Source organism: Lolium rigidum, unplaced genomic scaffold, assembly GCF_022539505.1.
Source record: "Lolium rigidum isolate FL_2022 unplaced genomic scaffold, APGP_CSIRO_Lrig_0.1 contig_28943_1, whole genome shotgun sequence".
Taxonomy (NCBI): domain Eukaryota; kingdom Viridiplantae; phylum Streptophyta; class Magnoliopsida; order Poales; family Poaceae; genus Lolium; species Lolium rigidum.
The window spans coordinates 331,890-403,287 of NW_025900101.1; the positions used below are offsets into that span (position 1 = coordinate 331,890).

At 43.9% G+C, this 71,398-nt stretch overlaps 4 protein-coding genes and 1 long non-coding RNA gene across 7 annotated transcripts; 4 read left to right on the forward strand and 1 right to left on the reverse strand.

The window, feature by feature from the left end:
- The first annotated feature begins 6,392 nt into the window (after positions 1-6,392).
- LOC124680811 (expansin-A7) lies at positions 6,393-14,466 on the forward strand. Of its 2 annotated transcripts, XM_047215851.1 has the most exons (4): positions 6,393-6,418; positions 11,305-11,369; positions 11,460-11,784; positions 14,157-14,466. In XM_047215851.1, exons 1-4 carry the CDS (start codon positions 6,393-6,395, stop codon positions 14,464-14,466), a joined length of 726 nt encoding a protein of 241 aa, XP_047071807.1. The 2 variants fall into 2 exon arrangements, with proteins under 2 accessions (XP_047071807.1, XP_047071806.1); XM_047215850.1 differs by lacking the exon at positions 6,393-6,418 and having other exon boundaries at positions 11,204-11,369.
- A 1,121-nt stretch (positions 14,467-15,587) lies between these two features.
- On the reverse strand, positions 15,588-22,844 carry LOC124680801 (receptor-like cytoplasmic kinase 176). Its single transcript, XM_047215841.1, has 6 exons — positions 22,725-22,844; positions 17,800-18,125; positions 17,471-17,606; positions 17,204-17,346; positions 16,991-17,114; positions 15,588-16,283 (listed from the first exon to the last, which is right to left on the reverse strand). Exons 1-6 carry the CDS (start codon positions 22,780-22,782, stop codon positions 15,802-15,804), a joined length of 1,269 nt encoding a protein of 422 aa, XP_047071797.1. The 5' UTR covers positions 22,783-22,844; the 3' UTR covers positions 15,588-15,801.
- Positions 22,845-33,610: 10,766 nt separating this feature from the next.
- LOC124680805 (dolichyl-phosphate beta-glucosyltransferase) lies at positions 33,611-37,205 on the forward strand. Its single transcript, XM_047215845.1, has 11 exons — positions 33,611-33,723; positions 33,800-33,870; positions 33,973-34,030; positions 34,118-34,224; positions 34,366-34,411; positions 35,734-35,868; positions 35,961-36,050; positions 36,174-36,299; positions 36,403-36,486; positions 36,584-36,648; positions 36,733-37,205. The coding sequence occupies exons 1-11, from the start codon at positions 33,640-33,642 to the stop codon at positions 36,917-36,919; spliced, it is 1,053 nt and encodes a 350-aa protein (XP_047071801.1). The 5' UTR covers positions 33,611-33,639; the 3' UTR covers positions 36,920-37,205.
- A 7,883-nt stretch (positions 37,206-45,088) lies between these two features.
- LOC124680810 (pentatricopeptide repeat-containing protein At4g21065-like) lies at positions 45,089-47,785 on the forward strand. Its single transcript, XM_047215849.1, has 2 exons — positions 45,089-47,046; positions 47,373-47,785. Exon 1 carries the CDS (start codon positions 45,089-45,091, stop codon positions 46,922-46,924), a length of 1,836 nt encoding a protein of 611 aa, XP_047071805.1. The 3' UTR covers positions 46,925-47,046; positions 47,373-47,785.
- A 12,457-nt stretch (positions 47,786-60,242) lies between these two features.
- On the forward strand, positions 60,243-65,032 carry LOC124680806. 2 transcript variants are annotated; one of them, XR_006995593.1, is made up of 5 exons: positions 60,243-61,043; positions 61,377-61,476; positions 61,555-62,126; positions 63,490-63,682; positions 64,062-65,032. It is a non-coding gene; the product is annotated as an uncharacterized LOC124680806 (long non-coding RNA). The 2 variants fall into 2 exon arrangements; XR_006995594.1 differs by having other exon boundaries at positions 64,123-65,032.
- The last annotated feature ends 6,366 nt before the right edge of the window (positions 65,033-71,398 follow it).

Sequence of the window (71,398 nt, forward strand, 5' to 3'; positions counted from 1 at the left end):
AATGTTTTATCCCTAGTGGCAACAGCACATCCACAACCTTAGAACTTTCTGTCACTGTCCCAGATTTAATGGAGGCATGAACCCACTATCGAGCATAAATACTCCCTCTTGGAGTTAATTAAGAGCAAAAACTTGGCCAGAGCCTCTACTAATAACGGAGAGCATGCAAGATCATAAACAACACATAGGTAATAGATTGATAATCAACATAACATAGTATTCTCTATCCATCGGATCCCGACAAACACAACATATAGAATTACGGATAGATGATCTTGATCATGTTAGGCAGCTCACAAGATCCGACAATGAAGCACATGAGGAGAAGACAACCATCTAGCTACTACTATGGACCCATAGTCCAGGGGTGAACTACTCACTCATCACTCCGGAGGCGACCATGGCGGTGAAGAGTCCTCCGGGAGATGATTCCCCTCTCCGGCGAGGTGCCGGAGGTGATCTCCGGAATCCCCGAGATGGGATTGGCGGCGGCGGCGTCTCGCATAGGTTTTCCGTATCGTGGCTCTCGGTACTGGGGGTTTCGCGACGAAGGCTTTAAGTAGGCGGAAGGGCAACGCGGGGGCCACACGAGGGCCCCACACGCCAGGCCGGCGCGGCCAAGGGCCAGGCCGCGCCGCCCTGTTGTGTCGGCGCCTCGTGGCCCCACTTCCTTTCCCCCTCGGTCTTCTGGAAGCTTCATGCAAAAATAGGACCCTGTGCGTTGATTTCGTCCAATTCCGAGAATATTTCCTTTGTAGGATTTCTGAAACCAAAAACAGCAGAAAACAGCAACTAGCTCTTCGGCATCTCGTTAATAGGTTAGTGCCGGAAAATGCATAAATACGACATATAATGTGTATAAAACATGTAGATACATCAATAATGTGGCATGGAACATAAGAAATTATCGATACGTCGGAGACGTATCACCAAGCTTAGAATTTTCCATAGCATTAGCAACAATGGTGTTCAAAGCATTCATACTAATAACATTACCATTAGCATGCATATAAAGTTCCATGGGTTTTTTAATTCTCTCTTCAAACACATCATGTCCTAATTATGAATAAAGTTCATAAAGATCTCTCATATTTTTGTTGTTTTCCATTATGCCTTACTAGTGTTTAACAAGAAACAAAAAGATGCAATTGCAGGATCTAAAGGAAATAGCTTCGAGCACTCACACACCGGCAACAAGACTAGGAGATAGCTTAGTAGTCGAAGGATGTGAATACCTTTTACCTTACCTCCCCGGCAACGGCGCCAGAAAATATCTTGCTGTCCACAACTGGCGCGTGGTTGACGTGGGAGGTAGAAATCTCTGTGGTGTAGCTTTTCTTCGTTCCCCGGCAACGGCGCCAGAAAATAGCTTGATGTCTACGCACGCTTCTACTCCTGTAGACAGTGTTGGGCCTCCAAGAGCAGAGGTTTGTAGAACAGCAGCAAGTTTTCCCTTAAGTGGATCACCCAAGGTTTATCGAACTCAGGGAGGAAGAGGTCAAAGATATCCCTCTCAAACAACCCTGCAATCACGATACAAGAAGTCTCTTGTATCCCCAACACACCTAATACACTTGTCGGATGTATAGGTGCACTAGTTCGGCGAAGAGATAGTGAAATACAAGTGGTATGAATGAATATGAGCAAGTAGTAACGGCGCCGAGAAAATAGCTTGTCTGGCGTGCGATTGATGGTAGTAATATTGCGTAAAGTAAAGATGCGATAGAAACAAGTAAACAAACGGTGATTGCGGTATTTGGAAACAAGGCCTAGGGATCATACTTTCACTAGTGGACACTCTCAACATTGATCACATAATAAAACCACTCTACACTCTCTTGTTGGATGATGAACACCATTAATTGTGTAGGGCTACAAGAGCACCTCAATGCCGAAGTTAACAAGCTCCACAACATTCGATGTTCATATTTAAATAACCTTAGAGTGCATGATAGACCAACATAATTATACCGAGTACTAACATAACATGCACACTGTCACCATCAAGCTATGAAAGGGGGAATAGATCACATCAATATTATCATAGTAATAGTTAACTTCATAATCTACAAGAGATCACAATCATAAACTACGCCAAGTACTACATGATGCACACACTGTCACCATTACATCATGGAGGAGGAATATACTACTTTAATAACATCACTAGAGTAGCACATAGATTAATAGTGATATAAAGCACATTGCAATCATAAAGGAATATAAATAAGCACTTCACTATGCAATTCTGAATTACTCTTTGGCAAGATAACGAACACTAATTCATCATGTAGGCAAACCTGAAAGATGTATTCCCAAGTACTAATAAACACCCCACGCTGTCACTGTGAGCATTCATAGGAGGTACTAACACACCACAATTTCATAGAGACATCCAACTCAAATCATAACTCAGTGAATAAGTATTCTGTGAAATATAGCCTAAGAGACCCACACACTGTCACCTTTACACACGTGGGACAAGGAGTCTCCGGAGATCACATAAGTAAAATCCACTTGAATAGCATAACGACATCTAGATTACAAAGCTCATCATATGGATCTCAATCATGTAAGGCAGCTCATGAGATCATTGTATTGAAGTACATGGAAGAGAGAGATGAACCACATAGCTACCGGTACATCCCTTAGCCTCGGGGGAGAACTACTCCCTCCTCATGGGAGACAACGGCGTTGATGAAGATGGCGGTGGTGTCGATGGAGATGCCTTCCGGGGGCACTTCCCCGTCCCGGCAGCGTGCCGGAACAGAGACTTCTGTCCCCCAGATATTGGCTTCGCGATGGCGGCGGCTCTGGAAGGTTTCTCGTACCGTGGCTTTTCCGTATCGAAGATTTAGGTCAGGGAGCTTTAAATAGGCGAAGAGGCGGAGTCGGAGGGGCCACGGGGCCACCTCACACTAGGGGGGCACGCCCCCCCCCTTGGGACGCGCCGCCCACACGTGTGGGGCCCCTAGGGCTCCCCTTTGGTGCCTCTCCGGTGGTCTGGAAGCTTCGTGGAATTATAAGATACTGGGCGTTGATTTCGTCCAATTCCGAGAATATTTCCTTACTAGGATTTCTGAAACCAAAAACAGCAGAAAACAGGAACTGGCACTTCGGCATCTCGTCAATAGGTTAGTTCCGGAAAACGCATCATAATGACATATAATGTGTATAAAACATGTGAGTATCATCATAAAAGTAGCATGTAACATAAGAAATTATAGATACGTTTGAGACGTATCAATGAGCTCTAGCCGCCCTAGGGTTTGTCAACAAGTATACCAGAGATAATACATCCGACACACAAAAGGTCTGTATCGTGCACATTGTCGGGGCCCGAACTTGTATAAATCTAGTGTCTCCTTATGCTGACATCTGATCATGCCGGACGCGTACTTTTGTCAAACAATAAATCTACTTACCGGAAAATACCATGATACAAAGTATAGAACATGCATATTCATTTTTTAGAAAAAAAAATAAATAGAGCATGCATTTTTGCTGATTGTTAAACCCACAAGAATATTGGACCAACATACACTCTAGAACTTTCTACTTATGTTAAATAATTTAAAAAAATTATGTACTTGCATCCAAAAGTTTATTATACTCCATAGACCTCTAACAAGATATTGATTGCATGTTGCATGGCTTAGATCTCTTTGTTATGATATTTCATGATATTAAAATGGACCCAAAGACATACATATGCATTGGCCTTTATCTATGCGGTATAAATTAAATTCTAAATTCTCTAGGCATATGGTTTTAGCACATTGTGTTTCATTTATCCTTTATCTAATGTGTCTCGAGATGGTAAAACCTTGTTTTGAAAGCAATTTGTGAAAAGAGAAAAAACTAACTTAATTTTATGGCAAATAGTGTTCTAATTTCGTGGATTTTTTTCTGGCGAGAAACCAAGAGAAGTTGTATCTCAATATGTATCAATGACATTATGTGATCACTATTGTAAGATAAACTATACTAGTTAAGATTGTGTATTCAGATTACAATTGCGGAATATAAAAAAGTTCAATATAAAGTTGTCTTGGTTTTTTTCTTGGTAAGTGATACGTCTCCAACGTATCCATAATTTCTGTTGTTCCATGCTTGTTTTATGACAATACTTACATGTTTTGCTTGCACTTTATGATGATTTCATGCGTTTTCCGGAACTAACCTATTAACAAGATGCCACAGTGCCGCTTCCGTTTTCTGCTGTTTTTGGTTCCGAAAAGGCTGTTCGGGCAATATTCTCGAATTCGACGAAACGAAGACCAAACCTCCTATTTTTCCCGGAAGCGTCCGAACACCGAAGAAGAGTCGGAGAGGGCCGGAGGGCCACCACACCATAGGGCGGCGCGACCTGGCCCGGGCCCGCGCCGGCTCGTGGTGTGGCGCCCCTAGGTGCCCCCCGCGCCGCCTCTTCGCCTATAAAATCCCTTTCGACCTAAAAACACCGTAACTCTTGACGAAACTCCGGAAAGACTCCGGGGCGCCGCCACCATCGCGAAACTCCAATTCGGGGACGAAGTCTCCGTCCCGGCACCTCGCCGGGACGGGGAAGTGCCCCGGAAGCCATCTCCATCAACGCCATCGCCTCCATCATGCTCCGTGAGTAGTTCCCCCATGGACTACGGGTTCTAGCTGTAGCTAGTTGGTATTCTCTCCCCCATGTACTTCAATACAATGATCTCATGAGCTGCCTTACATTATTGAGATTCATATGATGTAATCGGTGTTGTGTTTGTCGGGATCCGATGGATTGTTACATTATGATTGTCTATCTACAAAGTTTATGAAGTTATTGTTGCTGCAATCTTGTTATGCTTAATGCTTGTCACTAGGGCCCGAGTGGCATGATCTTAGATTTGAGCTCTATATGAATTGCTTAGATTGTATCTACAAGTTGTATGCACATGTCACTGTCCGGAACCAAAGGCCCCGAAGTGACAGAAATCGGGACAACCGGAGGGGATGGCGGTGATGTGAGGGACACATGTTTTCACGGAGTGTTAATGCTTTGCTCCGGTACTCTATTAAAAGGAGTACCTTAATATCCAAGTAGTTTCCCTTGAGGCCCGGCTGCCACCGGCTGGTAGGACAAAAGATGTTGTGCAAGTTTCTCATTGCGAGCACGTACGACTATTATTGGAAAACATGCCTACATGATTAATGATCTTGATATTCTGTCTTAATGCTATTTCAATCCTATCAATTGCCCGACTGTAATTTGTTCACCCAACACTTGTTATTGGAGAGTTACCACTAGTGTAGATAGCTGGGAACCCCGGTCCATCTTTCATCATCATATACTCGTTCTACATGTCAACTGTTTTCTGGTGCCATTGCTCTCATATTACTATTACTGCTGCTGTGTTACTGTTACTACTGCTCTCATATCACTGCTACTTTCACATCACCCCTGTTACTAGTGCTTTTCCAGGTGCAGCTGAATTGACAACTCAGTTGTTAAGGCTTATAAGTATTCTTTACCTCCCCTTGTGTCGAATCAATAAATTTGGGTTTTACTTCCCTCGAAGACTGTTGCGATCCCCTATACTTATGGGTCATCAGTAAGTTTACCACATGTCATTGTGTTTGAAGTCAAGCACGAGTGTTCGGGACTCTCCACTCGTAAGAGGAAAGAAACTTAAATCTGTTTCGGAAATGGTGGATGACCAAATAGAGTTCAAAACAACCCCATTAATTTTATCTCTAACAAAACGAAAATCAGCTTTCCATCCGCTATTATTTGCATTGCTAAAGTTTTACTAGAGCTAGTTAATGGTAACCCTTAATATTGTAACTTATTTACTTCCCAGACCATCACAATGTTAACGGGGGTGAATTTGGTGGTGTATAGTCTAATACGAAAAACTATCTCAAATATTTCATATCTCTTCTTGTTCAAACATAAGGAAAAGGATACAATTACAATTTGAGCTGAGGAAGATTCATATTTCTTTTATCCATTTAAAGTATATGAATTTAGAGCATGTAGATCCATCTATTTCTAAGAATCAAATGTGTTTGTTGTTTGTTTGTTTTTATGTTATTTTACGTTTTTTTGAAATTCAATTATTCTCAAAAAAAGAACTACTAATCCTTAACTTTTTGAGGAATTCTTCATCAGTGGTTTTGAATGACTGGCTTTTTTAATCCTTTCGACCTTGGTTCCGATGAAGCAAGTTAGATAGGTTGAGAAATAGAACCATCTGATTTGATTCGTTTCCAGTAGCCTTGAGATGATCATCTTACGGTGGTCCTTTCGCCAACGTCATCGATGGATGTATCTTCTGCAATTGTGTGCATAGTGTAACATTACTAAACAATAAATATCCTTGCAAAAAAAGAACAATAAATGGCAATTGAGTCAGAGTTTATAAATGATGGGGTCATCGGTTACCGGGTACTAAGAGACAGGTAAAGATCATCGTTCTAACCAAACTGACATACTCTCTCCGTCCACAAATAAGTGGACATCTAACTCTAAATTTTGTCCACAAAAGAGTATACTCCTATCTTCGCAATGCACTTTAATTACTTCTCTCTCATCGCACGAAAATCAAACCCAATAATATTAAGCACATGTTATCCTTGTTTTCTACAAGCACTTAGCTAATTGGAGGGGGGAAATTAAAGAGAAGAGATGCATCTTCCCAATGCATTTTTTATTTCATTTCATAATTTATCTTGAAAACCCTGCATGTTCACTTATTTGTGGATGGAGGCAGTACGAACAAAGCCCAAGATCACTATGAAAGTGCAACTAGGTTTGATGAAATCTTTACCACCAATCGCAGCCGGGAAAGGATTTTGATGAAGACTGGTGATGCTGATTCCCAGAGCTAGGATTATACCTCCCAGCCCCTTGAATTATCTCTCCCGTCCGAGGATAAAAGCACGATCCCTTTATGCGTATCCACACGTATGGAGTCACCAAGTTAGCAGCGGTTCGCCGTCTAGAACGAATGAAAGTTGCTTTGATTGTTGAACTGGTACGTACGTACGGTGCTTAGCACGGGCATCACATATTCCCGTCCAAGTTCCCGGCGACAGAAGCAGCCAAGCAGGCCGAGAAGGTTCACGACGCCGCGTTTGGTCGGTGCAAAAGCGCAGCGCAGTCGTCCTTGCCCCTCCAAGGCTCCAACCCGGTTCCTTCCGTTTGAGAAAATCGAAACATGCATGGCGCCGGGACGGGCGGGCATCGGGACTCCAACACGCCGTACCTAGCACCACACCGGCGGCCGATCGATCGATCGATCGGGTGAAAGCAAAAGCAAAAAAAGCTTGGGCTGTAGCACAAGAAAAAAGAACACACACGTAGACGCAGTCACGCAGCGGCCGATCGGGTTCACCACTGACATGTGGGTCTAGCGGCATATTTAGGAATATGCTCTTTTATACAGTTTTAGTTTACGGGTTCTGATCTGCGTCGGCACTTTTTAGATCATTAAACACGAGTTCAGTGGCATGAACTTGCGTTTTACAGTTCGCATGTTTACGGGCTCTGCTAGAGATGCTCTAATACATCCGCCACACACAAGATTAAGGTCTGCATCGTACACATTTCGGGGGCCCAAACCTATATAAATCTCGTGTCTCCTTGTTAGGGTGTCAAGATGGGATCCCGGTGGGTCTCACTTTTAGTGTATTTTGCCTTTTCTACTTCATCTTTTTTTGTTAAAATTTACACTAGAAAATGCAAAATGCACTACAACTGGGATTTAGGTGAGATCCCACTTGACACCGTGCTCCTTGTGCTACCATCTGATCATCCCGGACGAGTACTTCTATCGAACAACAAATCTACTTACGGGAAAATACCACCACACAAAGTATAGAACAAGCATATTCATTTGTTTAAATAGAGCTTGTATTTTTAGTTGATTGTTAAGCCCAAGAGAATATTAGACCAACATACACTCTAGAACTTTCTACTTATGTTCAATAATCTAAAAAAATCAATGTACTTGCATCCAAAAGTTTATTATACTCCATAGACCTCTATCAAGATACTGATTGCATGTTGCGTGGTTCAGATCTCTTTGTTATGATATTTCATGATGACAAAATGGACCCAAAAACATACATATGCACCAGCCTTTATCTATGTGATATAAATTAAATTCTAAGTTCTCGAGGCATACGTGTTTAGCACATTGAGCTTCATTTACCCTTTATCTAAGGTGTCTTGAGATGGTAAAATATTATTTTTGAAAGAAAACTGTATCAAAAGAGAAAGCACCAACTACTTTTATGGCAAATAGTGTTCTAATTTTGTTGTTTTTTAAGTGAGAGACTAGGAGAAGTTGTATCTCAATATGGATCAATAACATTATCTTATCAAGATTACAGGATAAACTAGTTAAGATTGTGTATTCAGATAACAACTGTAAAATATAAAAAAGTTCAGTATAAAGTTGTCGTGTTTTTTTTCTTGGTAAGTTTAGCACATGTCGATATCTATGAAGTTAAGAAGGAGTGCGGGGAACTCTACAAGCTTAAGAGAACATCGACAGGATGGCTTGTTGCAAACGGTAGATAATAAAATAGAGTTCAGAATAAACTCAATAATGATATCTCTAACAAAACAAAAGATCAACCTGCCATCCTACTAGCCTTACCATTCTTTTTGGAAGAGTTTTAGTAGAGCTTACGTGTTGTATAGTCTAATATTTAAAACTATGTAAAAGCTATATATTATTGTATCTTCTGCAACTGTGTGCATGGTGTAACATCACTAAAGAATAAATGACAATTGATTTCGAGTTTATAAATGACAGGGTCATCCATAACTGGGTACCCAAAGACGGGTAAACAACAGCCTAATAGCTAGGGTTGCACCAGGACTTAGGTGGTGGCGTACCGAGCCTGTACTTCGCCAGTCACACCAGCAACAACCCATCATCTTGTTGTGGAACGTAGTAGAAAAATAATCCTATGAAGAAAGCCCAAGATGAGTATGAAAGTGCAAGTAGGTTTGATGAAATCATCCCCGACGATCGCAGTAGAGTGAAAATGTTTTTTTAGATGTAGAGAGAAAATGTTGATGAAGACTGGTGATGCCTGTTCCCGCGACGTCTGGAAAAGGAAGTAAAGTTAATTTGATTGTTGAACTGGTACGTACATACGTACGTACGGTGCATAGCACGGGCATCCCATATTCCCATCCAAGCTCGCAACGACAGAAGCAGCCAAGCATGCCGAGAAGGTTGAGGACGCCGCGCTTGGTCGGTGCAAAAGCGCAGCGCAGTCGTCCTTGCCCCTCCAAGGCTCCAACCCGGTTCCCTCCACATTTGCCTCCGCCTTTCGTCGTTTGAAAAAGTCGGAACACGCATGGCGCCGGGACGGGCGGCATCGGGACTCCAGCACGCCGTACATAGCACCACACCGGCGGCCGATCGATCGATCGATCGATCGATAAATCGGGTGAAAGTAAGAGCAGAAAGCGTCGGCTGTAACAACAAGGAAAAAAGAGAGCAGACAGAGCAGCGGCAGCGGCGGCCGATCATGGCAGTGAGACTCACCGACCAAGGGCGTCAGCCATGATCGGGGCGAGGAGGGAGAGCTCGCGGCATGGGCGATGGCACAACGTCAACGTGCGAAGGAAGCAAAGGGGGCGGAAGCGGACAGCCGTGCTCCATGCCTTGGAACATGCCGCGGCCGTGCAGCGCTTTTGGTCTCCGGCCCCGCCCCACCTTTCTTCTTCCTCTCCGTTCAATCACCCATCCCTCCGATATCTCGCTTTGATTTCTTTCCCGCCGCGACGCAGCGCCATCCCGGCTGTTCCGCTCGACTGTCAATTAGGATCAATTATTTACCGTGATTGACTATGGTACTCCTGGGATTTGCGCTATCTTCTTCCTTGATTACTTTCTCTTCAATAGGCCAGAAACAGTGCGAGCACCACGTTACTGCAGTCCAGATTTGTGCCGGTGCCAACATGTCCACCTTACATAGGGGGCGCTGTCACAAGTTTCCTCCATAGTAGGAGGGGCTGCCGTTGCAAATCCCCCAAACAACGCAACCGCCGATTTTTATTTATTTTTATTGAAAATTAACAACTTGCACAAATTTGAGAATGGTAATTCAAACAAACTCTTATTCTTTCTCGTTGGAGTTGAGGTTGACGATGGCAACCTGCGTAGCCGACCGAATGAAGCCTACATGGCGGGCGTTGTTGGTCACGTCCTTCACCTTGCGGGTTGGGACTAATCAGAACCACCTCCACGGTGAAGCGGTTCAACGTCGCTTCTCGCTCCTCGCAGAACAGCACTAGCTAGTACTCGCTATCTGTGTCGTATTGTGGGTCAAGCCATATCGCGTGCTTTAGTCTGAGGCGGAAGTTCTCTTTATTAAATGCCTTGCTAGCGGGCACCGGCGGCACAAGCACCCTGCCAGAGCCGCCTTTCGGCACAGTCGGTTTAGGCGGACCGAGGATGATGTACTTGGCGAGATGCTGAGGTCGATGGCCTCGTGCAAATCCAGCCAATTCATATCAATGGCGACGGTGGGACAGAGGGGGAGAGAGGCGACGGCCGGTGTCGCAGATTCGACAATGTGCTGACGCGTGGTTGCCGACTATTCTATTGAATTCAAATTGCGCCGTTGGCTTATAGAGGATGCCGGTGTGAGCACAAAATATAACGGCACCGGTCGTTGTTGCGGCTAGCGGTGAAGATGTTGTAGCCCCAGTAATGTGCCGTGATTGTATTTTACCTGACAAAGTCGTGGCCGGCCCCTAGTACTGTAGTGGTGAAGCTTTTTTACCCGACAAAGGCGTGGCCGGCGCTGTCAAGTATAGCACTGTTGGAAGCCCAAACAGTGCCAGGTAGCGATGAAGAAAGAAAGATAAAGGTCTCAACTGTCCACGGCGCTTTCCATCCATCAGACAGGGCGCAGCAGCAGTACACAGCCAGGCGAGCGGCATCAATGGCCACAGCTACGCCGCATTTCGTAACGGGAACGCCTCCCTCCGTCCCGTCCTCTGATCACGCTCCCTTTTAATCTGTTTCGTGAAAACACGATTTACCTAGGCGAGTAGATTACGCCCGCGGCGAAGCGCCATTATTTGGTCCGGCGCGTGCCTCCTCCCGCTCCATAAATACCCCCGCCAAGCTCCCACCTTTCCCCTCCCAAACCACTCGCCACTCCTCCCGTCCTGCTCTGCTCACTGGGAGTGCGTACGACGACGATGGCCGCCGCCACAATGCCGTCGCTGCTCGCCTTCTCCGCCGTCCTCCTCGCGCTCCTCTCGTTCCCGGCCGCGGAGGCCCGCATCCCGGGCGTGTACACCGGCGGCGGCTGGCAGAGCGCGCACGCCACCTTCTACGGCGGCAGCGACGCCTCCGGCACCATGGGTACGCACATACTCTCCCGCGCATTCCTCCTTCGCGTGATTCTACAAGGCGCAACAAATTTCATGTCCTGACTGCGGTATCTGCGTGCAGGCGGCGCTTGCGGCTACGGCAACCTGTACAGCCAGGGCTACGGCGTGAACAACGCGGCGCTGAGCACGGCGCTGTTCAACTCGGGCCAGAGCTGCGGCGCCTGCTTCGAGATCCGCTGCGTCAACCAGCCCGGCTGGGCCTACTGCCTCCCGGGGACGCCCTCCATCCTCGTCACCGCCACCAACTTCTGCCCGCCAAACTACGCGCTGCCCTCCGACGACGGCGGCTGGTGCAACCCGCCGAGGCCGCACTTCGACCTCGCCATGCCCATGTTCCTCCACATGGCGCAGTACCGCGCCGGCATTGTCCCCGTCACCTACCGCCGGTACGTCCCCAAATCACCCGTCAAATTCCTTGCATCTATTCCGGCCAATGGGGAGAACGCAGGGCTCTCTGTCTCTGGGCTCTTCTTTACCCAGCACAGATTCTTTTTTCTCTCGTCTTTTGAGACGGCGGTACTGTACCTGCACTGCACTGTCCATCCATCGAAAAGGAAAAGTAAAAGAAGCCTCGTCGCGTTCCATCGGCGTCAGTCACGGGCAGCAGTCATTTTTGTCCGTCATTCCCGCCGTTACTCTGTATTTATGTTCACAAGATCCGTTCAAAAATAACAAAACATTATGGGCAAGTATTATCCCCTGCTGCTGCTGCAGGTAGTAATTGATAATTGATACGGTAGACATGGGCAACATTTACAGAAACAGAGAGGATACGGTAGATATGGGATGCACGTAGTACCCGGGATCGAGAGAAGATGCACACGGCAGGGCGATAAATCGCCATAAATTCCGGCGCTTCATTTTTCCTCCTTCGTCAATCTATCGACGGCGTGCACCGGATGCATATGCGGCTTTAAAGGCGGAACGACGTGACACGAAATCGCAGCACGACGGATCCTAATTGCTCCTGCTCGTGGCGTGGTACGAGTAAAAGCGGTTTTGGTACCAAGCTAGAAATAGAGTGCTCGTGTCATGTGCGTTCTTCCTACGCCCCCTTTTTTCATGATAAGCGGTACGTCGTTCTTAGTTTGGCCGCTGTAGTCCCTTGTTCTATGGACACTGTTTTTGTCACGGTTTATGGTAGATCCCAGCTTAAACATTAGTCATGACTTGTGCGTCATCCCGTATGATGGAAATGACAAACTATTTTTTTGGGAGTAAAGTCTGTATTGAACCTTGAACTCGTAGACGGTGTTTGGATCAAACCCCAAACTCTCGATCCTTGAAATCAGCACCCTGTGCTTATAAATCCCGGCCAATTTAAACCTTGAATCTGTCGGTAATAGTTTGGCGCACTGGAAAACTCCGATCCCGGCCAGGATTACACTCCACTCTCACGAACTAATATGACCTGCATGTCATGGTCATCTCTCTCCTTTACATATTTCTTTCCTGCCTCTACTCCTGAATAAAATTTTCATTTGCCATTCTGTGTTACCTACCGCTCAGCGGCATCAGCATGGTATCGCTGCAAAGTTCATTACGATCTCACAAACTCTTGTAGATATGACTGAACTAGGCAAAATACATTGCACACAATGTTCCATCACATCACGGCGCTAGAAGGCGATGGCTTTGTGCAAGCAGTGGAGTGATGACAGGGTGTTGCTGGGTTAGAGTTGGAGGAAATATGCTAAGGTGATATTGCTGCAAGCCTGCAAAAGCACCGTCCATACCATTGGCATTAACACAAACACCTAACCTGCACATAAACAACCTGTACGTAGCTACACCCGAAGCCTGGAGTTGCGGTGGTAGATGGGGCGGATGCGTGGGGGGTCTTTGTGGTCAGGAGACGGCAGGGTCCAGAGAAGTGGGGTTGACAGCGACGAGGTCATCGTGGTTGTGGCCGCCACCGGAGTTGGAGGATCCTGGCTGGGATTGTCCAAATTCCCGTGCGCCAAACTAGTTCGTACAGGTTTAAGGTTTAGCTCGAGCGGGATTAATAAACACGGGGTGCTGATTTCAGGGATCGATAGTTCAGGGTTTAATCTCCACATGCTCTACGAATTCAAGGTTCAGTATAGACTTTACTCTTTTTTTGGTGACAAAATAGGGCAAACACAGACACAACTGTTAATGGCTTAGATTCACAGGAAAATTGCACTTGACACTCTTGTTTTATTGGTAGACCGCCACCACGCCGCGATTTGCGCAGGGCACAGCGAAACACCCGGAGATACATCCAAATTTATGCCCGTCGTCGTGGTGGTTGCTGTAGAACCCAGTGCGTGTAGGGAAGAGAGCACACCTACACAGAGACACGCTCACCAAAGCCTTTGACCTTTGCTCTCCTCATTGGATGTCTGAAGTGGGCAGCCGTGATCCGGCCAGTGCCACAGCGTCTGGGTTAACTGACATCGATTGCCCCATTGCCCTGGCCTGATCAAGGAGCAAATGGCCCATCTGCCCCTTCATTCTTCCGTTCCTGTTCCCGTCGTCACAGGGGCCGTCTCGTCCTTTCGCACCGCCGCCCACCACCAATACGCGTCAACTGTCTCCCAGCTTGCATCTTCGTCCTAGTATCTCTCAGAGAACTGCACCGTCCCCGTCTGCCACTCACCTGCCCTTCCCACCACCTGCGTCCTGCTCCTCCAAACTACAACCATACCCCCAACTAACAAACTCTTACTATCTGGCATCTAATCTTGATTACCTGAGCTTTTTCTGACGTGTCAATGTCTTTGCCTGTATGCAGGGTGCCGTGCAGGAAGTCCGGCGGCGTCCGCTTCACCGTCAACGGCTTCCGGTACTTCAACCTGGTGCTGATCACCAACGTGGCGGGCGCCGGCGACGTGGTGCGCGCGAGCGTGAAGGGGTCCAGCACCGGGTGGATGCCCATGTCCCGCAACTGGGGCCAGAACTGGCAGTCCAACTCCATCCTCGTCGGCCAGGCACTCTCCTTCCGCGTCACCACCAGCGACCGCCGCACCTCCACCTCGTGGAACGCCGCGCCGCAGAACTGGCGCTTCGGGCAGACCTTCGAGGGAAAGAACTTCAGGGTCTGACCCTTCAGTCATGGCGATGTCCTTCTTCCTCCTCTGCCGGTGATGGAGCACAAGGATGGAGAAGGTCCATGTTCCTGTGATCGTCTTATATACTGCTATATAGTGAGTAATTACTACAAAGATCGATTCAGTGGTCTGGGTTGGTGAGTTTTTTCGGTCCTTGGTAGCCTGTGAATGCATATGCAACATGCAAGCAGGTGAACCGTACTAGCAAAAGTCTTGGGGTTTGTTAGGGTAATCAAACTATTGCTCCTGTTGGTCACTGTCATTGCTGCTAGTAGTATGGAAGTGGTAATGGTGATCGATGCCCGTCAGAGTGTAGTGGCTGAAGTGGCTGCAGAGCTGCGGCTAAAAATGGGAGCGGTGAGTGTAGCCCGCAGCTGCTTGTGTTGTGTCCCCGTGCCGTGTCATCTTATCTCCCGTGACACGCTACTGTTATCTATCATCGTGGACCTGATTTATATTATATGTTTTGTCAGTTTGGTGATCGATTGGAGTCTCTGTTTACCTTTGCCTGCTGAGCGACAGTGTGGATCAGTGTATGTTTGGCTAAGCAAACTTGCAGCGCTATGGCTTATCATTCCTGCCGGCTCCTTTTCGACAGTCCAAATCATCTCCGGCAAGTTGCCCGCTCGTTTTGAGCGTTCTTCCAGCGGAAAATAGCGGGAAAGCGAAAGCGCGGGCCGAGCAGGCTTGCTTTCGCCATGATTCTTGCTTGTTGCGACGCGAGAATGGCGCCAACGACAACGCGGTGGCGCGCGACCGACCATGCCATTTCTCGTAGCCATCATGGCGTGCAGGCTGCGGCTTCTCTTGTTGCCCTTTTGCCGTTCACGTCAGACTCCACATCGCCTTCGGCAGCGACCTGACTGGGGTTTGCCGTCCATATCGCCAGGAAAGGAAGAAGCAAGTTTGCAGATCGGGTCGATGTATCAAACAAGGACGGGTTGCTCTCACTAGGCCATACCATCGAACGATGCAGTCGCTGGTGAAAATCGGCTGACGCCCACCAGAATCATACTACATACCACCGATGTGCCAAAGTCAAAATGCACGGCGGCAGCTGCAAGCAGGTGGCCCCACTCAGATATGAATTCGATCCAGTGACCAGGGACAACAGCGAAGGCACAACAGTGAGCTTTGACTCCAATGCCATGAGTTTAACGACATATAGATCCACCCTTAACTTGAGTTGAGCAGCCCCTGCCTGACAAGGAGGGGAGAGGGAGAGAAGAGAGGCCTGCTGGACGAAAGCCTGATGACCTTCCGGAATATACACACCACATTTTTACAAACTACCACCCTAGCTAGCTAACAGGCTCAAACACCACCTTGCTACGACGAGTGAAGCACCAACGTCTTTGGGTCTCGTCCGGCCGCCTTCTGAAGGTCATTCGAGCTTTTCCTGCGAGGTTTGTCGCTGTTCCTGCCGACGCTCGCGCTGGTCATCTTCCTGCCTGCGCCCTTGGGGTCCTGATGCCTGTCTGCTGCCAGCTTCTTGGCTGCCTCGCCGGAGTCCTGAATCCCTTCCAGAATTGAGACCACCGCGTCCATGGACGGCCTCATCTTTGATTCGAACTTGAGGCACTCAACAGCAAGGGCGGCGATGGTCTGCGCACCACTGAGGGAGTACTGGCCTTCCAGCCTGGTATCCAGGACACGGAATATCTTGCGCTTGTGCGTGAGATATGGCCTGGCCCATTCAACAAGGTTGTGCTCTCCCTGGGGACGGTTCTTGTCGATGGCTCGACGGCCTGACAGCATCTCCAGAAGCACTACCCCGAAGCTGTAGATGTCGCTCTTTGCAGTAAGATGGCCTGAAAATGTTGAATGGATGTTTATCACATGCTGAATATAGGCTCTCAGATACATGTTATTAAGTACTGCATGTTCTTTGCCTAGACTGCCGCATTGGCCGACCGCTATTAACTTATGCACTTACATTGCAATGTTTTGGCAGCAAGGTAAATTAAGATCAAAACATAAGGTGGTGTGAAAATAAAGATTTGTTAAATGGATGTTTACCGTTTGCTGAATATGAGCTCTAGGTAAATTTTATAAAATGTTGGTGTATGTTTTTTATCACAAGGCAGCATCTCAACATCTGTAAAGCAAATTCAGTTCAGAGGAATCGAAAACTATGACAGTTACTGTAAAATCATGAAACAACTTGAACTTATGGTTGAAGGCAGTTAAACTAAGCATCAAAAATTCCCTTTTATAATTTGTGTTCGCGCCATTGAACATTTGTCACGAAGAAAAAGTCTAGGTATATCATAAATTTCATCGAATGGCATTACAGCACTAGATTCTGGCAGAAGTCGTTATCATTAGAACATCGAACATCCATCACGAAGAAATACTGCATGTGTACCAACTTTAACGAAGCAGAAGTTGTTTTTAAAAATTTTGACCGACTGCTAACATTCAGTGGTTGCAGTCACATGACAATGTTGCATATCCAAGACAGGCAAATGTGCAATACTTGCTTGATAAAACCCAAAACAACCAAGCCAAATGTTACCTGTTGACAGATATTCTGGAGCTGCATAACCATATGTTCCCATCACCCTTGTGGACACATGACTCTTCTCACCAACAGGACCATCCTTTGCCAATCCAAAATCAGAGAGTTTTGCAGTATAATCCTGAGCAGAAAAATATGCGGTCCTTTCAGTAGAGATCACAAGATCATAGAGGCTAAACTATGGTGAATTGACGATTCAGTTTCACTTACTGTGTCAAGAAGAATATTGGATGTCTTAAAATCCCTATAAATAACTTTAGCCTCTGCACTATGAAGGTAGGCTAGTCCTTTTGCAGCTCCAAGTGCAACCTTCATTCTTAGGTTCCACGAAAGTGGTTGAAAGTGTGAGCCTCCTACATGAAGGATTCATATAGCAAGTTATAGCTAAAACATACTACAGTCTACAGCAATATTGTATGCAACACAAATAAATATTCCTAGGATACCAGTAGAGCACCAAGTAATAGTCCAACTTACTCCGGAAAAGATGATTTTCCAAGCTCCCACGTGGCATGCACTCATACACTAGCAGCCGGTACTCATCTTCCAAGCAATACCCAATTAGCTTCACAAGGTTGGGATGGCAAAATTGACCAAGGTAATTAACTTCCGCCTATAATGGACACAAAAGAGTCAGAAATACATCCATGTGCTTGATTAACACATCTGAAGCTGTAAATAATACTAATGAATTTACCGACATCAAATAAATGTATGGCATACAAAAATAAACTTCAAAGAAACATGGATTTAGCATGACATCGAGGAAAACAGCAAAAAATAAAAGGAATGCCAGCTATGCTCACCAACCACTCTCGGTGCCCTTGCAAACCTTCCTGGTTGAGTCTTTTCACAGCAACGGGTATTCCGGTGCCAGATTTGCAAGCTGACAATGTATTCTCATCAATCCATCCTTTATAGACAGATCCAAACCCTCCTTCGCCAAGCACACTGTCAGGACGGAAGTTCCTTGTGGCTAACCTGAGATCATTATAGCTGAAGACCTTAACATTGGCTGACTGCAAGATCTCACATTCAGTCTTCGCACTTGGAGGCATGGAAGCGGAAGAGGCTCGACTGCTGCAGGCACTAAGCCTACTTCCATCTTTGCCACTACTCCTTGAGAACATTCCTGTAAATTAGGTCTTTAGTCAAATTTCTACTGAATGAAACATACAAAAATACCAGCTTGAGGATTCTATTTTGAAGAAAGTATTTTCTAACAAACAAGTTCTAGCATTTAACTATCCCATGCCACAGATCATCATATTTTTACAGCTTGATTCCATTTTTGTAATGAACACTTTGCACCATAACTAGGGACTGGGTGAAGCAAACAATCAGCAATTGGCTTATCTGAAATACGATGTGAGTGTTGGAAGTTGCAAGATTAGCCATTTTCATCTGTGGTACACAATGCTAGCTATAAGGGATAGGTCTCAGAAGTTGATGCGAAGAGCATTTTGGCCGAGCAAGTAACAGATTTAAACTATTGCTATCACAGGGGTTCCCCTCCGTCACGTGGTAACATGCATACACCAAGTTTCTAGTAAGCTTATCCAACCCAATATACACCAGTTGCCACGTCACACAGCATATCCGGTGTAATCCGGAGTCTTCCCGCACCTATGTACTACTAAGTTTAGTTACGTCACACATATAAATTATTAGCAATAGGAAGCGGTGTTTTGGAACATGGGTGCATGTGCTCCCTATATTTTGAAATACATTTTACATACATTTTAAATTATTTAAAAAATTGAAACTAAAAGTTTGCACGTACATCTTCACGTGCTACGTGCTCACAAAGTCGTTTCCTAAAAAATCGACTTATCATGTGACGTGTGTAAAAAAGACAAATTTCAGTCCTAAAAATAATGCTTTTCACAAGATAAATTTTCTCTTTTTTATATAGACCACACAAAATATTAATTTTTCGTGAAACTTGACGAACGCACGTATATTATGGAGATGTACATGTAGAATTTTTTTTCCAAACTTTTCGACATTTCGAAATATGATTTTTTGGTAGAGGGAGCATACGCACCCGGGAGCCGAATTGAATTTCCGCAATTAAGAGATGCTTCAATCTAGTAAGGTTACTCAAACAAAGCATGTGGCAGCTATACGACAATTTTTTTGTAGAAACAGTCCAAGATTGAACTTGACAGTACATATCATCACCAACAAAAAAGTATCTTTCCGTTATTGGAAAAGAGAATTAGTTTTTTGTAGCCATGGAACATGCACATTTAATGAGCGGCAAAACCCTACTGAATATGCGCGGGAAACCAAATTGAGAGACGTGTGTGAATAAAGAAAAACCAAGATGCATGCTCCATACTGGACTTTACATATGACAGCTAGACAGGTACTTTAACAAAATTTAGAATCAACTTAAGCAAGGAACAACTTAGGCACCTTTCGTAATTTCACCAATAATATATGACTTTAGACCATGGAAGGAACAACAATGTGTTTACACTTTTAAAGGAGAACATGTAAATAATCAAAGTCAACTGACAGCTATTGGTATGCATATACCAGAATGTCACAACAGGGCACACTAGACGTACTAGCATCAAGCCCTATGGCAAATGAATACTGTGAAATTCAGAGGGGTTCCGCTGCATCAAGTGGTAACATGCATACACTAAGTTTCTACTTAGGTTATCCCACCCAATATATACATCAGTTGACACTTCACATGGCATATCTGGAGGTTTATCGTACATTTGTAACATATGTACTACTAAGTTTAGTTATATCACACACATAAAAATTATTGGCAATTAAGAGATGCTTCAATTTAGTAAGCCGACAGAAGCAAAGCACGTGGAAGGTATACAATAGAATATCTTGTAGACATGCATGAATAAAAAAATCATGCGTGGGAAACCAAAACTGAATATGCGTGGGAAACCAAATTGAGAGACATGCATGAATAAAAAAATCAAGATGCATGCTCCATATTGGACTTTATATATGACAGCTAAACAGGTGGTTTAACAAAATTCAGTATCAACTTAAGCAAGGAACACTTGAGAAGCTTTCCAAATTTCACCAATAACATATGACTTTAGACCACAATTAAGAGATGCTTCGATCCAGTAAGGTTTACTCAAACAAAGCATGTTTTATCTAAAAGGGGAGCAAAGGCCCTGGCCCAAACGAAGCACGTGGCAGCTATACGACAAAAACTCTTGTAGAAACAGTCCAAGATTGACCTTGACAGTACATGCCGTCACCAACCAAAAAGTATCTTTCCGTTATTGGAAAAGAGAATTTGTTGTTTGTAGCAATGGAACATGCACAATTAATGAGGCAAACCCTACCAAATATGCGTGCGAAACCAGTATGAAACCAAATAGAGAGACGTTGTGAATAAAAAAATTCAAGATGCATGCTCCATACTGGACTTTACATACAGGTGGTTTAACAAAACTTAGTATCATTATCGAAAAACAAAACTTAGTATCAGCTTAAGCAAGGAACAAATTGAGCACATTTCCAAATTTCACCAATAAATATATGAACTTAGACCATGGAAGGAACATCAATAGAAATAAAGAAACAACTAGCACAAGGAAGCCGCCCCTAATTTCATGTGTTACAGTTTTCTAAAAGAAAACATGTAAATAATCAAAGTCAACTGATAGCCATTGCTATGCATATACCAGAATGTCACAACAGGCACACTAGACATACTAGCATCGAGCACTATGGCAAATGAATACTACGAAAATCAGAGGCGCTCCCCTCCATCAAGTGGTAACATGCATACACTAAGTTTCTAGTAAGCTTATCCCACCCAACATATACATCAGTTGACACGTTGACGTCACATGGCATATCCGGAGTTTTATCGTACATTTGTAACATATGTACTGCTAAGTTTAGTATATCACAGACATAAAAATTATTAGCAATTAAGAGATGCTTCAATTTAGTAAGCCGACAGAAGCAAAGCGCGTGGCAGGTATACGATAAAATATCTTGTAGACAGTCCAAGATTGAACATAACAGTACACATACATCATCACCAACAAAAATGTTTCTTTCCGTTATTGGAGAAGATAATTTGTTGTTTGTACACATGGAACATGCGATATTAATGAGGCAAACCCTACTGAATATGCGCGGGAAACCAATAATACAAATATGCGTGAAACCAAATTGAGAGACGTGTGTGAATAAATGAAATCAAGATTGCATGCTCCATATTGGACTTTATATATGACAGCTAAACAGGTGGTTTAACAAAATTCAGTATCAACTCAAGCAAGGAACACTTGAGAAGCTTTCGAAATTTCACCAATAATGTATGACTTTAGACCACAATTAAGCGATGCTTCAATCTAGTAAGGTTACTCAAACAAAGCATGTTTTATCTAAAAGGGGAGCAAAGGCCCTGACTCAAACGAAGCACGTGGCAGCTATACGACAAACATTCTTGTAGAAACAGTCCAAGATTGAACTTGACAGCACATATCGTCACCAACCAAAAAGTGCCTTTCCGTTATTGGAAAAGAGAATTTGTTGTTTGTAGCAATGGAACATGCACAATCAATGAGGCAAACCCTACTGAATATGCGCGGGAAACCAATACGAAACCAAATAGAGAGATGTGGTGAATAAAAAAAAAATCAAGATGCATGCTCCATACTGGACTTCACATATGACAGCTAAACATGTGGGTTAACAAAATTTAGTATCAGCCTAAGCAAGGAACAATTTGAGCACATTTCCTAATTTCACCAATAATATATATGAATTTAGACCACAGAAGGAACGGCAACAGAAATATAGAAACAACTAGCCCAAGGAAGCCTCCCCTAAGTTGATGTGTTACAGTTTTCTAAAAGAAAACATGTAAATAATCGAAGTCAACTGATAGCCATTGTATAGTACATACCAGAATGTCACAGGAGGGCACACTACACGGACTTCACTGTATTATTAGTCTTTGCTTCAATCAAATGTTTATTGGTCAACAACAGAATCCCAGGGTGATTTGAATCCGTCATGCAAAGTGGGTCAGCACAGGGCAGAGCGATAATATACGATGCTAGAATATCCTTCCCCCACTCCACTGAGAGAAACCCGCATGCCCCATACTACTTCTCGTCCCATAAGGATAAGCACTGCCCAGTTTAAGACGACGGTAGAGCATGTACCACAAGTGGCGGTACAGGCTAGTGAAGCAATCATGCAAGGAAGAAAGCATCTATATCCGATTACTGTACAGGGTAAGGTACCTGCTACCTAATAAAGGCCGTAGCTCCAATGGCACGAGTCCTATGAAGCCTTCCAAACGTAGCCAAAAGCTTACTTTAGGGAGACCACCATAAAAGTGATGAGGATGCCTCGCTTTAGGCGAGCTAGCACGTTGAAATCGCGCACCCCAATCTAACAACCGGCCCAAAGCGGGCCTCGTCGACCAATCAAATCACAAGTGAAAACAAAGTTGAGGCTATGCAAGTCGGGACTAAATTATGAAGAACCCGGTGGATAACCCCGGTTCCCACCTGGATCCCTCGTAGGAGGAGCTAATGAACAGGGCCGTTCGTAGCGTGCAAAAGTTTGGTGAGGAACCTGGGAATGGACTGGAATTCGCATCTCGGAACTACCGCGCGCGCGCACGGTCGAGCCCCGGTGCTCGCGAGCGGGAATCGACGGAAACCGCGTCGGATTAACGGGATAATCGGTAAGCGAGGAGGGGAGGGCGAACCTGAGGTGCCGGGGTGGGTGCTCCCATCCTTGATCCGCGCGCCCCAGCAGTTCCCCATCCGCCGCGGCGCGCCTCACCAACCGAGCAGCAACCGCAGCAGCAACAACCCTACCGCACCAAACCGAGGCCGCCCGGGATCACGGACGACGGCGAGCAGCGGTGCTCCTCATGCGGCGGGGAGGTTCGAGCAGGCGAGCGGGCGGGCTAGGGTTGCATCCAGCGGCGGCGGGAGGGTGATAAATAGCGGCGGCAGGCGGAGCGGTGGCGGTCTGGCGCAGCGCGTGAGGAGAGAGAGAGAGAGAGCGAGCGAGAGGAGTTAATGGCGGGGAGGGGAGTAGGAGGAGGAGGAGCGCGAGGGAAGCGTGCGTGCGTCTGCTGCTGCGCTGCGCCTCTTGGGAAAAGCCGGGAGGCGTCGTGCTTCGTGCGTGACGCTGGGACGCGGGCCCGGGGTTACCTTTTTTCCTTGCCGGCTCAGGTTTTACCGTGACTTTCGGTCTGGTTTTTACGGTCACGAAGCGAGCGAGCGACTGACCCAGCGTGTGGGGGCGGTGACGGTGAGTGCGCGCGCGTATACACGTGAGCAGGTGTGCGTCCGACCGACCGGTTCAGCGTTCCTATCGGGCTGGTTTGGGGGCTGACGCTCCTATCCGACGGCCCGCGTGCTACAAGCCAAAAAATAAATAAGCTGAAGAAAATCTTTCTAAATCTATCTTGATATCTATAAGATCTAGAAGATCTTTATAAATCTTACTGGCTATTTTGTATTTATGAGACCTCTTAGCTTTTCCTTAAGTACAAGTAATTTACGTTCCACCAACTTAATAGTAGTAGAAAGATATCGCGAAGATATCGATATCTACAATAGCAAATCAGTATCACTACATTATCATGTACCATGTTTTCACAATATATTGAATGAGCATTGCGAATGCAGATATATTTTTTTACATAAATTTAATCAGAATTAAGGAGTTTTGACCTAAAGCAAAACTAAATAATCTTGTTTACATAGAACGAGGGAGTACTTGCTAAAGAAAAACATTCGTTTTTAGAATGCTTTTTTTTTGGTTGTGTGTGAGCGGGGCGCATTTGACATGCAATCGTATTATACAAGCTGCACCATATGACAGAGAGGGTCCTCTTGCACAGCCTAACCACCAGGTGCCGGCATCGTGGGCTACGTTCATCGTTATGCATCAGGAGATTCGAGACTCCACAATGCATCAACAGTTGCAGGATGATCTGGTGGAGCACATATGGACGCAACACTAACTAGTTTCCATTTGATTTGTTTGAAAACTTGTCTTGTTTTGTTGAACCGTAACATCTATTTGTAAAAATAAGCCAAAATTGGCAAAACTGGTCAAATTCGTCAATACCAAATCAGTATCACTACACTACACTATCTTATTTTCGCAAAAAAAACCTACACTATCTTATACCATGTTTTCACAATATATTCAACATGCACTGTGAATGTTGATATTGTTACATAAACTTAGTCAAACTTAAAGAGTTTTGACTTCAAAAAACTAAATAACCTTATTTACATATGAGGGAGTATTTGTTAAAGAAACATTTGTTTTGTGTGCATGTGGGTGCTCGTGTGGGCCCATTTGACATGTATTCGAGTTATATGAGATCAATGACTTACAACTATGACATAATGGATTGAGATATGGTTATATTTCTTGTGTGGTTTTTACAGTTTTGTTGTATGCATATATGGAACATGGGGGCATGTGAACCCACTTTTTGAAAAGTTCCGTTTGTGATGTTAAAACATGTTTTAAAAATCGAAACACAAAATGATTTCCCAGATGATCTCAAATATGTGCCCTAGACATGAGTTTCGTGACGAAAAAACCTTTTATTTTGTCTCGGCAAAAAAGTGAAATTTTGCAGGGCTATATAGCAGTATATATGTGACGTATTTTGTCTTTTTTAGATTCTAAAATAAAAAAAAGTGGTTTCTCCGCGAAAACTTTCTACGCACACATGAAACATGCGTACGTACTCGGTTATTTTTATTTCAGAATTTTTTAACATTTGAAAAATGCATTTCCAACCTGGCACCCAGGTTCAAACCGGACTTTTCCCCTTCAATTCACACTATCTATGCCAATATGAATAGGTACGCACAAATCCGTCTTAGCCATAATACCTAATTTGTAGGATCAATAATTAAACAAAATATGTGAAATTTACGTCTTAATTGCATATATATAATCCATTAATAACATTATATTAGTTACCATGCAATTCAGAGGAGTAAGAGCTGCCTAAAGTTACTAAAGTTAGACTAGATGTATATAAGTTGGAAAAAAAACTCTAGTCATAGTTTAAACCTGTGTGCATACGTGTTTCCCTTTTTCTTGCTTGTGTGGATACGGTGAATGTCAGATACACATTCAAAGTGTTTTTTAATCATATCGACATCTTTATGAATGTGAACGCCGGGATACAACTGATACATTATTAATAACTAGATGCGGATATTATTTTGCATATCTGCATAGTTTAAATACTATTTTGCATATTATTTTATGAGTTTACAATTTTCACCCTAGCATATCATTTTCATTTGATTTTAACTTACAAAATGTGATATGTGAGCTTTGCAGTTGAGGTTTATTATCTTTTGTGCTTGCTTGATTGTACAGTGTCACTTTATTGGTACTTAAATAGTTTTCTAGCATTACAAAAACACGAAGGGGATCCTCCTACATACCGCATCGTAAGACCATGCACTATGTGAGAGAAATGCGAACCATCGGTATTGTTGGTTTGGTTAAACACATAATGATCATTGGTTCAATGCGTTAGAAAAAATAAGTGAACCAATATGGTCGTTCAGCTCAAAGCAAAATTGTGTCAAAATTAGGAAGAGTTGCATCATATGTCGTAAAGAAGAGAGGAGAAAGATGTTGCCTCACATGCATGAAAAGGTGCATGCATGTTGTCAGAATCGGCCCAAAGAAAAACGACTCAGCATAGTAGATAAATAGAAGTGAACTCAATACATACCACATTTTTCATTGAACCGCACCCACATAGTGCATGGCCTAACGTGCGTTGCTGACACGCGAGTCTCCCGAACATGGGGCCCACATGTAAACGACTCTACGGCACGGTGCAATATGTAAGAGAATCCACGTTCTAACAACTCAGTTTTTGTATTTGTTGATCAAATACCGAAAGTACGAAGAAGTAAGACTCCTAAATTGTTGAAGTATGGCGTAAAATTTATTAACAAACAATTTGTAGCAGGCTGTCAAAACAACTATACCAAACAATACAAAATACCCTACACAAAAGACATAAGAATCTTCTCGCGGAGAAATTGTGTTAGATGTTTAAAATCTCAATGTAGAGGAATACCGGTTGAGGTCCCTTATGTGCACCCCTCCATGCATCAAACAATAAAAATGTATTTGTTGTCATATTAATTGCTATCATCTACGTCGTGATCTCTTGTGTTTGAGAAAAGTTGCAGGTGAAGGTCTTTCCTTTATCAAGCTCCTTGTCTTATATGAAGCTCCCCCAATACAATTTCATGTTCAATTCCTTCAACTCAATTTGCTATTAACTCATCATCATGTTTAGGAGACACATTTATAGCCAATACTAGTGTGTTGAAAAAAAATTGTGTACTCGTTCACCTCTCTTAATGTTGTAACAAGATCCAACTGCAATCGATGAGCCATGAAATATAGATAATATGCATAAGAACACTCATTTCAAATTATAGCCTTTAGTCGATTCCATTCACCTCACATGCTACTAGTCCCTTCACAGCATTTTCCTATGATATATTGGACATTCAAATTATTGTATGCAAGGAAATCACTTTTTTTTTGCTTGAGAGTCAATGCAACAATTTCTGAAAGTGGGCATAACCCTTCGGGTACTCGACATTGCCATACCCGGTGCAAACTATGAAGCTGGACCAGCACAAGGACTCGACAAGCTGGACCTGCACGCGCCTCAACTTGGACTACAAGGAAAGAAGGCTCCAATACGAATCGTACTAGGACTCTTGTAAACCATAGCTTGGCTGATATATAAAGCCAGGCGGGGGCACTTCTTAGGGACACACATATTGAGAAATATAAATCATAGAGGCGACTCGCCTAGACATCGCAACCCGCGGAGAACATATCTAGTGATACCACACCTTATTTGATACCATGATACCACATTTTAAAATTTAAATTGTAAATGTCAAAAAATTCGGAACTAAAATTTTGGGTGTTCACAACATGTGTGTTTACATACCTTGTAACTTTCATAACCAAATTTGAAATATCCTTAGTGAAACAAAAAAGAGAAATCTAGCATGAATAGTGTCACATAAAGACAAAAACTCAAAATGCCACTATTCACACAACATTTGTCTTTTTTGTTTCTCTTTGTGTACTTTAAATTTGCATCTGAAAATTTTAGACAATGTAAACATACATCTTGTGAACAGCCACAAATTTATTGCAATTTTTTTTGTCACTTACAAATTTAAATTTTGTGAAGTGGTATCATGGTATCATGGTATCATGTGAGGTGTGGTATCACTAGATGTTTCCCCGCAACCCGCGAACTAGAACTAGACTAGATACAACTACTCCGCTATGGCGGCCCCCTATACACATATATTCATATAATGGATTGCTAGCAGGACGTAGCGATCCTCCACCGCGGGGACGTGAACCTGGGTACGTCGTGTAGCGCCTCGCTCCCGAAAACTCCGTCGTCGCCTTTCTCTAAACCCAAGCCCCTCATGGTGGGCATTGCCAAGGAACCGCCCCGTCAATGTCAGTAACATGAATGACACCAGTAAAATGATTCTTTATGTATCATTCATTGTCCTTTTGCTCTTTGTTAGAGTTAAATCGTTTTTACTTTATTTCATTGTCGAAGAGTTTGATAAAAATAACATATGATATGGGCTACAAAAGAGACAAGGTTAAAAACTAGACGTAACTTGTAATTAATACAAAAACTTCAGCAAACTCCCCTAACAAATCAGTGAACTTCAGCAAACAAATGTGTAGTGTCTCTACCCATATACTAACAAGATACCATGTGTGATTTAGAGCCTAATCTCATGGTATCTCGAATCCTATTGGTGGCTCTCTTGTAAGTGAATCTTAATTTGTAGTACATTTAACTACTCCTCCTCCCAAATTTTGATACATTTTTAATTAGAAAGTTTGTGATTAATAATGGTTCATCATTTAAGATTTTAATTACCTCTTTAGCTCCATTTTGGCCAAGTTTTGCTTGAACAACTCATGAAGCACTAATGCCATCCTTTTGTTTTATCAATGTTATGAGCTTTTGAATCGAACATGATGCAAATGGCTCGTATGCACGACTAGGCTAGGCTTGAAGGTTAAGGGATCAACCGTCCGTACAAAATACAAGCTCCTTAATTTAAAGAGGTTATATGCGACAACTAATTAAGATGAAATTGACTAAGGTTATTTTGTATTTTATGCACTAGCAATTAGGAGACACCGTGATCACCTTGGAAAAATCAAACACTTGTATTTTATCTCCACGAAAAGATATAAAAAAATGGCCATCATATCATGCTTACAAGGGCATAAACCGTGACCAAGTAAGCAGGTGAGCATTTGTTGACTAATGTCCTTGTTCATGATCTTTGTAGTCACACCAGGGTAGTTGGTTGGTGAATGGGTAGCACATGTTTGGATTGTCCTCTTCAAAAGTTCGGGAGATAAAAACCTGAGCTCTCACCATATATATCACGAATGCTCACCTTGTTTCGAAGGTTGATTGTAATAATGTATTTGGTTATGCAAGAGAAATTTTGGCGGTACATGTTGGTAGTGTATGACACTGATGTAGGATTGGGAGTCACTGGGGCAAGTAGTATTACAAAATGACTAAGAAGATGTTTGGTTTACATGCTACTTCGTAAACGGTAAGGGAACAAGATTATACTGGGATTAGATGAGTAAGAGACCATCTGCAATTTTTTTTATTAGAGGAGTTAAGATACCATATGTAATTTTGTTTGGTTCACGGCAGTAAAGGTATCAAGTTACAAAAATGCACAAAAACAAGGTCACACGAGATATGGTGGGAGTGGTCTAACATAAATTGAGATCTAGATGGGTGAGATGGTGGACGTACGGTCAGGAACAGAGTAGAACGTCAACGAGGTAGTGGGGATCTATAGAATAAGACCGCCTCAAATAGAGGAGAGGGTCGCTTGGCGCCATTGCTCCCCACAGGCGATCGCTCCTTCCGAAAAGATAAAGTTGAGGGGTAGATCGACTGAGGTTGTATCACGCCCGCCTCTGTGACTCGAGGAGGACAATTGGTAGGAGGATTGAGATCCTCAAGGGCCGGTATCGAGCCGGAAAGCTTCGCTCGACCTGACTAGCTCTCGTAACACATTTTGTTACCTGTGGGTACTATCTAGGAATGGATTTGAGCTGCGTTAGAATTCGTTTATGCATCACCTTTTCACTACCGAACTGAACCATATGCGAGTAATGGTATGAGATAAAAAAATGTGCGAACCAAACACCTCCTAAGTCTATTTTTATCAAGGGTTCACTTTGTACAAGTCATCCTTCTGTATTTGGTCATTGTCACAATTCTGGATGGACTTGCTATCTTAAAAGTCTGGTTGCAAATACCAATTTTTATGGTATTTTCCATTATCCACTTTATGGGGTTTTTAAACTTTTAATAAGCAAGCAAACACAAATTAAAAACAAAAGAAAAAAACAAAAGAAAGACAAAAACAAGACAAAGAAAAATGCTTTGTAGATCTAAAGGTAAAGAAAAACTCACAGTGGTGCAGTTCCCTAAGCTTGGTGTGTTGCACACCTGTGATATCCAAGCTAAACAATAAGTGAACTAACTATATATGAAAGGTAAAATAAATTCATGGTAATAAAATGAAATGCAAAAGCAAAGTGTAGTGGTGATATCAGTAATACAAACGAGATAACTAAATGCAAGAGAAGTAAATGTTTCTATTTTTTGAAATAAATGGTTGCTGAAAATAGAGGGCTTGTAAATGCAATTAAAAAGTGTTTCTTATGACGAAAAACAGACCAGGTTCATAGTTTTACTTGTCTACTCTCTCATAAACATGGTGAAATCAAAACAGCTTCAAAGAAGGCATAATATTGATGTAACTTTATAATTTGTTTGATAAACATTCATATGAGCACCATGTCCTATAGTTGAGATGATGCACACATCCCATTAATACTCCTCTAGTAAGAGAAAACTCCACAAATCAGATTTAAAATAAACAGAGTATTTCTTTTGCTTATATGACATGATGTTGAATATCAAATATCATACCTCAATACATATGAGATTACCTTTGTTTGTCACAAGACAATAGTAACATATGCGTTCATTTATCCCTAGTGAGGTAACAACGGCAAGATAAAACCATAGTAGAACTCACACTTCGTATCACTGCCTAGTTTCATACCACCATATTGAGTAACGGTAAAATTGAACGACCAACAACCCCTCACAACGTTTTGGCTGCCTGTACCGTACGATTAGCTCATCTAATAGATGTCATCAACTCACTAATCCCAAACCGTTATTGAGCATGTTTTTTTACTTTGTCTTCTCACGTTATATAGGCCGGCATTCATTGTTGGACTGCTACTCTGGAAATTGAGCTCAACCGTTCCTGGCTATTTGTCTTTTAGTAGGTTTGCTACACTACCAATACATATCTCATTACTAGTATTTGTACCAATAGATACCAAAAGGTGTGACATATTAGAACTATACAAAGTATTTAAGTACGTCATAAATTACGGTAGGAATAAGATATGTGAATCTTCTAAAAAACTACCAAACACAACAAAAATACCTCAAAACACACTACAACGCAAATGGCTAGCACCTCCTGGTCCAACATTGACGCGAGCCAGCTCCCCATTATCCACATTTGACACGATCAGACCTGATGGCGCACATATTTGCGCTAAGATGTGTATCAAACCTAGTAAAAGATGCACACAAAAACATAAGAATTTTTGAGTAGGTTGGAAGTAATATTTTTTTCTTAGGGTACGTTTGGCAGTACGCCCACGTCCGCCTTACCACGACACCTACAAGACCATTTAGCGCTCTTCGTTGAGCTGCAAATATTTGAGAATGCCTTGGGCGAGTTGGCGGCGAGGAAATTGTACGGCAAATTTGAGAATCCAAATGTAACTTTTGTGGACACATAGAAAAAGTACACATACAAAAATTATAATGCTACAATCCTAGCCCGCATACGATTTTTTATTTTTTTGCATAAACATACCGTAGATTTTGAGATGACATGAGTAAGAGCATCCCCAGCCGTTGGGGCTCCCCACGCCCAAATCCGGACGAAACTACCGCCGGATTGGATGAAATTAAGTCGTGGGGAGTACCGTATTTCCAGTCGTCCACCCGGAGTTCGGCGGATAGAGTTTAGATTCAAACAAATAGCCGTCCCGCGCTACAAGCACGGCCAGTTGATCGGCAAAACGAGCAAAAGGATCAGCCACAGATCGGCGATCGGAGGGAAATTACACGGAGACAGGCTCGTCGGCAGTCCCGGCCGGCACGGCGGTGTCCGACGGACCAGTTTCATCGCACGCCGTGGCCGAGCGGCGGCGGCGGCCGGCGAGGAAGCGGCGAGCAGAGACGTCGACGCAGCCGCGGCCGACGAGGTAGATGGTGAGGTAGAGGAGGTAGGAGCCGGTGGAGACGACGAAGGACCGGCCGGAGGGGCTCGGAGGATGTCGCTGCGGTGGGCCCGGTACCAATTCCTCGTCTCCTCGTCCATCAGTTCCATGTCGCCGCCGCCCATCAGGAACGCCAAGTCTGTATTCCTCTTCTTCGCCGCCGCCGTCGTCTTCAGCAGTGCGATCCGGGCGCCCCGGTTGGCGAGCATCTCCCGCCACCTGCCGTCGAACTTGTCGTGCCTTCCGTCGGCGTGCGACCTCAAGTCGGCCAAGCACTTGTCGATCGACGCCCGCATCTTGTCGGCGGGACTGTCCGTCCGTTTGAGCTCTTTCGGCTTCTTCGGCCGAGTTCGGGCGCCCTTCCGACGCGCAAGCCGCCGGCGCGTCGGGGTTGTACTTGCTCGGTCTTGCTCTTCGAGAGGGTTGTGCGAACTTCCCTCCACTTCTTGCAGTGCTCGAGGCGGGCGTAGACGTTGAGGAACTTGAACTGCAGGCCGGTGTCGTCCGTGTACATGTCCAAAGCTCGGCGCAGCTGGGCAAAAAAGAGCACGGCGAAACGGGTCAGCTAACGACGATATACCTCGGTGATGCAGGGTCGACGGAGCATACCTTTTGCTCCAAGTCATGGCCGCTGATCGGCACTCTCGCGATCTCCTCCTGTACGCCGTGCCATTTGCTGCACGCCGTCTGCATGATCCCCCAATGGGTGGCCATTGCCTTGTCTCCCCGGTACACGTTCATGTTCGTCTTGTTGAAGTAGGGATCGACGAGTTTGCGTTCCTCGTACGCCTGCTTCACTCGAAGCCAATAGGTGTCGAACGACTGATTGGCACCGATTATGCCGTTCATGGACACGGTCATCCAAGCTTCGGCGAGGCACTCCTCTTCCTTCGACGTCCATTTGATACGCGGTTCGGCGAGCGGCGAGTCCTTCTTCCTCTTCTTCTTCCCCTTCGACGGGTTGACGTCGGCTTGAGTTGTCTCTCCGGGTTCTTCGTCTTCTTGTTCTTCGACGGCTTGGCTTCCGTCGGCAACATCCTCCACTTGATCCTTGCGCGCCGCCACGGCTGCCGTCGCCCTCGCCTCCTCTTGCGTGAAGAACCCCGGGCTCGCGGCGGCGGCGTCCATGAAGAACCTCGGGCTCGCAGCCGGCGGCGGCGGAGCCGGAGGTGATCATCTCGTGGATCGCCTCATCGTTCGGCGCCGGCGTCGCACCGAACGGGGCACCGAACGGGAGCGGCCCTCGTCGCATGACCGGCGAGGTGCCCTCGAACTGGCCGCCGCTGCCGTCGATGTCAAGCTCGGGCGGCGACGGCGTGAACTCGGACGGCCGGACGTAGGTGCCCTCTTGGAACATGGCGGTCGTCGACGGCGAGTACATCGTAGGGGAGAAGGACGACGGGGAACCGCTTGTACCTTGCGCCGGCCATTGGCCGGGAACATGGAGCCGCCGCCGCCGCCGCCGGCCGAAGGCCATGCTCATCTTCCTCGCTTGCTCCTCCCGGGCCGCCTCCGCCGCCCTCTTAGCGGCGGCTTTTTCACCCTCGCCGCCCTGCGGCTTGTTTCGATGTCGCGCCGTTTCTCGTCCGCCGCCCACCGTGCGTTCGTCATGCCCGGCGGCCGCTCCTTCCTCGCCCGCGGCTTCCTCGTCGTCCCCTTCGGCGGCATTGTGGTGGACGAGAAGATGAGGAGGAGAGCGGTGGTGGAGGAGAGGCGCCGCCGGAACTCGGAACTCGAAGACGAGGGGGAATGGCGAAATTCGGCGGGAGAGAATGGGGATATGCAAGCAAATTGGAGGGAATGGAGGGAAAATCGACAGGATTTGGTTTTCCTGTCGCCGACTACGCGGGTCCATACGGTGTTTCGCACCAAAACGTTTCATCCGGAGTCCCCGAGTGCGCCCCGGGGGACCGGGGACGGCGTGGGCTCGCCGGATGGATGAAGGGCCAAATCCGGACGAAAACGAGGAACCGGGGGCGCGACTGGGCCGATTTACGCCGTCCGGATGTAAAAAACGCTCGCCGGGGGCCTGTTCGGGGGCACGAGTGGAGATGCTCTAAACCACACGAAAACATCGAACGGGCTGCCGGCTTCAGATCTCCCCATCGGCAGGGAACCAGAAGCGCACGCGAGCGAGCAGTGGGCGTTGAGTTGGTCACGACTCACGACACCCACCGGCCGTCGTGATGGCCGGCGCCGCCTGGCCGCTCGCCTCCGCCGCGGACCTTCTCCCCGCCTCCCTCTCGCTAACCCTCCTCCTCGCCTCCCTCGTATTGCCCTTCCCCTCCGCTCCCATTCCCTCCCCCTCGCGCCCGCTAACCCCATCTCTTCTACTCATGCGCGCAGGTCGCCGTCCTCGGGCTGGGCATCGCCGCCGTCTTCTTCGAGCACATCCGCAAGATCGGTTGCATGCACTCGTAAGCCTCTCCCGAACCCCATCTTCTCCTTTTGCCCTTTTCTCCTGCGATCTGCCCGTGCACGTCGTTGACTGGTAACGCCGTTCTGGATCTCGGCCGCAGGCTGGAGAGGACCGCCGTCTCCGACGCCTTCTTCGAGGACCCCGGCTCGCTCAAGAAGGTGCTGATTGCGTCTCTATCTTACCTGGGCCGTGACACGGTGTGCGCTAGGTGTTTGCTGATTTGCTTGTGTTACTACCTATTGTAGGTTCCCTGCCCGTCGATTTTTGACCCTGCCGAGAAGTACATTTCTTTGATCGTTCCCGCTTACAACGAGGAGTTTCGGCTCCCGGAGGCTCTTACAGAAACACTCAAGTAAGGATCTGAAACCAGCATTTGCTGCTCTAGTTGCTCTGTTAAGTTCGTTATCTCTGAACAGTACGCACAGTCTATACAGTATGTCAGGTGATTTCTTATTTTGCTAAGTTAATCACTGTGTTTTTCTTTCTCTGTTAGCTACCTGAAACAGCGTTCAGCTGCTGACAAGTCATTTTCTTATGAGGTATGTTGCAATGTTGGAATTGAACATCTTCTTTGTCTTCTTTATTTGATATGATGCATTTGGAAGAAGGTTGTTAGGCTACTTTTGCAAGGGAAACTAACTAGGCGAGAATGGGAAATTGTGCAACTTAATTTGAGATTTCTCCTAATATCTTGAGTATATTATGCAAGCTGGTTAAATATAGATATAGTAGATGCCATGAATCATCACTAACACTTTTACAGCCACCAAGAGATGCTTGTTATGTAATTTTTTTTTTGGTTTGCACACAATGGAATGTTCCCCTCCTAGATTCCAGGGTCTCATATTTTCCCTATTAGTTTTGAAAATTGTCTGCAATGGAGCTTGACCTGATCTTTAGTTAGTAAACGGAATATGATTGTCATATGGAACTTAAATTGTTATAGATTTTTCTGATACATGAATATTATTTTACTTGTAAAACCAAACTAAAGACCTGGATCTCGGAGTACAGAGTCAGATTTACGCTGCTGTTATTGTTTAGAAAAGCCCTCAATAAGAGGAAATAGTTGCATACGTTTTCCTGGAGCTCCAAGAGATGCTTGTTATGTAATTTTATTTATTTTGGTTTGCACACAATGGAATTTTCCCCTCCTAGATTCCAGGGTCTTGTATCCCCCCCCCCATTAGTTTGAAAATTGTCTGCAATGGAGCTTGGCCTGATCTTTAGTTAGTGAACAGAATATGATGTCATATGGAACTTAAATTGTTACAGATTTTTCTGATACATGAATACTTGTAAAGACAAACTAAAGTCCTGGATCTTGGAGTATAGAGTCAGATTTACGCCGCTGTTATTGTTTAGAAAAAGCCTTCAATAATAGGAAATAATTGCATAAATTTCCGTGGAGCTAGTTCGTATCAGCATCTGAATTGTAATTGCTTCTCCTATATTTGGTTCTCTTAGAAAAGCCCTTAATAAGAGGAAAATATTGCTCCCAAGTGAGCTTTGCAATTATGCACCGCTGATCTTGCTAGCTATGTCATTGCAAAATCCACAAACTAATTCACATAATAATGTATGTTATGCATGGCATGGTGCCTCACTGAATCCAGTAGATGGTCCGATGAGACCTTAATAGTCTGAACTGCCTTTGCAGTAGTGCAGAATTCAGCCAGGCATATCTATGTGGTATGTAGTACAGTTGCTATTCGAAATCTTGTTACCTGTAACCTTGTTAGCATTTTCATCGTTTTGTAGTTACCTGATATTTAGCATTTTGTCGCGCAACCTCTTATATATCCTGTATCAATTTTGTTAATTTGAAGGTTTAAAATGTTATTTACTTATTGTTTTTAAGGTCTTGATTGTTGATGATGGTAGTACTGATCGCACCTCAAAAGTGGCATTTGAGTATGTAAAGAAGCACAATATTGACAATGTTCGAGTTCTTCTACTTGGAAGAAACCATGGGAAAGGTGAAGCAGTCAGAAAAGTGAGTGTTGAACTACCTATCCAATGCAATAATTGTAACAAATCAACTCTAATAATTGAAGCTTTCCAATTGTTTGTGGAAGCATTGTCTAGGGGATGCTCCATGCACGTGGGGAACTTTTACTCATGCTTGATGCTGATGGTGCAACTCAAGTCACTGATTTGGCAAAACTTGAAGCTCAGGTCTGTCATAAGCTAAATCAAATAGCTTCCTGAAAAAGCAAATGCTCCATCAAATAGCATGACATTGGGCTGTTTTTGATTATGATGAGCATAACATCTTGACATTTGTGTTTTTGCTGTTAGATCCGTGCCTTGGGGGAGAAAGTTGAATCCACTTTACCCTCTGGCAGTTCATCTCAGAGACTGTCTGATGTTGAAATTGCTGTTTTTGGTTCCCGTGCCCATCTGGAGAAGCAGGCTCTTGCCACTGTATATCTCCTAAAACTCTGTTCCTGTCACTTGTGTGGTTTTGTTTCCTACTTCTCTTAGATGCCCCCCTTATGCTGCATATGCTTTTCCTGGCTTACTGCAGAGGAAATGGTATCGGAATTTCCTTATGAAAGGTTTCCACCTGGTAGTATTGTTGACTGCTGGTCCTGGAATCCGAGATACACAGGTATGTTTTGGCCAGCATCAGATGGGCCGATGGTCCTTCTGTACAATCTTTTCTTTGGAGGAATGCTATTTATTTGTTTTATCATTAAAAATCCCAGTGTGGCTTCAAGATGTTCACTCGATCTGCTGCAAGGAAACTCTTCACAAATATCAGATTGAAGAGGTATTTTCTTTAAAGGAAAAATAATTTTGTAAAGCATAAACTTGAAGGATTCTGAGTGTTCATTTTCTCTTTTTGCATGAGCAGGTGGTGTTTTGACGTTGAGATTGTATACCTATGCAAGCACCTCAGGATCCCCATGGCAGAAGTATCTGTCAGCTGGACCGAAATACCTGGATCCAAAGTGCGCATGACAAGCATCCTGCACATGGTGTTTGAGCTCCTGCTGATCAAAGTAGGCTATGGCCTGGGCATATGGAAAATTTACTCGTAGACAATAGTCATTACAGTTAGTTCCATCGCCGCAGCGTATACCAAATCTAGTTCGTCACTTGCAGAGAATACATTTACAAAATTAGGTCAATGAGCAAAACCAGCAATGTAAAACTTCCTCAGATTTTGGACTGGAGAGGATTCATTTCGGTGGGTATGTTAGTTTTTGAGCGTAGCGAGATATTGACAGATACTCACATGTACTTGTTCCTGCTGATACGTTCTCTGATCCATCTTGGACTGGAGTACTATCATTTTTAATCAGCTTTGACACGATGCTGTGTACATTATGTCATATATCGTTGGAGTCGGGTAAATTGTAATGTTATATGAACGATGTTTTTTACCGGTCTCTAGCACACGGTCTTTTCATTTATTCAAAAAGTCTGTAATTCCAAAGTTTACATGAAGGACCAGTGTATCAACCATCTGAAAATGAAAAGCAACATATAGATATCCATTAGCCATAGCTTCCCGCTGCCCGCTGGTCCTCCGCGTGAAGGTAGACCCATGTTGAATACAGTGCGGAGCTCTATTTTACGAATAACCAGCTGTTAAAAATCAGACCATTTCTAGAGGTCCAAATAGACCGACACCAATTTGTATCCTGCTTTTTTTTTTTTTTAGAGAAACAGGGCCTCGCCCCGGTTCCAAAATATATTGAAACCGAAATAAGGTAGCATACAGCAAACAGAAACTCACACGTCCAAATTCACCACACCTAAACTCGGCCCAAACACAAAAAACCACAGGTTTTCCACAACATATCAGTTCTACACCCCTCACCAGGGGGAAACAGCAGCCAAGAAAACAAACACCACAGGAGTTCTGCATATCACACAAACACCTTTTAGACCAAGGCACTCAGTTTTTCATGGGCGGTTCAGAACCTGGAACCCAGCTCCATCACCCACCAGGATTAGATCATTTGCCTCCAACGTCCTCCTCAGATCCTCAGCGGTGATCAGCATTGGCCCAAACCCCCTTGTGGTGTTCATGTCACAGATCTCCAAGGTTGTTCTGGCCTTCTTCTGGGGAGTCAGCCAGGCTCCGGCCACAACAGCAGCGGCGGCCTCCGAGCTGCATCCTCCACCTTGCTCAATATTGTCTTCAATCTTCCTCTTTCTTCCTCCTTCAGGAGGATTTGCCATTGTACACAGCTGCAAACCAAATTCCTCCATAAACCCTGCATGCCAAGCCATTGAGATCGATTGAAAACAAAGTCATTTCTGGTAATCCAGAGAGCTCTCAACACAGCAGCAAAGATCATATTTATATGGGCATTCTTTTTATTTTCCCAAAGAGAAGAAATGTCATGCATAGTCAAGATTTTGATATTCAGATTTACAGCACTAACAATATCATCCCAAAGCTTTGCTGCAACCACACAATCAAAGAACAGATGCTGGCATGATTCAACTTCATTACAAAACACACAAGTCAAATCATCTACATTTTGTCTCTTAACCAAATTATCTCTAGTGAGCAATTTGTTATGAGCCAATAACCAAAGAAAGAAATGAATTTTGGGGGGCACTTTGAGTTTCCAGACACAATGAATATCAACAGGCAAAATCCCACCAAAGTTAATAACAGCATACATGGATTTCACACTGTACTGGCCATTAGCCTCCCACATCCAAATCAGACTATCTTTAGAATCATCAATAGCAATAGTTTGAGCAATTTGTTGAATTTCATGCCATTGCAACATCAAACTATGGTCAAAACATCTCCTAAAGGTCACTTTTAAGGTATCCCCATCCCACAGATCAGCAATAGTTTTATTCTGTTCATTCACTAGGAAATAAACCTCCCAGTATTGGATGGCCAGGGAACAGGACCCAAACCAGTGATCCTCCCAAAATTTGATGTTCTTACCATTCCCAACCTTCCATTGGTACCCCATCTTAGCAGCATTAGCAGCCCACATCACTCCTTTCCAAAAAGGAGAGGCACCATTTAAAGAGCAAGAGAAAAAATTAGGATTATCCAGATTGTATTTAATATTCACAATCTGTTTCCACAACTTATCCTCATCTAGATGATATCTCTTAACCCAAGAGGCCAGTAGGCACATGTTCATCTCTGCTAGGTCAGGGATGCCCAGGCCCCCATATTCCTTCTTCCTAGTCACTAACCCCCAGTTGGCTAAATGATATTTATGATGTCCCTCATAGTTATCCCATAGGCAATGAGCCATCTGGGAATTAATAAGGGTAATAGCCCATTTGGGGAACTTGATCACACTAAGGAGATAAAGGGGAATACTAGCCAACACACTTCTCACCAGCTCCAATTTAGCAGCATGATTAAGAAGTTTCCCTCTCCAACCCCCAGCTCTATTAAGGATTTTATCCACAACAGGTTGGATGTCCTCTTTTCTGAGTTTACTATGGTGAAGAGGAACCCCTAAATAATTCATAGGGAAAGCACCCAGTTTACAACTCAGAGATTGAGCAATAAGTTGAGCATCCTCTTCATCCACATTAATAGGGACAAGATCACATTTATGAAAATTAATTCTCATCCCAGACATATGCTCAAAACAAGCTAAGATCCACTTCAAATTTATAGCAGTTTGTAAGTTATTTTCAAGAAAGAGGAGGGTATCATCAGCATATTGCATGCTAATAATCCCACCCCTTCCCAAATTTCTCATAAGACCAACAATTTGTCCACAACCAGCAGCTTTATAAAGCACCTTGGTAAAGACATCAGCCATAAAATTAAAGAGGATAGGTGAGATGGGATCCCCCTGTCTCACCCCTCTGCTGGTTAAGAAAAATTGACTATTACAGTCATTAATTCTAACACCAACAGAGCCATTGTGCAAAAGACCTTCAATAATATCCATCCACTTGGGACTAAAGCCCCTCATCCTCATAACTTTCAAAAGAAAATCCCTATCAACCCTGTCATATGCTTTTTCATAATCAAGTTTGAAAACAAACCCAGAGTGCCCATTATAAACTGCATCATGGATGACCTCATGGGCAGAAACCACACTCTCAAGAATGTATCTACCCTTAATAAAAGCTGTTTGGCTAGGAGAAATAAGCTCCTCACTGACCACACCCAACCTATTGGTAGCACACTTAGAAAAAATTTTAAAGCTACAATTGGTTAAGGCTATAGGTCTGAATTTCTGTATAGTTACAGCATCAGATTCCTTAGGAATTAAAGTCAAGAGGGAAAAATTCAATCTAAATAGATCAAGATTCCCCTCATTCCAATCCTTAACCATTGCCATAAAATCAGCTCTAATGAGCTCCCAAAAATGTTGATAAAACAAAAAAGAAAACCCATCAGGGCCAGGAGCACCTTCAGCATAAGAGCCAAAGATAGCATCCTTAACTTCTTTCTCGGAAAACTCAAGCATTAAGCATATCATTATGTTTTTGAGACACCAAATCCTCAGGGTCCCAGAAATCATCTACCAGGTCAATATCCAGGCAAGTTTCTTTACAAAACAGGTTCTTGTAATAATCAACAGCAATTTTTAACATACCTTTGTTGTCCTCTACCATCCCATCCTCGCCTTTTAATTGACAGATCTGTTTTTTCCTCCTCCTCTGGTTGGCAACTGCATGAAAATAAGCAGTATTACGGTCACCCTCTAAAATATATCTCTCCCTAGCTCTTTGTCTAGCTTTAATCTCTTCATTACTCCAAATTTTTGTCAACTCATTAGCAATGCTTTTCATTCTTTGTTTGGAATTTGGAGATAAATTCTGAGATTCAGAGCAAATATCAAGCAAGTCATACTCAGCAACTAATCCTTGTTTAAGTTTTCTCTGAGCCGATTCAATATTAGCCGACCAACCTTTTAAACCTTTCCTAGTATTCCTCATCTTAAATTGCCATCTATCAAGAGATTTTTTATGATAGCATGGGATATTCCAGAATTTAGTAACCACATCATCAAAACCCTCAATATTGAGCCACCATTTTTCAAACCTAAATTGCTTGTCCTGGGGATTTTTCAGAGCACCAGTGTCCACAATCAAAGGAGTGTGGTCACTACCTACTCTGGGTTTTGAGGATAAGCTACTAGCAGGGAACAAAGCATCCCAACAAGTAGACACAAAAACTCTATCAAGCAAAGCCATCACCAAATTATCTTGGTTGTTGGCCCAAGAAAATTGTCTACTAGGGTTCTTAAGCTCCATCAAATTGAATTTATTAATCCAATCATTAAACAAATTTGCCCAATGCTGGTTAATGTTACCAGTATTTTTCTCACACTTTTCTCTAATGAGGTTAAAGTCGCCACCCACTAAAGTGGGGCCACTCCAACAAACCATGACATTATGAAGCTCATTAATAAAGTCTAATTTATGCTCATCATAAGCAGAACCATACACAGCAATAACTCTCCACACTATCTTATCTTTCTTGCCTTTAATTTGAACAGAGACACAGAAAGATAAGATATCCCATCTAACAATATCAAAAATCTCATTGTTTATCCCAACAAGGATACCTCCAGCAGTTTTAACAGCTGGCAACCAATTCCAGGAGAAAATCCCACCTGAATCAATTTGTTTCAGCTGCAAACTAGAAAAGTCTTCTTTCTTAGATTCAGAGAAGCAAATAATATCAGGACATGTTTCTCTAATGAGACCATGCACTCTAGTAATCTTATCAGGCCTATTTAAGTCTCTAGGATTCCATATTAGAGCTACTACCTTTTTAAAGATTAATTTCCTTCTACCTTTTTTCCTACTATGGACTAATGTCCAGGGTTCATCATCATCAGGTACATCACTAGTGTAATCATCCTGATTAGATGGACCCACATTTTCATCATCCATACCCACTTTCAGTTCCTCTACAGAGAGACTAATGTCCTTAGGAAGAAAGCTAGCAGGATTAGTCTGGTGAAAATCATCAAGTCTTTTTAATTCAACTTTTTTAATTTGATCAATGACATCATCAGTGTTTCTAGTTTTATTACCCAGGCTAATGCCAGCATGTTTAGCATTATTATACAGAGTATGATTATCAAGGGCAGCAAAGGAATTAGAGAAACCATGGATATTACCTTTAGGAATTTCCAAATTCTTTGCCTTCTTGAGATCTTGGGCTTTTTCAATAGCAGATTTACCATCTCTTGGGATTCTAGAACTCATCCTAGTTGCTTGCACAGGGCCCCATTGCTTCTTCTCCTTCCACACATTAGGCAGCATAGAAGAGACACAAGCTTTGGGCAGCTCCCCTTCTTCAGCACTTTTAGTCCCTTCACCCGCATCATCCTCTTCCTCCTCAAAGTGTTGTAACAGGTTTTTTCCAATATTTTCCTCAGCACTTCTTATGACCAGAGCACACTAAGTGGGGATCATAGGCTCTTTACCAAAAACTTTTGCTTGAACAGATGACTCCATAGCCATTTGAGAGGTAGGCCTAGGACCACTTCTACCCCCAGAATAGGAAGGATCAGTTTCCATCTTGCTGTTATCTCCACCAGCATTACTCTTCTCAAGGGCCTTGAAGTCATCACCAAGCTCAGCATCATCTTCAACCTTGTCCCCTTCATTACTCTGACCAGGATCTTCATCATCATCCCCATCAACCTCAATAGTTTCACCATCACTCTCCACCAGAAAGTTAATCAAGAAGAAACACTGTTCCATCTCGAACAGTTTGTTGGATGGGATTTTTGATTTGTCCCTCACAGCCACTTTGACTCTGACCTCTTCATAGAAGCTTCTGAAAATGACTTGCCAATCAATGTTAATTAGCACTCCAAGAGCAGTTGAAACTTGACAGATAGTCTTCCATGTCAGCCATTTGGGTGGGATGCCAAAAATCTTGACCCATATCTCTTGGAATTCTTCAAAAGGTTCTGTCTCCCCCTCCCAGTTCTCAAAATAGATCACAACTCCCACTTTTTTGAGATTTATAGATGGGTACTCCACTAGCTCTTTGATCCTCTTGCTTGGGGGAAACCTCACCAGGAACTTCTTAGGGCCAACTTGTCTAATTTGCCAGAACCAGTTGACCTTCCACATATCATTGAAGCTTTTCTCCAGTTCTTCAGCAGAAATCTCACCCTCCTTTATGACCACTATCCCAACATTATCCATATTCAACCATTGGACAGCCTCAGGTCCTTCTACATCCACGTGGAAAAAACCTAGGCCAGGATTTGCACTACCCCAATATTGAGCAGTGGGTAGGAGGGAATACCACATCAGGCAGTTGTCCATATGATGACCTGTCTTGCTGCAGATGAAACATCTCTTCACCCTAGTACACAGACCAACATAGTGACCCAACTCTCCACAGTTGTAACAAGTGACATTCTTGAACTTGGGATCAAGAACAGGCCCAGGTCCACTTGATGATGGAGTCTGCATCAAGCTCCCCCCTTTATCTCCACTGTTCTTCTGACTATCAGAGGTAGCCCCTTTCTGAATCTTCTTCTTGTTCTTATTCCCAGACACTTGTTGCTGTTGAGAAGGAACCAGACTGGCACTACTCCCCTGACTATTAGTTTGGGGAAGAGTAGGGGAAATCCCTGGCGGCATCATCATCATAGGATTGAAACCATGGGGGGGAAACTGCTGGTTGCCAAAGAATTGCTGCCACTGATTCATCGGAACATTCCACATGTTTGGATTCATCATGGGGAACATACCTTGAGCGGCACCCATCTGTTGCCCCGGCCCCTGGGGGAATTCCGATTTAATTCGGACCGGATCAGAGGCGCCACCAAGAGAGGAAATGGTTGCCGCCACAGCAACTGGTGGCACACGCCCACCACTGTGACCACGGCCACCACCAGCTCCACTCCCTCTTCCACCGCCTCGACCACCTCCCACCATCTTGACAATCTCTGCGTATGATCTCCTTCCAGCTTCAGCACCCCACAGATCTGAGAACTTTACAGTCGTTGGATTCGGAAGGAAACCTGCCCCAGCGGGGTGACAATCAGCTGGAGTGAAAGATCTAGCTCGGACCAGCTCCCTCCTGACCCAGACTAGTGTCTGAGACCCAGGCGGAGACCTAGATCTGCCCAAGCGATTTTTATCTGTCACAAGCGTATTCGCTCCAGACTTATCCGCCTTAGAAGGCGCATTTCTGGAAACCGCCACCATCTCAACGGCTGGATTCGAAACAACCGTAGATCGACGGTTACCAGAGGAAGCCATCACAACGTTGCCAAACGGCAAGGAAAGCTTCTGGAACCTTCGAGAAGTTCCCCCAAATCTCTCCGGCGAGCCGCCCCGAGTCGGAGAGGGATTACCACGACGGATCCTCTCCATTCGCCGTCGCAAATCCACCAAACTCCTAGCACCCGGAGACGCAGAACCAGTATCATTGCCATCAGAAACAGCGGATCTCCGAAACAGCCCACCATCCATGACGCTCATGGCGTCCAATTTTCCAGATCTTCCAGCCCTTGTTCCGCCATGAGCCTCTTCGGATCGTCGGGCGCCTTGAGCTTGATCATTGCTAGCGCCGCCGCAACCTGCTCCTCGAGGCCCTGCCCCGAGATCTGCGGCCGCCAGCCTTTCGCCATCTGCTCGATCGCCCACTCTGAGGCAAGGCTGATCTGGAGGATCAGCAATTTCCTCCGCAAAATCGCCCGTCTCCTCTCCTCCGCCCTCGCCGCTTCCTTCTCCCTCCGCCTCAGCTCTTCTCCCGACCTCACCTCCTCTTCGAACGATGGGTAGCCCGCCGTCCACTTTGGGATGGACATGTTTCTCCGCCGAGCGCGCCGGCGAGTACCACTGGCTACGGGGGGTCAGGGGAGCGAGGGTGGTGGAAAAGCCGGCGGCGGCGCAAGTTCGCCTGAAAATCGCCAGATCGCCTGAGCGTGGGTGAGCGTGGGTCTCAAGGGGCTTATATTAGTGTAGACCTCGACATTGCCTCCAATCCCTGGACGGAATTGCTCTATAGACCACGCCGTCCACCGGAATCCCCCGTGCAGGTATATGCCGGCGCCGGCGCCTCCATCAGCGCGTGGTCCTAGTCGACTGTGCTTGAGTATCCTGCTTTATCTTTCTTATATGAACGATGTGCGGAAGATTTGCAAAGATAATGCCCAAATATTGCATTTCGCTTGGCCAAATTCATCAAAGTCGAGTAGATGTAGATCAGCTGAGCTTGTTGAGCACGACGCAGTGAAATTCAAAACCGCACGAACACTGACTCGCCCGCCATGCGTTCGACCAAATGCCGCCCGCCTCCGCGCCGCCGCCTTTACACCACGCGCGCCTCGCACCCCGCGCCGCCGGCGCGGCGGGCCGCCGAGCAGCATTGCCTCCGCCTCCTGGAGCGCGCCTCCACGCCCGCGTCGCTCCTCCAGCCCCTCGCCTTCCTCCTCAAGTGCGGCCTCCACTCCAACCCGCTCGTCCTCACCAGGCTCGTCGCCTGCACGGCCACCGCCGCCCCTGCGCTCCTCGAGCCCCTCGTCGCCGCGCTCCTCCTCCCAAACGTCCCGCTCGACGCCTTCCTCGTCAACACCCTCATCCGCGCCCACGTCGCCTCGCCCATCCCCTCCGCGCGCCGCCGCGCCGCGGCCTTCTTCCCGCTCATGCTCCGCCGCGGCATCGCCCCCAACAAGTTCACCTTCCCGTTCCTCCTCAAGTCCTGCGCTGCGCATCCGGGGTCTCCCGCCGCCGGCCTCCAGGCCCACGCCGCCGCTCTCAAGTTCGGTTTCGCGGCGGACCACTACGTCTCCAACACGCTGATACACATGTACGCCTGCTTCGGCGCGGGGTTCCTCGGTGACGCGCGGAACGTGTTCGAGAGAATGCCCAAGGACAGTGCCGTCACCTGGAGCGCCATGATCGGCGGGTATGTGCGTGGTGGCCTGTCGGGTGATGCAGTCGGGCTGTTCAGGGCGATGCAGGCCAGTGGAGTGCGGCCGGATGAGGTGACCGTGCTCGGGGTCCTGGCGGCCGCTGCTGATTTGGGCGCGCTCGAGCTCACACGGTGGGTTGGGCGGTTTGTGGAGAGGGAGGGGATAGGGAAGTCTGTGACTCTCTGCAATGCGCTGATCGACACGCTCGCCAAGTGCGGGGATGTCGATGGGGCGGTGGCGGTGTTCGAGGGGATGGAGGAGCGGACTGTTGTGTCATGGACATCAGTGATTGATGCACTTGCGATGGAGGGTCGTGGGAAGGAAGCTGTCGGGGTGTTCGAGGAAATGAAGGCTGTTGGCGTGCCGCCTGATGATGTTGCATTCATCGGGGTGCTCACTGCATGTAGCCATGCCGGAATGGTTGCTGAGGGTCGTGTCTATTTTGATTCAATGAAAATAGAGCATGGTATTGAGCCTAAGATCGAGCATTACGGTTGCATGGTTGACATGTTTGGTCGTGCTGGCATGGTTGAGCAGGGGTTGGAGTTTGTTCGCATGATGCCCATGAAACCAAACCCGATAATTTGGCGGACACTAGTTGCTGCTTGTCGTGCTCATGGTCGGCTTGAACTCGGTGAAAGTATCAGCAGGGACCTTCTTAATGAGTACCCTGCTCATGAGGCCAACTACGTCATGCTCTCGAACGTATTCGCACTGACACAGAGATGGAAGGAGAAGTCGGAGATTAGGAGAGAGATGAGCAAGAGAGGAATTACGAAGGTGCCAGGATGCAGCATCGTTGAGCTTGATGGAGAGGTCCATGAGTTCATAGCAGGGGATGAGTCGCATCCACAGTACAAGGAGATATACATGATGGTTGAGGAGATGTCAAGAGAGCTAAGGCGCATTGGGCACATTGCAGCTACATCAGAGGTGCTCCTTGATCTTGACGAGGAAGACAAGGAGGGTGCGCTTCAGTGGCATAGTGAGAAGCTGGCAATTGCATTTGTGCTACTGAGGACTCGTCCTGGGACGCAGGTCCGCGTGGTAAAAAACCTACGTGTATGCTCGGATTGTCATGCGGCGATAAAGTGCATATCACAGATTTATAACCGGGAGATCATAGTGCGTGACCGGAGCCGTTTCCATCGCTTCAAGGATGGTTCCTGCTCGTGCAAAGACTTCTGGTGATTGGAATTGTGTTTCCACCAGGTTATCCTTCTTCTGATGGTGTGTCGAAGAGTGGATTGAACTTCAACAGCACATGCGGGTGCTCATGATGTACTTTCGAGAGGTTTCTGCACGCCCTCAAGGTTTGCCAATTCATTTGTAACACAAAGCTTCTCAGTGGCCAAAAAATGAGGTTTACTGAAGATTGCTGGAAGTAGCATTGGAACATATAACATTCAGATACTTCACCTTGTGTACTAAATGTCTTATCAGTTATCAGTGCACATTTAAGGACTAAGATTTTCTTTAAAAAAAACCAGACCATTGTGAGAACACGTTGAATGTGTACCCCAGTTTGCATCCCTCAATTTGAATCATCAATTAATCTAAACTTCTGAAGATACGATTCTATGACAAACTCCACAACATGTATATTTGATAATAACATGACTGCCTTTTGTTCATGCAGGGGCAGATAAATACGTCTTTGAATCTTGTGCTCTCTCAGTGACTTTGGGTTTCTTTGGCACTGCTCTAAGCTTTTCCTCAACCATTTCATTCTCCATTGCTTCTTCATTTATGCAGTGAGTTTGTAACTTGATGTGCATCTATGAACGGTATGCCATCTTGATGGTGTTTCTGACCTCGGTCAACGCTTCGAACCTTTCCCATGCTTATATGCCATTGCCTCCTCGTTGGTGCAGACAGCTGGCAAGTGAATCTCAGCCTCCTTCCACAAGTGATCACATCATCGCTCACTGCAATGACTACAGTGGTAGTATTTCTCTGCACTTCCCTTTTTAGAGTCCCCCATTTTGTAGGATTCTTCTATTCAATAGCCATGTAATCTGTTTGCACTGCATGAATCGCTTAAAGTCTTTTTTTTTTCACTTGCCTCATGTAGTCTCTAGCTCTTCCAAAACCTCCCACCCAGCCAGTCTTATGAACCTCCCTGTATCTACTGTTTGATCCTCTAACCCTTCCGATATTGTGATGTGGATCTCATTGGCCTGCATAAGTGGAAATCAGGAGTTACCATACATTGTTCTTGAAAAAGAGTAACCATACATTATCTATAGTCTAATGCTTTGTTGTACTGTGGAACCGTGTCAGTAGTTACTTGAAACATCTGTACCTTGCTTTACAATTATGAAAGTGTTTTAAAAAGGGCGTACCCAATACTGAAAGCTCCAATACATTGTGAATTCTATAATTTTCTCTGATCACCGTGTTTGTATTTTGACACTTGAGTTTCCTTATGGAGAATTTCGACTCAGATATTCATGGGATTATAGAATCTTATGCATATTGACACTTGATGATTCTGCAAGGAATGTCAAAAACAAATCAAGGTCTTCTCTTTTCCCCCCATACATAGAGTCAGCTCAAATATTCCTTAAGCAATATTACAAATCCAGCATTACATCTGGCACTGATGGAAAATGGCAAGTGCCACAACTTAATTCCTCATGCTCACTTTCCATGCCTATGCAGTATGACGTGGGAAGTATCTTGATCGCACTTGACCGATGTGGCTCGGTTGCTTTGAGATTGATTCTGGTCATGGAATTTACAATCCACAGGCGTGCTGCCAACCAAGAAGGGCGCTGCCATGCTTAAACTCACAGAATGCTATGTTGGTAAATATGAGCATCAAAAAGTAAGAATTCGTCTTATTTCTCTGCATTTATTTGAGAATTATTTATGCAACCCTATTCTAATTTTTCTTTTGAAAACCGAAGGAGTCTCACTGCGAACAGGCTAGCAAGGCTAACAAGCAACAACCAGCTGACTGTCTGAAGCATTCCATATCTCCAGAACAAGGCTACATCACCCTCAGCACCATCAGAACCTAAGCCGGCAAGTAGGGTGTGCAATATTATTTTCAACCTGGCAAGCTCCTCAGCTTTGTGTTCTTGTTCCTAGCTTTCTGGATGATGTCAGCTCACTGCACTAGTATGACATGCTTTGATGTCTGGCAGTTCCATGATATCAATGGCCATGCTGATCTTAGCCAAGTCTTTAGACTTTGCATAAGCTTAGTCAGTTCCTGGAGCTCTTGATCTTCCACCTCGATGAGAAGTTCCTCTGTTGATGTCAACACATACGGCGAATCCCCAAAGCAACTTGACGATACGGTGGTAATCGTACGGTGTCTCCGCTTGTGGTTTGATGAGATGTCTAGTTTGAGCAATTCTATGAACTCCCGAATGTTTTCCGATGCTTTCTCAAGAGCTTCCACTGTGCTGTGAAGCTTCTTCACGTCCTTGTCACTGGAGAAGATCGCGGCTGCAGTGATGCGGATGCACCACACCATGCGGGACCACATATTTGACGTGAAAGATAGAGTGGTCTCAGCAGCTTCATGCTGGTTGCTGCTGCTCCAGCGAGCTGCTTTGTCTGTTGCATGATGCTTGAAACTGAGAAGCATCTCTTCACCACGGGAAACAGCCTCCTTAAGCTTCTCCCGCCATTGGATCAGTGTGGCGCTCTTTATGGTGTGCTTCTCCGACACCTCGATCAAGCTGTGGATCCTGACGAGGGCTAGCTCCAGTTGCTGTACCTTCTCGTCAGCGGCCATCTGTCGGTTGAGGTTCTCCAGGAACTTGGACACCACCCTGTCCGCGACCACGGTGGACACTGCAGCAGCGATGGTAGCAACCACTTCTTGTGTCATAGCTCGCTCTCCAACAAGGTATGCAACTAACCAAGCCGAGTCTTAAAAATCATACAATTAATGACTGGTTTGAGATGACCATCTTGTTGAGAGATTAAATTAGGGAGCCACTGAGACAAACTCAGCATGAACTTAGTTGGTGTCAGTCATCCTAGTAGTAAGAAAAGAGAAGAAAACAAAAAGGAAAGAACGCGGAATTAGTTGGACGGATGCAGCAACAGCAATCTGTCGAAACATCGTACATCCCCAAAAAACATGTCCAAAGCACGTGGGTTGTGGACTTTAGTATGTTGGGTGCGGCCGGCCACAGGGAGCTAACTTCAGCTTGTCGCGTCATTGAAGCTTCGAGCCGCTACCAATGGTGTGCTTCTCAGACACGTCGACCAAGAATCAGATCTTGATGAGCTGCATCTCGTGTGCACTGTTGGCACACACAGCTTTCTCATCAATGCAGAGGCAACAGAAGAAACTGCCAGCTCTGCTGCCATTCCTGAATGACGGCTGGATCCGGTCAGCATATTTTGATTCTTAGGATCTGTTCTGCGTGACCATGTCTTGCATGAAATATTTAAAGGTAGCTTGGGTGTGACTGGATGGAAATTGGTGTGCAAACAAGTGACTATACCAACAGTGAGTATAATGATGTCAAAGAAAAGGGGGAGATGGCTTCTAGCTGATCTTAGTTCCTGTCACCATATGGACATGTGCTGAGGTAGGAGTAAACCAACGTTTTTCCCTGTATGGTTGTACCGACAAAAGGACGGCATCAAAAATGAAACTGCAGTAGCTATTCAGCTCACAACCATCGGGGCAGAACCAGCTGAATGCTAAATTTTGATCTTGGTTACTCCTGGTTTTTTCTCCACTTGGATGAAAGATGACAGCATATGTCTGCTAATTTAAAGAGAAGATACTTAAAATGGTGAAGGCTTTGTCACAATCGATCTATCTTCCCATATTCTTATCGTCATGAGCTGTCTTGACAGGATAACAAGTTAGCATCATGAACACAGGTATACCAATTTTCTGAAGCATTCCACGTCCCTAGCTAAGCCCTCCATGCTATGCACGAAACGGCTGAATTCATCTTTCTCTTGATCACATTCCACCATTGATTCCTCCTTGTCTTTGGTGCTCAGTTTTTTGCGGGCGCTGATGGTGCAAAGAACAACACAGCCTTTTATCTTCGCCTCCCTGAGGATGTCTGCCCAGTATGCTAACCACTCCATGTGCTCAAAGTTGTAGCTATCTGCTAGCTCGACGGTCTTGCAGATATTGGCAAATGCTTCTTCAAGCCTGTCCAGGAGCATCCCGTGCTTTTTCTCCTGGATAACTTCTATTTGGTTGACCGAAAGGTGCATCAATTTGTTCACTCCTGCGTCCGCCACACATGGAGCTGAAGTGTCTTCCTCCTTATTTAATTGGAGGCCAAATAATCTACATGATGGTTTTCTTGTGATCCTCATCTTTTTCCTTGGTCTATGGTCTGTAGTTGGCTCCTTCATACTCTCGGTAAGTGTTTGATCTACCTTTGCCCAGGGCTCAAGCTGAAACAATCGTATGAACTCTCCGATGTCCACTGCCAGCTTCTCTAACATGCCCAGCGTGTTGTTTAGCTTTCCCATCCCATCGTCACTCGAAAACAGCATCTGCGTGGCGCTGCAGATGCCATGCACCATGCCCAACAGAGGTTCGCTCCTGAAAGACGGAGCACCTCTAGCTGTAGCAGAACCAGCACTAGAAGAAGAGCAAGAGCCTTGCTTCTGGACGGTGTTGGTGGTCCTAGTGGCTTCTGCGTCGTCCGCCCGACTTGTGAAGCTGGCAAGCACTTCGTCACCCTGTGAGGTGGCTTCCTTTAGCTTATCGCGCCATCGAAGCAGCCACAAATTCTTGATGGTGCGTCTCTCAGACGCCTCAACCGCGCTGTGGATCTTGATCAGCAGCATCTCCAGCCTCTGCAGCTTCTCTCCGACAGCTGCCTGCTTTCCAAACACATGTACCAGCCCCGAGAACACTCTCCTGGTGAGCTCCCCGGTTACGGCAGAGGCCGTAGAGTAAACTATCTGTTCTGCCATGGCCACGGAAATGGAGGAAACTGGAAGTTGGTGTCAGCTATAAGAATGCTAACTCGTGCTCATAAGTTGTATCACCCTTAATAAAAATCTAAAAATAACAGAAGTTCTGACCGTGAACCGTTTTGTCAGATTAGAGGCCTGCAAGGATTAAAAAACAGTTAAAAGAGGAATGCCTGCAAGGTTAGGTGCACTCAATTTGTACCATCCTCTGTACTTTTGTTGTTACAGATTCATTGGATTACACTTAGTATGGAAGAGTTAGAGAACGATGTTTACTAAAATATGCGAATTCCGAGTGATGAACTCTAGTGTCATATCATTCTGACCTCCACAAAGGCTGTGCGGCTCACACATAGTAGACAAACCCTTCGATCCAGCTGAAGACTTACTAGAAGTTATCGGCAGATGGAAGGGTATTCTTAGATTGCTGTTTACCTACAGCGCCCGACAATCTGCCGGTAGCTTCTCGTGCATCGACAGCTGCATTGTTCTTGATAAAATGATAACTACAGAACTAAAGTACCACTTGATATGGCTCAAAAATGGCATGGATTTTATTCAGTAAAATATATATGGGCATCTGTGAGCTCAGAGGAAGAGTTGTGTCTGGGCTGTAGCTTGCAATCACCCGCTGGTGCCTATTTGTGTTATGATGTTACTGGAAAAGGTAGGATGATGAACTTGGACTCGAAAAGGACAACCAAAATGAATATGGAGAAAAGATACCAAGAGACTCTCTTAAGGAGAAGTGAAGAGATAAGTTAAAGAAAAGACAACATAGTTGCTGTCACCATTGTTTTAACCGGTCTGAATGGCAGAGACAAAATGTTGGAAACAAACAAATGATGTATCGTTGGTATCTGTATTAGAATTGAAAGGTATCTTTACAGTTTACACATTCTCAAGAATAAAAAAGATAGTTAGGTAAGTCCTTTTGATGACCCGGTGGAAGCTTTGGATATCCCGAGATCTTAACAGCTATCATTTGGGGGTGGGAGTATCTGGTCAACATGCAACGGAACTTGCAAAAGCGTGAAAATTGGGTATACAAGCGTGAAAAAAGAACACTACAAATGTCTTGGGAATGCTCCTTATCATCTTGTTGGGTTGAAGTATAGAGTCAACTGACCTCTTCCTATTTGGATGTTGACGCGCTTCCTTTTGCGACAATGAATGTTCACATATATAACCATTGGTTTCTTCCCTTTTGCAGGTGCCTGTCCTCCCGAGTCAAAACCTCGCTCAACCAATGTTGAGAACTCTTCACTATCCGCCGATTGCTTCTCCGACGTCTCCACTCTGCTATTCAATTTCTGCAAACCCTTGTTGCTTGAGAGCAACATCTTGACAGCATTGTGGAAGTAATTTACAATACTTGATACAGAAATCTTTGTGTAAGTCAGAGGGCTAGGCGTGCCTATCTGATGGTTGGTACTCTTGCTGGCTTCGTTCAAGGCTCGCCATGGGAAGCCGAAAAGTACATCGTCCCCCTCCGTTCCAGCTTTCCTCGGGTTCTCCTGCCACTTGAGCAGATAGGTTCCGGTGATTTTGTGCTCAGATGTCTCAACTGCACTATTGATCTGTGCACAACCTCTCCAGCTTGCGCAGCTTCTCACTGACAGACCCCTGCTTGTTGACCATTCCTATGACCTTGAAGACAGCCCTGCTCTGATCTCGCTGACCACTGCGGAGCCAACTTGTCCGGCCATTGCTTAATGAACTTTGTATGGGTAGCTAGAGTAGCCTAAAGTATGAGGATTGATTATACTGCACAGTTGACATATAACGGTAGTTAAGGGTGCATTTCTTGGCCTGAAAAGAAAAGGACTGCAGCTGTTTAACCATCTCCTTTGTTTAATTTGAGGTAACACAATTGTAGCAGAAACGAGAAAACTGAGATGGACGGAGATAAAGAGGCGATCTATGACAGAGTTTCTATCATCCACTTGTCACCTAGAGATTTTCGCTGACACTGAAAATGAGTACAAGGTCATTGATTTTGAGCAAAGTCATCCATGTACCATGCCGTGATCAACAATAATTACTACGGGTGCCACGCTAGTCATTGCTGTTAACCAGCAAGGTGCTCTTGAGGATTTCTTTTACCTGCAGACACCCTCAATCTGCTGGCAGCTTCTCATACATGGACATCTTTGCAACTGCTCACTGCAGGAACGACAGAAAGGACTGATTCTGAATATCGCTCAAGAAGTGACATGAAATTTACTCAATAAAAGATATATGTGCATCTTTCATTTCAACGAAAGCGGTGTTGTGTTGGAGGTGTAGCTGACCATCAATCTTCAATGGCTATTTCTGTGGTGATCTTGCGTGGGAAATTTAAGGTATAAAATTCAAAGCAAAGGACAGATGAAATGAACAAGGAAAAGGACTAAAGGTACCAACATATTTATTGAAGAAATAAAGAGAAAGGAGAATCTAGTTATCTGTGGAAGTAGTTTTAATGACCCTGATGGCCGGCACTAAGATGAAATATTTGGTGACAGACAACTGATACATGGTCCATATCTGTATTAGACTTAGAAAGATATCTTAGATGCTCTTAATAACAAAACGAATATTTAGGTAACCCATTTTATGTTTTGCTATAAGCTTTGAGTGTTTGGAATTCTCATCCACTTCCATTTAAGGCTTTAAGCTGTTCCACATCTGATTGATCTAGCTTCGCGCTGTGAAGAACGCGCATACTTTGTTGGTGATAGCAAAAGTATGGTATGCTTACGGAAGTACTTAATTCAAAGGATGTAAGGATGTCATCGTTAGCATTGGTTTTATTCATCACAGTTTCTAAACTTACAACAGCTTTAATATATGAAAAACCTACACATCGATACGAAAATATCTGAAGACTGCCTTTCCATGCTCTCTGTCATCTTGGTGGAGTCAAGTGCCCTCTTCTTGTTCGAATGTTGATGCAGTTCCTTTTTGTTAGAATGGACAGTCACATATAACCACCAGTTTGTTCTCCTTTGTAGGTACATGCTCCTCCATCAAGACCTCACTCAGCCAATCTCACGAACTCCTCAATATCTGCCTAGCCTCTCCATTTTACTGTCGATGCTCTTGCTGACTCTCAAACAAGGTACTTCAGTGGGAAGAGCCTCTCAAGTCTGAAAATACATATATTTAATGATTGTTTTGAGTGGCCATCCTATGGTCGGAGGCCGACCAGCACTAATAAAAATAAATAACATGGAATTAGGTTGACGGACACAACAATGCCAAGCTGCTGAAACATTGCAAATCCCAATTGTGAGATGTCCATTGCAAATGCTGAGTAGCAGCACGATGAACCCCAGTTAGCCCAGTGTTCTTGCTCCTTCTACTAAGGCCCGCACTCTGTATTCCACTATTCCTTGCCACCTTCTCCTTTTGTTAGAGTTGTATAGTCTATATTCTTCTATTCCCCAGTGTATGAGGGGCTTACTTGCACATTGTCACACTTGTACATGTACTGGCCTATGGCCCTCTGTGAATACAAGTTGCTCATTCACAACATGGTATCAGAGCTCTAGGTTTAGCTCTTTGCACGTTGCAACTCCGTGCTCGATCCGCGCCGCCGCCGATGATCCTTCCGGCCGCCGCTGCTCCACCTTCCTCCTTCTCTACCGTGCTTGCCGGGATCGAGCTCTTTTAGCCTTCTTTTTCGTCGTATTGGAGCTCGATCTGGAGCTCCTGCTGCCCCGATCTGCTGAACCCGGTGCAAGCCAGCCAAGCTCCGGCCGACCTCATCCCCGGCCGGTCCCGTCCAGGCCACCTCCGGCCAGCCCCGTCCCCGCCCTAGCCCTAGCCGGCCTCGTCCCGGCCCTTTCCCGGCGCTGCTTGCTCCGGCCGGCCATCTCCGGCGACCCACCGGCGCCGCCCAGCCCTCAGTTGGCCAGCCCACGCGTTGCCAGCCTTGGCCTCTCGTGAAGTGTTGCCGAGCCTCTCTGCTCGTGAGCCACCACGAACAACTCGATTGGGCCAGATCCAGACCTGAGGGTTGACCAAAAAAAAAGGAAGATGGCGTCCTCTGGCTACGTGAGTATCCCTCGTTGTCCTGTGATCTTCGATGGGCACCGCTAGTTTGACCTAAACTTGACATCGAGCTAGAGGTGGTTCAAAAAAATTAAATAAATGTCAAGCCTGCGCATAGAACTATGATTTGTGATGCACTACCTATAAAAAATACCAAACATGGAGTATCAAACTTTTGTAGAAGAATCATTCACAAATTTTGCCACCAAGTAGGAGTTCACTATATTTTCTAACCTAAAAAGCTTGAGAAGTGCAAGATCCATAGCAACTTTTCAAATCTCGAGCCCATATTTTGCAGATGCGTGCGTCTTTGCAATCCCAACAAATTTAAAAAACATTGTTTTTTTTGTCTTGATACACAATTGTTTCATTTTAACTAAGAAGTAGTATTCGAATGGCCCAAAACGTGTGTTTTTTGGGCAAGTTTAGTTAAAATGACAAGGAAAACTTTTGAATCATGATGCCATCTTCTGCTGAGGTGTGCATCTTCTCGTAGACTAAAAGTTTGTAAACTATTATTTTTGGGTTTGATGCATGAAAAAGTAAATTTTCTTTTTATTAGTAGTCAAACGATGTTTTTCTGTGAAGTGGCTACCAGGTGCAGTGTGCACATCACCACCACTCCACTTTTCGTAGGTGGGGGACATGTTAGGATGGCCATATCTAAGATATGAGGATTTATCTCGAATTGCAGACATATATTGAATTATTCTTGAGCTAAATCCAAATAAATACAAGTTTGAGCTAGGGGTACATAAAATACAATTCAAAAATTATTGAGAAAAATACGGGGATGTACCCTGAGCGTGTGTAACCCCAAAACAATGGCCAGATATGTGAGTACCATCCATGTAGCACACAAGGTGGGCACCACTAGCTAGTTTGACCTAAACTTGACATCGAGCTAGAGGTGGTTCAAATTTTTTATTTTTAAATGTCAAGCCTGCGCATAGAACAATGGTTTGTGATGCACTACCTATAAAAATGATACCAAACATAGAGTATCAAACTTTTGTAGAAGGATCATTCACGAATTTTGCCACCAGGTATAAGTTCACTATGTTTTCGACTCTAAAGAGCCTGAGAAGTGCAAGATCCATAGCAACCTTTCAAATATCGAGCCCATATTTTGTAGATGCGTGCGTCTTTGCAATCCCAACAAATTGGCAAATCATTGTTTTTTCTTGTCTTGATACGCAATTGTTTGACTTTGACTAAGAACTAGTGGCCGAATGGCCCAAAATGTGTGTTTTTTGGGCAAGTTTAGTTAAAATGATATGGAAAACTTTTGAATCATGAACCCATCTTCTGCTGAGCCGTGCATCTTCTCGTTGACTAAAAGTTTGTAAACTATTATTTTTGGGTTTGATGCACGAAAAAGTGAATTTTCTTTTAATTAGTAGTCAAACGATGTTTTTCTGTGAAGTGGCTACCAGGTGCATTGTGCACATCGTCACCACTCCACTTTTCGTAGGTGGGGGACATATTAGGATGGCCATATCTAAGATATGAGGATTTATTTCGAATTGCAGACATATATTGAATTATTTTTGTGCTAAATCCAAATAAATACAAATTTGAGCTAGGGGTACATAAAATACAATTCAAAAATTCTTGAGAAAAATACGGGGACGTATCCTGAGCGTGTGTAACCCCAAAACAATGGCCAGATATGTGAGTAACATCCATGTAGCACACAAGGTGGGCACCACTAGTTTGACCTAAACTTGACATCGAGCTAGAGGTGGTTCAAAAAAAATTAAAAAATGTCAAGCCTGCGCATAGAACTATGATTTGTGATGCACTACCTATAAAAAATACTAAACATGGAATATCAAACTTTTGTAGAAAAATCATTCGCAAATTTTGCCACCAAGTAGGAGTTCACTATGGTTTCTACTCTAAAGAGCATGAGAAGCGCAAGATCCCTAGCAACCTTTCAAATCTCCAGCCCATATTTTGTAGATGCGTGCGTCTTTGTAATCCCAACAAATTTGCAAACCATTGTTTTTGTCTTGATACACAATTGTTGAGTTTGACTAAGAAGTAAGAACTAGTGGCCGAATGGCCCAAAATGTGTGTTTTTGGGCAAGTTTAGTCAAAATGACATGGAATTTTTTTTAATCATGAACCCATCTTCTGCTGAGCTGTGCATCTTCTCGTTGACTAAAAGTTTTTAAACTATTATTTTTGTGTTTGATGCACGAAAAAATGAATTTTCTTTTTATTGGTGGTCAAACGATGTTTTTTTTGTGAAGTGGCTACCAGGTGCAGTGTGCACATGGCCACCACTCCACTTTTCGTAGGTGGGGGACATGTTAGGATGGTAATATCTAAGATATGAGGATTTATATCAAATTGTAGACATATATTGAATTATTTTTGAACTAAATCCAAATAAATACAAATTTGAGTTGGGGTACATAAACTGCAATTCAAAAAAAATTGAGAAAAATACGGGGACGTACCCTGAGCGTGTGTAACCCCAAAACAATGGCCAAAATATGTGAGTAGCATCCATGTAGCACACAAGATGGGCACCGCTAGTTTGACCTAAACTTGACATCAAGCTAGAGGTGGTTCAAAAACATTAAATAAATGTCAAGCCTACGCATAGAACTATGATTTGTGATGCACTACCTATAAAAAATACCAAACATGGAGTATCAAACTTTTGTAAAAGAATCATTCACAAATTTTGCCACCAAGTAGGAGTTCACTATATTTTCTACCCTAAAAAGCTTGAGAAGTACAAGATCCATAGCAACTTTTCAAATCTCGAGCCCATATTTTGCAGATGCGTGCGTCTTTGCAATCCCAACAAATTTGAAAAACATTGTTTTTTTTTGTCTTGATACACAATTGTTTGATTTTAACTAAGAAGTAGTATTCAAATGGCCCAAAATGTGTGTTTTTTGGGCAAGTTTAGTTAAAATGACATGGAAAACTTTTGAATCATGAACCCATCTTCTGCTGAGTCGTGCATCTTATCGTTGACTAAAAGTTTGTAAACTATTATTTTTGGGTTTGATGCACGAAAAAGTGATTTTTCTTTTCATTAGTGATCAAACGATATTTTTTTTGTGAAGTGACTACCAGGTGCAGTTTGCATATCGCCACCACTCCACTTTTCAAAGGTGGGGTACATGTTAGGATGGCCATATCTAAGATATGAGGATTTATCTCGAATTGCAGACATATATTGAATGATTGCTAAATCCAAATAAATACAAATTTGAACTGGGTACATAAAGTACAATTCAATTTTTTTGAGAAAAATACGGGGAGGTGCCTTGAGCCTGTGTAACCCCAAAACAATGGCCAAATTGTGAGTATCATCCATGTAGCACACAAGGTGGACACCACTATTTTGACCTAAACTTGACATCGAGTTAGAGGAGGTTGAAAAAAATTAAAAACATATCAAGGCTGCCCATAGAACTATCATTTGTGATGCACTACCTATAAAAAATACCAAACATGGAGTATCAAATTTTGTAGGAGAATTATTCACAAATTTTGCCACGATGTAGGAGTTCACTATGTTTTCTACCCTAAAGAGCTTGGGAAGTGCAAGATCCATAGGAACCTTTCAAATCTCGAGCCCATATTTTGCAGATGTGTGCGTCTTTGCAATCCCAATAAATTTGCAAACCTTAGTTTTTTGTGTCTTGATACACAATTGTTTGATTTTGACTAAGAAGTAGTGTCTGAATGGCCCAAAACATGTGTTAAACTGTTATTTTTGGGTTTGATGCACGAAAAAGTGTCAAGCCTGCGCATAAAACTATCATTTGTGATGCACCACATAGGAAAAAATACCAAACATGCAGCATCAATATTTTGTAGAAGAATCATTCACAAATTTTGCACCTAAGTAGGAGTTCACTATGTTGTCTACCCTAAAGAGCTTGATGAGTGAAGATTCATATCACGTATTTGCAATCTTAACAAATTTGCAAACCATCATTTTTTTTGGCTTGATACATAATTGGTTGACTTTGACTAAGAATTAGTGGCTGAATGGCCCAAGACGGGTGTTTTTATGGGCAAGTTTGTTAAAATGACATGGAATTTTTTTTAAATCTTAATCCCATCTTCTGCTAAGTTGTGCATCTTTTCTTTGGCTACAAGTTTCAAACTATTAATTTTGAATCTGACGCATGAAAAGTGAATTTTTCTCTTTACTAATGGTCAGACGGTATTTTTGTGAAGTGGCTACCACCACCACCATGCTTTATATGTCCGCTCTCTTTTAAATGGGAGAGCAACCAGCCATCCACTCTAGGAGAACATCTAGATGGGAGAGCAACCAGCCAGAACACAAAAGAGGCCGAAGTAAAAAATATGGCAAGGAACATATAGGGCCCGCAGGGCAGGCTTTTGTCAACCGTTCCTCTGCTGTCGCAGAACTTCTGTCTAGGTTCTGCTGGCCATAGGGCAGGCTTTTATCCTACGATGTTTTTTTATGAAAAAGAGAGAGAGGGAAACGTGTACACTGGTTGAAACTTGGAAGAGCCCAAACCATGTGAGATGTGACCACACGACTGAAAGAGAGAGAGAGAGAGAATCGCCGTTCCCCTGCTCGTCTCTCTCCCACGAGCTCTCAGACACAGAAATCCTAGATCTCGCCGGCCACCGGGATGGCCTGCTTCGCTTCCATGCTCCGCCCTCTCCCCGGCCGCCGATCGCCAGCATGATCCAGTGGGTGATCCTCCTCGCTTCCCTCGCCCCCGCCACCGCGTCTCCACGCTCCTCCTCGCCTCCTAGAAACTCCATGGCAACAGGGCGGCGGCCATTGAGTTGGTGGTGGCTCGGGGTGTGGGGCGAGGCAGAATCACACGTCCTCTCCGCTTTCGAGGTGAAGGACGGCGCAGCGGACGCCCACCTCCACCGTGCGTTGCAGGCCTGCCTCCATGGCCGCCGCCGGGAAGGGCCTCGCCCCACCGCGCGTCGCCGGCCCCCTCTTTCCCATGGTTCGGTCCACTCCTCGCCCCCCTCAACAACGGCACCTCCCTGGCCAAGACAAAGGGCACGGTTTGGGGCTTGGGTGGCGATGCCCGTCGAGCGACGACGTGCACTGCTGCTTTCAGAACGTCAACGTGAGCTTCTTCCAGTCCCTCTCCCTCTCCAAGCTCGTGCGATGTACTCTCCCTGCTTGGAGGTGTTGCTGCCCTTTCTGTCCCCACCCCCACCCACGACGGCCGGCCGACCATGGCAGCCAAGGTGCGGTTCGGGATACTGTGGTGATATTCCAGGCCACGGCCGGTGGCGCAGGGGGTTGGGCTGTTGATGCTGTCGCCGCTGGCTGGTCTGCCTGCGTGGTGCTCCGCTGCCTGCAATGGCACAGGTCAGTTAATTGCTTCTGGTGTTCCCTGTCTAATTCATTCAGGCTATCTGTCTGTATGTGTTCGTTATTTGATACAGATTGGTTTGTGGCTAGTGGGTAGTGTCATGGCCATGATATAGAGTATAGTTATGTACCGTGCTGAACTGCTCATATGGAGTATGTCATACCTGAGTTACGCAAGAATTTCAATCTTCGGAGATTGATTGACATGATATTTTGATTGCAACTCCCAGAGGCTTTTCTTACAGAATAATATGCTTGGGATCTTTGGTTTCTACGAAAGAAATCAAGGTTCACTGACAAGAAAAATCTCTGATGAACAACAACTTGCAGGTGTACTTGTGGCTCACAGAGGTTGATCGTGGAGTTACTCCACTACCTGTACGTGCCATCCCATTGGACACTAAAAGACTAATTCTGCAGTTAGTTCCTTGTATGTAGAACATCTTTCTGCATTGAAATCTGTACTTCAATTTCAGTTTTCTTACCCCATGAGAATATATTTTTGCAGGTTTCTCTCTTCAAGGCTTCTGGAATCACCCCTGCACAAGTATGAATCCTTATTTTGTTGGCCTTCTTGTGCCCATCGCCTGATGGAAGGTCCTTCAAGGCATCAGGATTGATTCAGTTTCGTCACCAGAAGAATGAGTGTGTTGCTATTTTTACTGAGACACGGGCTGGGTAGCAGATTGCACTGCAGGTGTCTCAGTGATGATCAGGCAGAATGTCTCAGCAGTGGCAATTATGAAAAGGCCTAGGTGTCTCATAGTCCGGAGCTATTGCCACAATTGGACTTTTAGTGCACCTAGACATTCGCTTAGTTAGACAATAGGTCCCGAGCATGACAGGCAGACATGAAAAAGCCTAGCTGTGCAGTGCGGTGCTGACAGGTGGATTCGAGAGAGCGGCGTTGATGGATGGGATCGAGGGCGACAAAGACCGTGGCGAGGGATTTGGTGGGGCACTTCGGCAGCGGTGTTGCATGGCTTCGGAGCATACCTTGTCACAGATGACGATTCATATTGTTGTTGGATTGACTCGGCTGGTGAAGTTTGATTAAATGATCAACCATGAAAATAATAGGTAATCTCTAATTATATTGGTACATGATTTGGTATTTAGTATGTGTTGGCTCACAAGGTATTTAGTGCATAATTAAGCCAACAAAGATTAATGAAAGAATGCAAGCATTGCAAATATATACCTGCACTAAAATTCAGTTTAGTTGTCTTAGAAGTTCAGCCAACGGAAATGAATGCAGGCATGCTGCATGTGACACACAGGCATAGTTTTAGTTTTACTGGGGCAGAATCAGTGGAATATAGCTGCTTGTGCAAAACCTAGGGTATAATTTGCAAAGCTGTAGAGGCAAGTATTTCAAGCAATTGGGGAGTGTTATCCACATATGTGTAGAAACGAAAATCCATGAATTTCTTTAATCGTTCATACACAATGGGGTTTACTAAGAAAGGAGTATTCCTCACTATGCTGGAAGTTCTGTAACTAAAGCTTATGTTGCTTGTTTTTCTCTAAAACCCCAATCTTATTTGGCACTGGACGAAACAATTGTTGCACACTTTAAAGCAGCAATTAATGAGAAAAAATAGGGAGAGCCAGAAGTAAACTTAGTTCGTTTTTTTCACTCAAGTGATAGTCTTCCTATCGATGTGTAAGTTGAGCACTTGAGTGACAATTTAGTTGCAAAAATGTATGAGAGATGCCTGATATTTATCTTAGAGGTGTCCTAGGCACTTCTCCACCTCTTCCTTTTGCTTTGCAATACCGTGCCAATTGAGGGAAAGCACATACGAAATTATAGCTTATTACAAAATCTAGGGTTCCTATAAGTAGCCCCCATGCTATATCCCTTGCGATCATTATGCAAAATAATCTTCAAATACAATTATAGATGATGCAAAATCGATACTTTTCTCAATAGAAGTCACTGTAAGAAGCATGGATAGGCTTATTTCCTTGTAAGACATGCACCGTTCTGCTACTGTACTACTCGAAGTGACTTGTACTACTCGAAGTAACTGCATGGAAATTGGCAGCATGTTTTTTCTATAATGAAGAAAATAGTATATTTGTACTACTAGATTTAAACCTACGATGACTGAACCTCGGCTCCATTCAAAATGTGGCCAATAAATTAAGACTGTTCATCTAACTTTTGGTTAAACCCAAAGTAAATTTCATTTATAAGAAAATTTTCACCAATAGGGGCATAACCATCGGTGATGCATGAACCACCAAAAGTATCATCAATTCCTGCTACAAATGAACTAAACTCATATGCTAGAAACACTTGGCGTTGACAATTTATTTGTTGGAAATCCAACTTAAGCATTCATATACATGTTTAGGTCTATTGATCTTTCAAAAGAACTGACTGGGTCCTCCGGTACTGCTCCTAATTGACACACCTTGCATCTGCATCATGCAGCCTAAAATTGGAGATGAGTAGAGGGAAGGGAGAAGATGGAAGGAGAGGGAAGAAGAGCCACATTTCATCCACTGCTGGCCGCCGATCTCGGGCTATGGCAACCTCGCGCATTCAGACCCGTTCATTGTCAGCCCCGCGCAGCTTCAGGCCACTGCACGCCCTCAGCCACCACTGCCTGGGATGGGTTATTCAGGTCGGGACACCTCCCTTTCTTGACAGTACTGCATTCCGGCTATAGAAAAGCTCTCTCCAATATGCATGTCTGATCTAATTTCTTGATTGTTTGTGTCACTCGTTCTGCATTGTCCATCAGCTTGTATCCTACTAGAACTATATTGGATTTTGAGTAAAGGTAGTATGTCTCATCCTGACGTTCCATACTTTCGTCTATCAAATGTGTGTATGTCTATCTGATATGAAAGTAAATAAGCAATGGGTAGGGTAATTTGGAGTAAATGTTGCCTAGAAAAAAAAACCACACATGCAAGTATTTGAATACTTTCATATTGCGTGAACTGTCTGAGTTCTTCGTTTGATCATTAACTGGTTCGAATTATCACTATTTTCTGCAGTTCATTGTGATCCACTGTTGATCTTTCTCGGAATCATGTATGAACAATTTCCATCCAACAGATTCTCAGGGCGACTCAAAATTTCTCACATTGGTTAAGTTGGGAAGGAGGATCTGGGACTGTATACAGGGATGTACTGTCAGATGGACAAATTGTTGCGGTCAAGAGAGCTAAAAAGTTAGTGTCATGCATATTACTCTTTCGGTTGCAGATGGACAAGTTGTTGCACAACTTATGCAGTTCCTGGGAGCACCTTTTAATGCGGTAACGATGAATTTGCAGGTCCTAGAGATGAGTTCAAACGTATACAACTTTATTCCTTTACCACATCATAATTGTTTTATTTACTCTTGGCTTCCATGTTTTATATTAGTACATATCCATGTATAGGCTCAAGGTGCTAATATATGCATTGTGCTTTGTGTTGATTCACCGGTTATTTAATACCGAGTTGCGTGCATGTTTTCTTTTTAAGAATGTTTGATTTCCATGCAAACAGTGTCATTTATGCAAAATGCCAAGTCAGTTTTTTGCTAAACCATAGTACATATATATAGCGGCAATGCTCGTTTAGTTGACCTGTATATATGTCTTTCTAAGTTTGTGTATTCTGTTGAATGTGTTCAGTTCAATGTATTTCATTTAATTGTTGGGATAATTACACCTACACTATATCTCCTTCCATGTGCACTCTCTGTTGTGTTTTTTGTTTGCAGTGAGTAAAGATGCAGCTTTGCTGTTCTTCCTTGCATTGAAGCATGTCGACTAAAACTTCTGCTCCTATCATGCTGCCCAATGATTTGTTTAAAATGTGCTAATAAATAGAGGTCTATGGTGTTCTCCGCTGTTGTAGCAGCAGTAGATGAGGAGCCTACGATATCCTATATGCCCAACCTATGGTCTAAATTTTATCTACGTCTATGTATGCCACGAACTACCGACTGAAATTAAAATTTATCTGCTTTTATGCATAGCACGAGCTTATGCTCAGAAATCTTTGTTTCTGCCGATATTCTCTACATATGTTCTGAATCGCTGGTGCTGTATGTATTTATGCTGCATTTGTTGCTGTCCTGGAACAGCATGTGTTTCATTTTGTGGGTTAAGAAAAAATGAAAGCAGATCTATTGAAGATATATTTTTTAAGTACATCGGCTTTCTATGGTGTGTTTTCTGAGAGGCATTTGTGTAGCATGTCTGCATTTACTTTGTTATTTTCAACGCACACGCTCACGGCATCGGTAGGCACTGAACGATGTATTGGTCTGATGGCCATCTTTTTTATTTAGCAATTTGAGTATTTCAGCTTACTCAGAGATCTATCATTTGCTTAGCTATGTCAGTGTTTTCTTTTCGAATATCTTAAGGAAACGAGAGCTTGTTGGCCAAAGTATTCAGTTTGAAGCACATGTTGCTTCAGGATTTGAGTTGTGTTCGTGTGCAGCTATAATAAGAGTATAATAGAACCAATGTTTCCATAAATCAAATTTGTTACTAAACACTGACGCCTGCCTTATGTTACTGCCCTATGCTATAATTTCTATTAGATTTGAATTTTCTATAATGCCATGTCTATGCAGTTTTGTCTGCATTTAAGACCTGCTGCTGCTCCATGGTAATCCTAAGGTAAATCTACATGTGGTAGTTCAGATCCCAACATCAGACAATCCTCTGTTTTCGGTTTGACGTAGGTTCTTAGATGGTTGACATTTGCTGTGAGGTGTGCATCCAGTCCCTCTATGTAGCAGGTCGGTGTGCTAAACTGAAGAACACACACTTCAGATCTTGGATTTGGGGTTCTATTTGCAGACCATACAAATAGAAGCCTGTTAAAACACTACCATGTTTCATGGCCAAGAAAATATGTCGTACTTTGATAGAGCTTTGTTTTGTAGGAACTACTAACAAACTCAGACACTGCTTAATAAACTTAGCCTGAGTTCACGGGCTGGTGCGTCACGGTTCTAACACACACGAATATACCACATATACTACTGATCTTTTTTTACAGCGTACTCCCTCCGTCCACAAATAAGTGGACATCTAAGGTCTAAACTTTGTCCACAAAAGAGTGTACTCCTATCTTTCCAATGCACTTTAATTGCTTCTCTCTCATCGCACGGAAATCAAACCCAATAATATTAAGCACATGTCCTTCTTGTTTTCTACAAGCACTTAGCTCATTGGAGGTGTAATAATTGAAGTGGAGAGATGCATCTTCCCAATGCACTTTTCACTCCACTTCATAATTTGTCTTGAAAACCCCGCGTGTACACTTATTTGTGGACGGAGGGAGTATGTGTGATAGAGATAAACAGCCAGATAATCGTACACATGATACACATGGGTATGGGTTCCCTATGGATCGCTTAGTTCTCCCTCGATGCGGAAGCATTCTTCAGTTAATTGTTCGCAAGCTGCAGATCAGCCAATAGGCATTGTACAATCCAGCGCAGCCTGAAAGTTCTGTATTTCATCTTGCACAGAGAATTGACTTGCTCTTCTTTTGGATGCTCCTGCTAGCTTTTGACAATACTTCTAATGTTTTTTATTATTGTAGATGAAGTGCCCAACTAATTTATAATATTTAAAACCAATTATTGTCTACGACCAAAATAAAAAATATTATTACATGGCTTGAATACTGTCTTGCTTTCGCCATTTGCGCCGGGGCGCAACGGGTCATCTAGTTCCACTGAGAAACAATTGAGGAGCTGCTCTTCTCTTTGCTGGATGACAGGAACACTTCCCTTCTGACGCAGTACATTACCTCTGTTGTTCCAGCTTCCTTGAATATTCAGGTTGACCACTATTTCAACCTTGTATAGTTGTATGTAAAGTAAATACATGTAACCATCGTTACCTGTATCAGCCACTTTGTTGTGTTTCCATCCATGCAAAATAAACACACGTTGTCTTCTAGTAAGCAAACCACTTCTACAAAATTACTGATTTTGTAAATTCAATCAGAAACAGGGAAGCTCACCTCAGTTTCGGCCGGGGGAGAAAAAACATGATCAGGTAAATGATGGCTGCAGGACTTTATATGCTGATGTTTGGGTCGGTGGTTAGAGTAGGACAACGGAATCGAATTATGACTCTTCCGTCGAAGTTTCGGATACAAGTAGGTTTAAAAAAAATCATAAACCTAATGTTCTGGTTCGGTAGGTTGGCCTGTGGTCAGCAAGGCCTGCCCCTCACCAGGTGGGCCGACCCTTTTGGATGAAGGAAAGGAGAGGAAAATAAATGGAGAGCAAAAATGGGCCAAGGAGAATTTCGGCCCATGCGAAAACTAAAGGAAGAAAAAGGTGGGAAGGACTTATGGAAAATAGGTCCATTCGATCTAGCTAGAAAGAGAGAAGATTTTCATTTAGAAACCTGAAAGTAGAATTGCGATATAATTTTATTTCAAAGAAAATCTAAAAAAGACTTTTAAGGAGATATTTTAAATTTATAAACATTTAAAAGTCAAAATTGGGTTTTTACAATGGTGTATATAAGAAGAGTATCAAGTGAAGAAAAGTAAACATGATAATATAAGCTTGTGAATTTTCATTTTTTTTTTCCGAAACATCTACCTCACCACCACAATTTCGATCGGTCTCACGTGTTGTGTACTGCTGAGCCCAAAAGTGCCCGCCTTAATTGTTTGTTAGGCACCATAAATTTTCGCTTGCTGACACACGATATGTCTAGTAGTTTTTCTAACACACAATGTGTTAACAATTTAAACACTTACCAACATACAGTTAGTCCTCCAAAGAACATTTACCAACACACCGTTCGTTAATACATTTCCCGACACATCATCCGTTGATTTTTTGCAATTCTACCAACACACAAGGTGTCAAAACTTTTGGTGACATACAGTTTGATGGATTAGAAAAACCTTACCAACACACCGTCGGTGAGATAATGTGTGGCGTGATGTAGTGTAATGTGGATGGCTAACCGGAATATGGGGGTAACAAAAAATGGCTAATAGTGACACGTGTCGGCCAGTGAAAACATGCTCACGTATACATGTGCTATTTTCTCGCTCTGCTTATTTCCTATTGGAACCGGTCCTGCTTGGAACCAACTCCAGTCTAGTGAGCTTCGCACGATGTACCACCAAATCGGCAGCTTCCCTACCTACAACACAAATGGGTGCTCGCGTATGAATATGATAAGAGCCGTGCCATTGATCTACTTGGCTGGAATCAGCCGGTTCGGTTATAGTTGAACTTGTAATTAGTGGTAAGTTACGCGTTGGAGTTAAAATTTTGTAATATGAGCCTAATATATAAAGGAAACCCGTGTAGTCGCCGAACCAGTGTGGCGTTTGAGATCTGATGTATGTGCTAACCTCGACGTCTTGTCGTCGGTGGTACTATGTTCATTAGTATATGGGACATTATCAATTTTCATTATTGTTTGAAGCGATTGTATGTTTTCGCATGATTAATATTGTGCCTCCGACGATAACAAATCTGCCTCCATAATTTTAATGGTTGCCTAAAACATACACTAATTAGTACTAGTCCACCCACTGCAGTATAAAGCCCTTTCTGTTCATGATAATCGTCTAGAAACATAGGATCGCTACACGTAACCACAAGTGTAACCATTTTTATCGAGGAAGACAAATAATAATGAAAGGTTGTTTCTTCGGTTGTACTAGAACCAGGATTTAATTTAGCATCTCTATGCACGGAAACCACAAGTGTAGCCCGAGCTACGCGTAGCTCGTTTGTTGAAAAAATTGAAAACAATATTTCCAAGTTTCAAAAAAAAATGAAATTAAATGTACATGCAGACAATACAGTGATCTACAAACGTGGAAAATTTCAGCTGGAAATACCTAATATTCAGAGCTGTGCAAAAATGACAAATTCTGATATCAATACCAATGAACACTGTCAGATTTCAAAATATCAAAATCTGTCCGATTTTGTCATTTTTGTGCACCCCAGAATATGTGGTATTTCAAGTATAAATTTTACACATTGGTAAAATCCCATCATTGTCTACATCTAGATTTTTTGTCAATTTTTTAAAAAACTTTAAATCCCATTTTCAAATATTGCAAAAAAGGAGCTACATGTAGCTCGGGCTACAAAAATTCATTCTCTCTCTATGCATATGAATTTGATTATTATAGCCTAATAATTTGAAAACCACAAGGGGTCACACAGTAATATGTTAGCGAGTCGGTAGGGAAAATGCTTGTGTACACTTTCACTTTCCAAAAATACTTCCTCCATTTTTATTTACTTCGCATTCTAGGTTAAATGAAAATTAAATCTTATCAATTTTGAGCAATAATATAACAAAAGAAATCAACATCTAAAATATGAAATGCAAATAATAAGAAAATATACTCCACGAAGATCCTAATATTACGGATTTTACATTGTAGATGATAAAAAAATCTCAAAATTTTTGGTTAAAATTTATAAAGCCAACGCATTATGCAAAGTAATTGTGAGAAAAGTGAGTATAAGATCTCTCTGTTTCTTTTCTCCTGAAACATTAGACTAGTTATAGTGGGAGTAATATAGAGTAGTAACATGCACATGTTAGGCACATGGGAGCGTATGCTCCCTTTATTTTGAAATACATGTTAGGCACATTTTAAAATGTCAAAAAAATTGAAACAAAAATTTCGCACGTACATCTTCATGTGCTACGCGCTTACAAAGTCGTTTCAGGAAAAATCGACATGTCATATGGCGTGTGTAAAAAAGACAAAATTCGGTGCTGAAACAAAGACTTGTCACAAGATAAATTTTCTATTTTTCGCTTAGACTATAAAAAATATCATTTTTTCGTGAAACTTGACGAATACACATATATTATGGAGATGTACATGTAAAAAATTTTGTCAAAATTTTTTAACACTTGAAAATATGTTTTGATGGTAGAGGGATCATACGCACCCGGGAGCCGAATTGAGTTTCTGATGTTACTACCTCTATAATGGGCAGTAACATATACTTCCTCCGTTTTAAAGCATAAGGCATCCTCGTGTTACATGCTTTTTGTTTGATCAAGAATTAGTTCAAATATATAAAGGTTCTTTTTATGAAATTAGCATCATTAGAAAGTACTTTTCAATACGAATATAACGATACGAATTACATATAATATAATCAAAAAAAATTGCTCAACTTTTTATGGTCAAAGTTCGTCTTGAAATACGCATGCCTTATTCTTTGAAACGGATGTAGTATGTATTAGTATCATGCAAAGTTATATTTATGAGGCTAGGCATAGTGGAGAGCAACATAGAGTAGTAAGATGCATATATTAGTAATCTATGTTACAACCTTCATAGTGAGCGTTGTGTTTTGGAGGCCGAGCTGCATGTAGCTCTTTATTTTCAAACACTCAAAATTTATATTTTGAAGTTTCAAAAATTATGAAACAAATGGTGTATCCTACAATGGTGCAAAATATCAATGCAAACTAATTTGTATTCTATGCTACATGAAATTGACAAAATCTGACAAATTTAATAGTCTTGAAATGTGCACTATTTACTATAAAATTTGTCAGAATTTGTTTTTTTAGCCTAGAATATGATGTAGTTTGCATTCAGATTGTACACCATTGTAGTATACATTAGCTATTCTGTAGAATTTTGATTCACATTTTTTAAATAGTTGAAACATGAATTCTAAGTGTTTGGAAATAAAGGGCTACTTGTAGCTCGGCCTCCGTTTGAACTTTCCCCCTTCATAGTGGGAAATAACAAATGCGTGGTTATCATGTAAACTCATATTTATTATGTTGTAGAATCATCTTATCTTGGGGTGTGTGATGTTATGGTAACATACCTAGTTACCACCTCACTCTTTTTTTCATTTATTGACATGACATGTCACTAAAATATGTTAGGTTGTGTGATGTTACTACCTACGTCGATTGGCGGTGTTGAGGAGCCAGATGGTCGCCGGAATTGGCGCCGGCGACCACTGGAACGGTGGAGCTCGGGGGCTCACGGCTGTGGCGCATTACAGAGAAGAGAAGAAGGCGAGGGGGGTTCGTTCGAACCGTGCACTCACCCTCGAGCTCGTGGAGGGGTTGGTGAAGGTGCAGGAGGTCCGACGGCGCCGACATGAACGGGGAACACGGCGGCCAGAGGCGGTGAGGAAGTGGGCGGCGATCTCGATTTCCTCCATCCCTGGCCAATTCCTTCATCCAAGACGGTGGGAATGATGAGGCAGAGACGGGGGAGTGCTCATGCGGGCTCGAGAGGCAGCAGAAAGACAGATCGTCGGCAGGCTCGAGCGGCGGCTGGGTGGTTGCATCGGGCGTGAGGAGAGCAGCGTACCGCTTTGGGACAGACGGTG

What these genes read in the sequence shown, in the direction of transcription:
- LOC124680811 (XM_047215850.1), top strand. Translation starts at nt 11,204, where the DNA reads ATGGCCGCCGCCACAATGCCGTCGCTGCTCGCCTTCTCCGCCGTCCTC. An exon ending in CGACGCCTCCGGCACCATGG is followed by an intron (nt 11,370 to 11,459) that starts GTACGCACATAC and finishes ATCTGCGTGCAG; the next exon opens with GCGGCGCTTGCGGCTACGGC. An exon ending in GTCCCCGTCACCTACCGCCG is followed by an intron (nt 11,785 to 14,156) that starts GTACGTCCCCAA and finishes GCCTGTATGCAG; the next exon opens with GGTGCCGTGCAGGAAGTCCG.
- LOC124680801 (XM_047215841.1), bottom strand. Translation starts at nt 22,782, where the DNA reads ATGGGGAACTGCTGGGGCGCGCGGATCAAGGATGGGAGCACCCACCCC. An exon ending in CCAATATTCTTCTTGACACA is followed by an intron (nt 17,115 to 17,203) that starts GTAAGTGAAACT and finishes TTTTCTGCTCAG; the next exon opens with GATTATACTGCAAAACTCTC. An exon ending in TCCAGAATATCTGTCAACAG is followed by an intron (nt 16,284 to 16,990) that starts GTAACATTTGGC and finishes CAACATTTTCAG; the next exon opens with GCCATCTTACTGCAAAGAGC.
- LOC124680805 (XM_047215845.1), top strand. Translation starts at nt 33,640, where the DNA reads ATGGCCGGCGCCGCCTGGCCGCTCGCCTCCGCCGCGGACCTTCTCCCC. An exon ending in GCTCTTACAGAAACACTCAA is followed by an intron (nt 34,225 to 34,365) that starts GTAAGGATCTGA and finishes TTTCTCTGTTAG; the next exon opens with CTACCTGAAACAGCGTTCAG. An exon ending in TGGCAAAACTTGAAGCTCAG is followed by an intron (nt 36,051 to 36,173) that starts GTCTGTCATAAG and finishes TTTTGCTGTTAG; the next exon opens with ATCCGTGCCTTGGGGGAGAA.
- LOC124680810 (XM_047215849.1), top strand. Translation starts at nt 45,089, where the DNA reads ATGCGTTCGACCAAATGCCGCCCGCCTCCGCGCCGCCGCCTTTACACC.